The following is a 72,089-nucleotide window of genomic DNA, read 5'->3' on the forward strand; positions in this document are numbered from 1 at the left end:
TGGCTGCACAGTAGTGCGGCTGGGCCATCAGCGTGCTCCTCTGCGTGGTGCCAGAGACTCCAGTAGCTGCCTGAGCTGTCTGTGTATGGTTGTCAAAGGGACACAGGCACTTCAGAGGGTGGGAAATAAATCCAAGACAGGAAAGAAAAGCATTTCCTCCTCATGTACCTTCCCAAAATCTAGCCAGAAAGCAAAGCACACACCTAGTCACCCACACACTATCTCGGAACCATTGTACCAATCCCCCAGGCTTCCTTAAACGCCATTAACACAGTAAGTCCCCAGTTTCCAATTCTGTGTACATTTCAATGAAAAGGGCACAGGTACATTAAAATATATTGGAAATCATAATCTACAGCTTCTTTATGTTCTTCTATTAATTAATATCAATTAATGTTATAATTTTATTATTATATAATATGTAATTGTTGTTATAGAATTATGTTGGTATGCTATATAATTATGTTACATAACTAGTTTATGGATTATTGCATTCTATTTCATATTATATACTATATTTAAATTTTTATAGGTATTCCCTATATAAAATTATATTTAGCCAAATAACTGGTGACATGTAAGTAAATTTTGTGATGACTTTTATGTTAAGAGAACAGGTTCAGGAGCAGCCTAAATTTCATGCTTCAATCTTCCCTATGTCCCTGTAGGCATGTTGTGTAATTTCCCTGTGCCTCAGTTTCCTTAACTGTACAGTGGTGAACTTGGATAATTTTAGTACCTGCTTTATTATTGGTACCTATGTCATAAGTTTATCCTGGGGACTAAATAAGTGAATAGACACAAATCTCTAAGGAAACCAGATCCTACAAATGCACTAGCATAAATTATGCTTATAGTTAGAGCTCAATAATACCAGTTATCATTATTTTGATTGTTATTATTAATAAAAGTTTAATATCAAGATCATGAGGGATTATAAAACATTATAATCCCTGCAATCTGAGTATTACCTTCAAATCCATTTCTCATCAATTACTCCATGATCTCACTTAATTTGATGATTTAATCCTCATATTAAGATATTATTGAGAATGTGTACATATTATTCACATATGCCTTTTTATAATACTGATAAAGCATAGTGCAGTGACCACATGTCCTGAATTTTCTTGGTTAACCAGTTCTATTCTTTTTTCATGAAAGGCCTTGATTTGCTAAACGCATAACTAAATTGGATTTAATTTTGCATCACTGCAAGATTTCCAAATATATAATTTCACAAATCAAGCACAAATCTTTTGGTCCTGACTTTTCATTCCAAAAATGATTATAATGAGGATGTGTAATTTTAAAAGAATACATCCTAATGGTTTCCATGTTGGTAACAACACATCTAAGAATTACGAAAACCATGGTGAGGGGTTTTGACCTGGAGATTCACTTTGTCGCTAAGGAAAGTGGTTTGCACCCTGGTCACCAGAGTGCTTGACGCAGGGTGTAAGCAATTAGAGTACAACCTTTCTGATTCACACTAATGACCACAAGACCCAATGCACACATGATCTACTGACTTCTGCTTATTAGAGAGAATGTGAAAAGGTGAGAGGAAAAACAAACAGGCCATTTAATGTATTAAAAATATACGAAATACATCTCTGCGTTATTTGTACTTGTTTATTTTCCAGTTCAGGCTATGCATGCCAAAGGCATTCAGAAAGCCAAAGCTCTTTTAAAACCAAGTAAATTTTGTCATCCTTTCTCTTAATTAGAGTGTGGAGGGATTCACAGAAGGAGATCAAATTGGCTATATCTCAACTGGAAAACACTAGAAGCTACTTTTCGGTTTTTGAATGAGGAGACTTAGATTCTCCACTCCTGGCTCTGCCATGGACCAGCTGTATGGCTTTGGGCAAATTACACTCTTATCTTTATGACTGGGCTGGAAGACCACTGAGCTCCACTAGTGTCTGGCAGTCCAGGAATTATAAGACTGTTCAGTTTTGTTTTTAAAAACAAGTAAAAATCCTGGTACTGGGTACAGGTGTTTCAAAAGCATTCTTCTGTTGATGTTTTACCTTTGGCTGTAAGATTTAATGGGAATGCTTAGCTGCTTTACCTCTGTCCCCAAAGCTCTTATCTGGACAGAGCAAAAGAGATCACACAGAGACCCCATTGTCCACCCACGGACATAAAATCCAGCAGTAGAGCTTTGCCTTTAGAGTCTGTTCAATTCAGCTAATGCATAAATGGGTCCAACTTGGAAGTCTTCAGTGCGGGCTACAAAGGTGTTCTTAATTTCAAAAGCTGAAAGTCTCACAGAGAACAATGATAGGTTCATAAATACTTCTGGATCAAGGTATCTTAAGGTAATTTTTATGGGAACAATACAAATTCCTCTGAGAGTTTAAAAGAGAGCCATTCTGGAGTCAAGAGAAACCCCATGGAGAAGCTGGAGTTAATCATGGATTCCAAAAATGGGTCAGATATCGCCAAGTTAAAATGCCAGGGAAACCATTCCAAGAGGAAGTGTGATCATAAAGGGACAGATTCAGAAGTGGGAGGACTAGTAGTGGACTGAATAGTAGATTGAATAACCCCCAAAAGATACACCTAAGGCTTGAATACTGGTACTTCCGAATATAACCTTAGGAAGGAGTATCTTTACAGGTATAATTAAGTGAAGAATTTCAAGATCATCCTAGATTTAGGGTGGATTAAATCCAATGAAAAGTATAAAAAGACACACAGAGACAAGGAAGAGACTGAGCAACACTGCCACAAGGCACGGGACACCAACTAAGGGACTAACCAAGGGATGCCGCAGTCATCAGGAGCCGGAAGAGCAAGGAGAGATTCTCCTGGAGCCTCCAGAGGGACTGTGATCCTGCCAACAGCTGATTTTTGGACTTAGGGCTGCCATAATTGTGAGAGAATAAATTTCTGGGGGTGGGGGTGTGTTGTCTGGGTTACCCAGATTCCTTGCAATGGCCTCGAGGAAATAACACAGGGAGTGTTTTGAGGAATGGAAGCAGGGCCTCCCTGGATCTCTTTTGAATATTGTCTACTGTAGAGGAGGAGACTTAGGGAAAGAGGAGAAGAGATCATGAGAGGATCAGACGTCAATGACAGATGCAAATGAAGCCAACTCTTTGAATAGAAATGGAGAAACGAAAACGTGTGAGCCATTGTAGGTATTTTAAGACTGGGTGATTCAAGTTGTGTATGAGATGGATTTTTCAGGGGAAAAGACGAGACGGGAAACAACTGAGGAAGTTCAAGGAAAAGTAACAAGGAATTAAATCAAAGCCAGGGCAACAGAATTGAGACAGGGCCGATGTTGAACTGAGAATTTCGTGATTAGCTGGATGGGTTAGAGAGCCCAGGAGAGAAGTCCAAGTGATTCTTGTAGAAGTTCAGCTTTTAAGCTAAAGAAGAGGAACCAGTTAATGAGACCATTAATTCATCAGAGAAGGATGAGCCGGTTTGAAAAAGACAGCAAAAAAGAACCAGTGAAGTACCAAAGGAGGCAGGAGATTTGAATAGAAGGCAGCAACTAATGGTGTGTACAGGCCAAATGAGCTTAACGGAGGGAGCTTGGTGGTTAGGCGATTAGGTGGTTGGGTTGCTGGTGGGTTTTGTGAGCCCACTAACCATTGAACAACAGAATGAAAATATGAATTATAAGGGAGTTAGAAAGAAAATCAGCATGTGAAGTATAATGTACTCCTTACGATTTTTGGTTAAAGAATACTGTGTAAGACGTAACCTGAGGTAAAACACTATTACTAAAAGGTACTTCAGACTTCAATCAGGTTTCATTCTGTCAACAGGCTATCTCCAGAAATCCCCTGCTAACCTACAAATGATAGGGGAAACACTAATTCAGTGGCGTGGATGCTTTTGCCCAGATGAGCTAATTGTCGTGCAAAAGGAGCTATAATCCTAGAAGGATGCCTGAGAAACCAGAATAGTGCATGAATCTGTGTTTTCACTAGGAAAGAGATTAGGGCAAGACGAGCTTGTGCTTCAGTAGGGTGTACATTGAGGGTCCCAGAAAGTCTGGGGAGGAGAGAGGTGACATGAAACCATGGGAAAACTAGAGATAAGATGTGGGGGGGGGGGGAGGACAAAAAAAATGCACTAAATGACAACTTTGCCTACTTTGCTGTTCTGCCTAGGGACAGCCATTGCCTTGCAGGTCCTCCAGTCACTCACTGATTTGTTCTGGTAATTATCTAGCAAGTATCCTCCAAAGAGAATTCAAGGGATGGGTAATAATCTGAAAGTACACACCGCCTCTGATTTCTGGGCCTTTTCATATACTCAAGAGTATTTTTAAAGAGTTTTTGAGATGTGCAAGACAATTGCTACCAGTGCAAGAAGATTTTGTATAAAGATCCTTGCAGAACATCAGAAACAGAGGATTTCTAAGTGGGAAAGACCAGAGGTCACCCAGCTGCCTGCACAGTGCTGGTCATTAGCCAATAGGGATACTGTACAGCAAGTCCTCAACTCCTTATTTTCTCCTATTTGTTGAACACCTTCCACATTATGACCCCTACTGCACAACTGAGCAAAGAATATCCAGAAATATCAATGTACTTATAGAGAAAAATAAATAAGGGTAGAAAAATCAGGATATTGAAATGATGTCTCAACCTCTCCTCCTCCTATTCCAGGGACTCTACCTAAACCCCCAAAGATTGGTAAGAACTTATTATAACTCTAAACTGTTTTTCTCAAAATTCTACACCAAATTTGGTAGCTCAGGATCATACAGAAGAGAAAAGGTATGAAAAAATAGGTCTCCATTTTGTGGAAGACTAGACAACAGGTAAGGAGGGCTGCCTTGGTTAGTGGTAAGTTGTGAATAGAGAACACAATTTGAGTGACCACCTGTGAATTCTGGGGTTCATGGAATTGGGGCAGGGGCTCAATTTTCTGGAAACCTCAGTAAAGAAGACACTGGGGTTAACAGTAAAGATTGTGTGAGGTTAAGACCTAAACAAAGAAGGGAAACAAACATTTACCCCAACTTCAGAAATCAGAAACCTCCCTTCATTCAACAACTATATACGGACTTCCCACCATGAGGCACTCCCTGGGCTAGAAAAGCAACAAAGTCAGATGGGATAGGAAGAAGTCAAAATAGTCACCTCTCGCTACAGTAATAATTTTCAATATGACCCTACATAGTGTTTCACAAATTATGGAAAGAATTCCCCTTCAGTTTCAAAAGTGGTGAAATACAAGGGAGGTGACAGAGGATATGGAACAGATGATGGTCATGGTTCATGTAGCACCTGGAGATGAAGAAGAGTCCAGGACTCCTTAGGAATATGGTCCTCCATTGAAGAACACAGTATAGGACTTATAGTAATGAAGACTCTGAGTCCTTGTCAATGAGGACTCTTGTTATCTGGTTGCACCCATCAGATCATCTGAATGGGTAGCTCTTGTTTTTCCTGTACTCTCTCACTTTTACTAACAGACTCTCTATTTACCCTAGAAAAGCTACCTGACCTTGCTCACTCAGACAAAGCTAGCCCTGCCACAGGTAGAACCTTTCAGAATACCCATCTCCCTGGTCCCTATGACCAAAATAACCCACGTTCTCAATGGACTTTGCTATCAAAGCTCTTTCTACTAAGCTAGATAAAGAGCTTATCCAAGAGATAAAGAGAAATATGGAACTATGAAGACATTGGTGGAGCACTTGGATCCAGCCTTACTGGAAACCAGGATCCATCACTGGAACTTTAGGTTACTTGAGGGTTGGCTATTCGAATCAGGTTTTTATAATTCACAACTGCAAGAATTCTATCTAGTACAAAGGACAGCATGCTCAAGGGGCATGCTGAACCCAGCTTGGAAAAGTAACCAAGTCACAGAGTCCCACTTCCAAGTCTGCCATGTGGTGAACAATTAGAAAGAAGCTGTATTTGATGCACAGCCTCAGTCTGCTCCATTGCCAGCAACTCTGCTCAGTACTAAGCTCTTCTGTTTACTTTTATAATTTTAATGATATCTCTTAGGATTTTTTCTTGTTATAAAAGTCACATATTTTCATCATAGGGAATTTTGAAAAATATATATTACCACCACCCAGAGAAAAAGAGCATTCAACACTTTAGCATACTTCCAGCCTTTTTTTAATGTAGATGCAAACTTTTTAATTACTCTCCCCCAAATTTTAAGTGTATATAACATGAAAATTTGTCTGAGGTCAACCTCTATTTTAATACAGCACAACTTTAATGAAGGAAAATGTTTCACTCAACAGATGTTCTATAATTTGTTTATCCAGAACCCTACTGCCAAATTTTTAGGTTGTTTTCTTTTTGTGCTGGTACGTGTAATATTATAAAAATCAATTTTACATAAATATTCATCCTTGAGATACAACTCTAGAAGCAGCATAATTGCTTGTCAAAAAGTATAAGATTTTTCAAGGTTTTTGAAAGGTAACAATGGGATCTGTAAAAAGCACCCAAAGAGTTATCTTTTTTCCCTTTTCACAGCAGTAGAAAAGAAGATTCACTAGTGAGCTGCATTTGGGGGTATGTATTAGTGTTTTATTGCTGAAGTAGCAAATCACCCCAAACCTATCAGCTCTTACAGCACCCCTTCATTATCTCACAGGGAACTCTGCTTAGGCTTCACAAGGTCAGAATCAAGATGTCAGCAGACCTAGGCTTTTATCTGGATGCTCTGGAGGAGGATTCTAGTCTAGCTCCAGGCTCACTTGTGTTGTTGGGAAAATTCCATGCCTCCTCACAGTTACCAAGTAACCACTCTCCCCCGACCCCCACTCCCAATTTTCAGGCCAGCAACTAGGTCTAGTCCTTCTCACACTCTGCCACACCTCTTGAACTTCAGTCAAGAAAGTTTTGTGCTTTTAAAGGGCTCGTATGAGTAAATTGGGCCCGTGAAGATAATCTAGAAGAATCTCTATATTTTAAGGCCCATAACCTTGATTATATCTGCAAACTCCCTGTTGCCATGGAACTTACCCACAGGTTTCTGATCCTAGTGAACTCTTTTAAGGTGTCCATCCTGCCTACCAAAGAATAGACCTCAAAACTGCATTGAATAATTGCCATCTGCAGTCACCTGATGGACCATCTTTCATCCCAAGGCCGAGTTTGAGGGACAAGTTCTGTCTTCTCAAGCATAGTTTCGGAATTTGTTCTGTTCACAGATACTGCTCACACCCCAGCAAGTCACCCATTGGTCAGAAGAATTGTCCTGTGAAACTTTCCAACACAGCTTGTTGCTAGGAGACAGTGTTTCCCATTTCCTCAGGGACAGACTTTCCTGCAGATTGATATGCAGCGCTATACACTTCTAATAAACTGCCCTGTGTCATGTTCTCAGACTGTTGCCAGTCCAAAAAGGAAGCAAAAAATTAGGAATTTTACATACAAATATAGATGCATGGATGATAACCATGCCCCAAACACATGCACTAGTGTCTCATGCATATAAGTGTCTTTATGACTTACTAAGTTGGTTTTCTTTCTTTCTCCCCGCATCTAACTCATTTGTTCCTTATTAGTTTTCTGCAAAGGTTTTCTTCTCTATGGCTAATTTCGAAGGAAACAGTGTGAGAGTTTTCAGCAAAAGCAGTTTCCATGGTTACACTGAAGTCTTACTAAAAATAGTACATGATGTAATCAGCAAAACTTTAGCTACTAAAGTCACTCGACAAAATGGATCTGCATTATTGTATGAAGTTTGTTCTGCTGTTCAAGCTGTGTCTACGACACATGAAGAGACTAGTCTGTGAATTATTTTTATTGCCCTGAGATTCCAGCTACTCAGACATTTCTGTGGGTAGTTCACAAGCTGTTAAGACTCTGGAATTATTTCTAACACTGTGTGAAGGAGAGAAAGAGACAGAGGAAAGGAAGGAAGGGAAGGGGACAGGAAAGAGGTCAGTGCTTACCTCATCTTTAGGTAAACAGGGCACTCTGTGCTCCATGTCTCCCTGTGAGATAGCATCTCCCTGTCAGTCTACTGTCATGCCGCTCTGGTAGGAACGGGTCCTAATGCGCTTCTTCCACACCCTCTGAATTCCACAGTTAGCTACCTACTCCATCTTCCTCACTTTCTTGTGGGCTTTCTTTTTTCTTGACTGATTGCTTCAAGGTTTGGTAGCAGAAGGAACTACAGGTTGGTGGGGGTGGGCATGGGGGGGAACTTACTCATTTTATTATTTCTCTTCTATTATTGCTGCTGGCTCTCTTTTATAATAATGAAAGAAGAGAGCAGACACCTGAGATTAAAACAGCTTCCCTTTTGCGTCTGGAGTTCTTTGTCCTCATTGTGTTTGAACTGTCACTGGGCACAGCTGGGTCTCCATTTCTAATATCCTTTTTCCACACTTCATGTAATTAGAAAAGAGAATCAAGAATGGCATTCCCACCTGCTTCCAAAGCCATGCTCTGCACCAAGGGTGGAGGCTGGAAGGCAAAGAGAGGCGGCACGGATCATTGTTTCCCTCTCGAGCACCACTCTCATCCGGTCTGTCTAAGCGCAAAGGCGACTCCAGCCCGCAAGTCCCCCTATTTGCTATTTTTCCCACCCTGTGGTCCTCCTGGCCATTGCCTCCCTTCTCCATGCAGTGAATCAAAGCAGCCCTCTCAAAAGAAAAGTCAGAGTAGAGCCCAGATCCTTTTACTTGGTCTCCGTCTAGAAGAGCCCTAGAAATATTCCTAGTTTCCTTTTGGAACCCAACTAGCAATGCTTGCTTCTTGTGAGTTTGGGGACACAGGGAGTCCCTCTCCAAAGAAAACCATCATTTTCTTTAGAGTTGGAAGTGCTTTTGAGAACACTCTGACAATTGCATACACGGGCGAATTCTTAAATGTGTTTCTTCATCAGAGACGTCGTTAACAACTGTAGGGCCAGAGCAATTTAAAAATCTATAGATTATTGTTCGTCTGCACTAACTTTCAGTACTGCTGTCAAAACATTGACTCTTAAATGACGAGCTTTAGAAGGGCACTTGGAGCTGACGTTTTTGAATGGTTTTATGACACACTCTTAAGATTCATTTGTTTCTCATTACCTTCCGTGGAACACTAACTCTTGAATATAGTCTCAGGGATGGTACCATCCCACCCAGGAACTCTGAGCCTTATACGCATGAGCAGTACGATTGGAAGATAAAGCACGTCAAGTGAGAAGGAGATATGGCACGTTGATTGGATCGTGTTCCTATAGTTTTATGTATTTATTTAGCTACTTGAAAGGAGGCATTCAGTAAAAGGATTCTCATTTTAAGTCTAATTAAAGAAATCCCTTTTACAGAGAGAAGGAGGTGAAAGGAGAAAAGATAAAATGGAGGGGGTGGGGGTGGCAGAGGTCAATGATACACAGTCATAGCCCACATGTCCTGGGCGTGCGGATGGAAAGATGAAAAGGGCTTTTTTTTTTCTAACAGGAGATATTTGTATTGAGAGCAGGTGTTTAGTAGAGAAGTCCCAAAATAGGCCTCGTGCCAGCTATGTTTACTGAGCTACTGAAGTCCCTTCAAATGTGCTGGGCACCCTCCCCAAACCCATTCCTCACCTGGAAGAGTGCCATCCCCAGATGGTGTGACCACCTCAGCAGGCTCATGTAGCCCTGGCTTCCAGCTGAGTCACCAATCAGCTGTCCCAACAGGAGAGGGGGAGCTGGGGTGGGAGGAGGGTGAGGTCAGGTAATTATCTCCCTGGATCCTTGAATATTGGATCTTCTTGGACTAGAACTAATAATTGTCCCTTCTCTCCCTCTCCTCAAGCCTGGATGTTTTTCCCAAGTCATGGAGTGTCCCTGATTACTATGCTCTCCCACATCCTCCACTCTCCTTTGTTTAAAAAAAAAAAAAAAAAAAAAAACTCTAATTATTCTAATTTGAGTGTTTCATCTTTTCTTGTTGATACTCTAAGGCCTAAATCTTTAGCAAATACACACTTGGTCACCTCATTTCTAGAGGGTTGTCTTCTATGAGAATTGAACATTCAAAAATACAACTGCTTCAGAATGTGGAGTCATGTGGAAGGATCTGAAAGCTGTCTTGCAAGAGGGACACTCAAGGTTAACTGGCAGCACCAGAAGTAAGCACAGGATGGGGCCACCGTGGACTGGAATTGGATGTGAGATACGTAGAATTGGTTAAGAGGCGAGGAAGAAAGAGTGAGGTCTTCTGTATGTCTAAAAATATTTGCTTTGTGAATAATTTATTATCAATATTAAGCCTAATTAAGCAAGTCCCATATTATTTTCCTTTTTTGTGGGGGCAAATATTTCCAACATGTTATCCCTTAAAAATAAGTTCAAAGCTTTGAGACAGACACTATGATGCCGTGTAATTGAAAATGTTGTAAATACTGACTGTGATCCCACCTACTAACGACTGAGCTCTTATTCTGCTGGAGACTCTTAACTAAGCCCTTTACCTTCGGTTGTCCTCCCAACAGTCCCTAGAAATGGGCATTGCTGTTGTTCCCATTGTTAGGAAAATAGAGTTGAGAACATCCGTGCTTACAGGCTGGAAGTAAAGAACTAGAATTCCATCCAGGATGTCTGGATCCTTGTTTTATTCATTTTCTAACTTCCTCACCCACTACCCAATGTGCACACAGCTCAGATGGCTAGAAGAAAACACCTAACTAGGCTAACTTACGTTACCTTAAGTGACCATAAGCTCGGAGATCCGAGTACCCCTGGCAAGCAATTCCCTCTCCAACTCTCCAATCTCCACTCCCGTCGCCTTGCTTGACTTCCACATCTGATTGCTTCCAAAATTCTGTCTCTATTCCTGATGTCTTCTTAAAGTCCCATTTTCATATATACAACTTCCTTTAAAACAGCTCTCCTTAGCTCTCTAATAGACAAATCTAACATGTCAAAAAATTTCTCTTGGTTTCACCTCTCCTCAAAATCTGTTCCTTCACAGGAGTCCCAGCCATCATTACCTTCTGCTTAGATTACTGCCTTTCACTGGTCCTCTCATTTCCATCCTTATGTTCTCAAGTGTATTTACTATACACTATGCAGAGTGATATTTTCAAATGCAATGAGATCACAACTTCCATGTCTCCCAGAATCAATCCCATGGGCTCCAGGCCCTGGCAGACCTGGCTGCTGCCACCTGACTGTCCTCATCTCTCACCAATGTCTGTCTCGTTCACCCATTCTAGATGTGCTGAACTTATTGCTATTTCTTTAAAATCCCAGCCTTGCTTACACCATGTCCTTGGCACTGCTGCTCCTTCTGTCTGGAATGCTCATCTCAGTTTGCTCAACAGTCATCTTCTTAGGTGCTTCTGCTAACCACTATCAAAAATTGCTATGTAATCCCTGTCTGCCATTACTCTCTCTCTCCTCACTTTCCTTATCTTCAAGGTACTTTCTACAACCTGATATTTTGTTTTGGTTTATTGTTCTTCTCCTCCACTGGAACATAGGTTCCATGTGCTCTGTCATCTCCTCAGTATCTAGAACCACGCTTCTGTAGAGGTCCTCATAAGTTCATTTGCTAATGGAGGGAAAGAAGAAGGAAGGAATGAATGAAGGAAGGAAGGAAGGAAGGAAGGAAGGAAGGAAGGAAGGAAGGAAGGAAGGAAGGAAGGAAGGAAGGAAGGAAGGGAGGGAGGGAGGGAGGGAGGGACGGAGGGAGGGAGGGAGGGAGGGAAGAAAAACAGGAATCCTATTCCATGGATCCTGTAAGTATTTTATGGATGAAATGGAGATTTTAAATAAGATGACCATAAAATTAGGAGTTCATCCTAGATTATCCAGAGTGCCCAATATAATCACCAAAGTACTTACTGAAAAGAAGATAAGAGTGGTATGAAGTGAAAAGGAAGATGAATTTTAGCAACTATTATTTGCTCCAAAGATGAAGGAAGGGGCCATGAGCCAAGAAATTCTGTGGCCTCAACAGTCTGTAAAAGGCACGGAAACAGATTCTCCCCTAGAGCATCCCGAAGGGAACATGGCCCTGGCCTCAGTTGGATTCTAGCTGATATTGCCTGTGTTGTACTTAACCTTCAGAACTGTAAGGACAGATACTTGTGTTGCTTCAAGCCACTGAGTTTGTGATAATGTGTTATAGGAGCAACAGAAAACTAAGACACCTTATACTCACGTTCTAGACTATAGACCTCTCCTGACTCTGCTATTCTCTTAGTGATTTGAAATGATTCTCTGTTAATATAATTATATATCTATATTCCTCTCTTTCTAACACACAAAGGCACACTTTCCATCTCCTACATAGCTTTTAAACATGATGTCCATGTTTTTAATGTAAAAAATAGGGGACTGAAATAAAAAAATGTATATTTCTTAGCTATGTGACTTTAGGCACTTTCCTTTTCTACAAATGTGTTTCCTTACATATAAAACTAGTTAACTGGATCCAAGACATGTAAAAGTAGGTAACTAATGCTAAATAAACCTTAGTCACCATTATTGTTAATGTATCTAATAAGACAGAAAACCAAAGTCAAGTTTGTTACAGACTCAAGAACTATAGGCTCTTGGACAATATTATACACTTTTGCAGATAGATCTAATTTTTTTGAAGTCACTAGCATTTTTGTGCTTTCAAAAATGGTTTAGCCTACCACCAAATCAAAGATTTAAGTTTGACATTCCAGTACTCTGCATTGGCAAAGGTATATAGGGAAATGGACACTCTCACATCTATTGACCTAGTGTTAGGTGGAAGCCAACTTACTTCCTCTTATTTTAACTTTTCTATATTGCTCAAATTTTATACAATTAGTATAAATTCTGTTTAACATTACAGTTAAAAATTTGTTTTTTATTTTGAACAAAACCTAAACAGTTTAGCTTCCCTGATCAAACTTTATTAATAGCTGCTTAGTCTTCTTTGGAGTGTATTTGTTGCAAAGAAGTCAATGTTCTTGTCCTCAACCCAAGGACTAGTACTTGGAATTTCCCAGGAACACACACAGAGACATGCCTGACAGCCACAGGCTGTGAATATGTACTGAGAGGTAATAAAATCTCTTGCATTTTTCCCACATAAAATAAGGTTATCATAAAACTTAGTATGGTACAAAGACCCAATGGGTCATACTGCCATGATTTTTAAAAAGTAATAAAAAGGGGCTAGACATGTGGTCCAACTGTTCAAATGAACTCACTTCTTTTGAGTAAACAAAATTTATTAGCATATGTTAGGAGGCTATTCAAGTTCTGCAGCTGCTTCCCACATTTCAAATGCGACACAGGATAGTGCTTATGACAGATTTCTGATGAGTTCTTCCAACTTTTTGGAAATTAAAAAATCACCTTTCATGACTTTCTAATATCACTGGGGAGAATGGGATTAAGGGTGTTGAACTGATTATCAGAAATTTAAAAAGAAAAAAAAGGAGTGATCTTTTTCTATTAATGGATTTATTATTTTATTCACTCATTCATTCATCCATTCTACATGTATCTGGAACAAACATTGTGCTAGGTGCAGAAAATACAGCAGTGGACAAGACAGACATGCTGGCTTCCTGACCCTTCATGTAAAAACGAAAAGAAGAATCAAAATTAAAATTTCCCTGGAAACTTTGATTTTTCATATTCTGCTGACTATATTAAGAAGAAAGGAGACCCATATAAGTTTTCCAAAAGGGGCACCATGAATATATGACAAAGTGTGTAAAAAGACACCAAGGGAAGGTGTTTTGTCCATTTATTAAATCCTTCTCTCAGTAACACATTTTTTAATGTATACTCTGTATGAGGCATTTTCTAGGTGGTAGGGATACAACAGTTAACAAAGCAGACAACAGGTCCATCCTACTGGAGCTTAACATTCTAAGGAACAGTGTTAGCTACTTACCTTTAAGAAGATGAAAAATTAACATTTAGTAAGAGAGTTCCCTCCCCCCCATTTTTACCTCCTGAAATATTGTCCTTTTATCAATGTTCAGCCCAAAGGCTACCTTAGCATTTTCCCTTCTTCTTATCCCCTTTCTATCTTGCTGGTCTGAGCTCTTTGTGCCTTATGTTTTGTTCATATTTTAAGTTCATGTTTTAAGTCATGTTTTAGGTTCATATTTAACAAAACAGTTTTGTTCCTCTCCTAAACACAGCACATCATACACAGCACAGCCACAACAAATCCTCTTTGAATTAAGCAGATGTAAAGGAGAGGATAAATACCAAAATGGTAAAGCAGATTTCTTCCTTTCCAAAAGAAAAGCTAGGTTGGATTAATATTCCTCCTGTCCTTAAGCAAGAAGTTTCAATTTACTTTCTCTATAGTAATACTGGTGTCAGTTAGATTTGACCAGTCTGTCTGAATTCAACAGAGACAAAACTAAACATCTTCCTTTGGTTTCTCTTGCTGATTTCCTAATATAATTACATGGCACTGACATCCTCCTGGTAGAATAAGTTAGAAGCTTCAGCTGTCCTTGCTTCATCAACCTCTTTATTGTTCTTTTACTTTTGATTACCCACCAACTTCTTTTTATTCTCCCCCATGAATATTACTTTAGCACTTGAATCTTTTTCCATTCCAGTCTCTGTTGCTTCTCCCTTAGCAAGCCTAAATTATCTCTTGCTTGAACCTTTGAAGAAGTATCCAACGATATTCCTGTCAACATTCTTTACCACCTCCAATCTCACCTGACATTATCTTTCAAAAAAAAAAAAAATAGGTCTCCTATCTTGTAAAAAAATCTTCAGCAAGTTTTCAAATTACACAGTTAGAAGATGTTTCATTGAGAAAGCATCCTGTGGTGACATCAGTTTGGGCGACATTGCCTTAAACACATTGAAATGGGTTTCTTTGCTGCAAGACTTCGCCGAGACTCAGTATGATGAACCTCAGAGAGGAACCAAGCATTCCCAAAATATTTTATATGAGACTATTTCATAACGGAGACCTGAGTCTGATATTGTAGGTTGGCTCACTAAGCCATGCCAACACCCATTTCTATTTTTTTTCAACTACAGAATGGAAAGGTGGAAAAAAAATAGTCATTTGCTAAGCTTTCTGGTCGTTGGTATGTCTAAGTGACAATTTCAGCAATAAGATATGGATAGAAATCCTGAAAAGCATTTCCCTTTTAGTCTTTTCACTTCTTCCTCTAAAATGAAGGTGTAATGTTGGAGGTGTGTCTACCATCACAAACTCCTGAGGAAGAGGGGCAAGCAGGAAGGTGGGGGCAGGGAGTCTGCTTCCCTAACGACATCACTGACCCAGGAACCAGGCCTGAACATCCCACAAGAACACAGAACTCGTCTATCACTTAAGCGCCTGTTTTTGAGTTTTATGCTGCTTATACTTATAGCTATATGCAATCCTAATGAATACAAACATTTTACAGACGCTAAGCACAGTTTGGGAGATACTGATATAGAAAGTAAAGTTGAAATTTTTAAGCATGGCATGCGACCCACTGTTTCCCACACATCTCCCTAATTCCAACCCTTCAATGACACCAAAATGCTTAATATTCTCTATGACTTTTGGTAATGCATATAATATGTCTGTCATTCACTAGGTCCGTCCATTCTGAGTATGAGAATCTTAACTGCAAACCTTAGTCATATTCTTCCAATTTAGATGACTGTCTTCAATAACACCTGTAAGTAGTGTTTCTTGAACTAAACTATAGCCATGTCTGCTGCTGTTAGTGACTCCACAGATCAGTACACATTTGAGAACTTCAAGGAACACATCTTCCCTTGCCTGCTCACTCTGAACATGATGCCTGCTAAAATAGCAAAGGAAAGTCTCTGTTCTCTCCTGAGTTAGAAGTTTGGTTGTTCACTCATGCTTTATAGTGATAGACCCTTGTAAGCTGAGCACGGCCTTGGAATGATGTTCTGCCACTGCCCCTATAGACATGATCTCTGAGCCCCACCCCACTGGCTGTTGTGCCATAGATTTTGCCCTACAGTTATTTTATACTTATGGGCTTTCTTTCTCAACCTGACCTGCCCTTTTCTTAATCTACCTGATAAATGACTCCCCATCTCCCCGCCAAAAAAAAAAAAAATTGAGCTGACATTTCGCCTCCCCTGAAAAACCATTCTTGCCAAATTCAAAGCTTGTTTCTTGAGCCTATTTCCTCCTGTGGTATGTTGAATATATCTTTACTGAAGCACTGACCACCAGGTAGCATGATTTTCTACTAATGACTCCCCATCCTCATAACCTGTAAATTCTTTAAAAAATGAGATCATATCCCCTTTCTATTTGGAACCCTGGCCTCTCATACAGTGTTTGATACATGCTAGATGTTCAGTAAGTGTTTAACCAATGAATAAGTAAATGACTAGGCTAATGAATGATAAATCCCTGGTTTAAAAAAAAATTGGTACTTGAAAAGACCTTAATTTGACCAGGGTTGAATTCCTTCCCTTTCCAGTGTTATGTTAGTTACCAGGAAGACTAGTGACAGGATAGAGCCTAACTCTAAACTGACTATGTAGCTTAATCAATACATATTAGGCAACACCTTATTTTCATGAAATACCTAAAAGCATATGAATTATGGTACAGTTGTTATAAAGACATAAGAAGTTTTCTCCTGCCTATCGTTAAGTTAAAATATAACTTCTAATGTTAAATGTTACTGGCAAGAACTTCACCAAAATATAATAGTACAAGTAAAATCACATCTCTTTTGTTGTTGCAAATAATCATTCAAGTCACCTCCCACCACCTAGGCAGAATGGTCAGTATTTTCCTCTCAAGATGTCCCAACTAATGGTCCAGAAATTCTAGAGAGATTACAAAAGTAAATCACTCCTCCTTTTCCAGGTGTACAGAGGATTCTGCAGGTCTCCATCACCCAATACCACTGCTTCTGCCCACTACACGGTGTCTATGTTAATGCTCATCAATCACAGTTCCATAATCCATGGGCTCACATCCTATCTGCGTGATGTCCTGCCAGTTCCTATATTCCCATTTCTTCAGTGTTCCAAGCCTATAATTCAGCAGAAAGCTTTTCAGTTCACATAGTTCCCACTTCCTAAGGTACAAGCTGGCACAAGAGCACCTCAATCCATCCCCAAAGGAATGAGACCTCAAGCACCTTGACCTCTAAACCATCCTTAGGCTTCCCAAAGGATGAGGCCTCAACTCTGCCACACAAACTACAAAAAGTCTCTTGACATTTCATTCAGACTGCTCTTCCCACAAAACTTTAAGTAGCTCTGGGTGTTTCTAAGGCACCCAAAGCTACCTTTCTAAGAAAACTAAATTCAATCATTGCAATGTGATATCCAGCCCTTGCACAGTCTGGCCCCTAAATCAACTTTGGTGACTAAAGAAGTTGAGGAGGTGGAGAAGAGAATAACGGGAGGTAGGTGAACATTTAATCGCAGGTATAACATTCCCCAGGTAAAGCCTCTAGTTATGTAATAAGGTGCATCAGGCCTTCAGAGAAACTGGGAAGACAAAAGAAAGAGAAAGAAGCATGTCAGGAGATGGTATCTGGCCAAGCAGAGGAGTCTTTTCAACAGTGCAGCATTGGTGGGCATGCACACACAAAGAAGCATTTTAACTTTGGCCAGTGTTCCTGGCTAATTGCACCATTGAACTCTCTCTGCATCTTGGGAGAGATGAAGTCAAGTCCATTGTTTAAAAACATTGACTAATATTCTCATCAGCATCTAGTTTTCCCTGCTCAAATCTGATTTAAATTGTCTAGAGATAGAGATCGTGTGGTGAGATACTGATATATATCATTATATGTGGTTTGCTTGTCAGACATTTTTGCTTGAAAAATAGAATTTTTTCAGATAATGAGATACAGAATGGACTTGCCAATATTTCACCCCCTGATAAACATTGATAATTTTGCTATCCACAAATAGAGTCATCAAGACAGATGCCCTTGGGTGATTGAAATCTCTCTGTATGAAATGTTATTTACCGGCTGAAAAGCCTTGAAAAGGAGTCTGTTTTTTAAGCCTCTCATAGGTAAGCCATCACCCAGAAGCCACAGATTGTGGATGAAGGTTCTTTTTCATCCTTTGGATAATGTTCTTCATGGTTAGCAGGACGTGCTATGCCAAAGGGGCCCTTTTCCTACAAATCTTCACAAAATAGTTCCAGAACCAAAAATTAAAATTACGACTTATGTCTCATTCTCTTTCCCTCAATCTCTCTCCATCTTTTTCTACTCCTCATTTTCTCCTTTATTTATTTTCTCGAATAATCCTATTAAGATCCTTCTCCTTTCCAGTCCATGGGCCTCTGAAATCCTATTGAAATTGACTATAAAAGTAAGAAAGAAACAAGCAGGGCCATACATTGACATTCATAGAGCTAAATCTGGCAAATGCAAAGCTCTCAGCAGACACGGGGGAGTCTCGGGGTGAATGCATCCTCTTTGAGGACTAGGACTATATCTGTGAGAGTGTGGTCTCCCCAAACCCCCTGATCTACAGTTTTACTCTCTTTCGTTTCAATATCCCATAGTCAACTGCAGTCCAAAATATTTGTTTAATTCCAGAAATAAACAATTCATAAGTTTTAGATAGTGCACTCTTCTGAGTATCATGATGAAATTCCACATGATTCCTCTCCATCCCACCCAGGACACGAATCGTCCATGCTATATACGTTACCTGCCCGTCCCTTAGCAGTCATCAGATACAATAACTGTCACTGTGTCACAGTCTTTGTGTATAGGATTCAGTACTTTCCACAGTTTCAGGCTCACACTGGGACTCTCAGAACATATCTCCAAGAAACTATGTCACCCTTTTCTTTACTACCCTAGAACACTTTCCCCACTTCCGGTACTAATTTTTTTATCTGATAAGGTTTTTTTGATTACAATAAACAGAAACTAACTCTGCTACTTTAAGCAAAAAAGCTTTTGTTTTAAAGATGTGTAAGAACTCCCAGTTGAAGGACTTGGCTTGAAAAAGTCAGAAACCAGGGAATCTCTGGGAGTCTAGTTCCAGCACCTAAGAACAAACTTTCCAATTTGCCGTCACCAGGAATAAATCAATATTTGGGATTGTTTACTATTTTTCTCATGACTGAAATTCCAAAGAGAGAATATCCAGTTGACTATGTTTTGGCCTGTGTCTACGCTTTATAAGGAAAATCGGGAAACATTGATTAAACATCCCGCCATATTGGTATCCAATAAGTAAATTATAGTTGCTTAAAGTACAACAGATGCTACAAAACAAAAAAAGGGGGAGGGAAAGGTAATGACATTGGCTGCATGTGACCTAAAGCCCTCTCAAGAGTCATTTCTCTGGCCTTCCATCAAGTACGAGACATAAAACAAGTAAGGAGCAGATACATCCTTTATTACCCACTGACTTAATTAGTGAGAGGCTCCCGCCAGCACTCACTAAGTTGTATTTTCCACGTATTTTGATGGTCTCAAAGCCTTGCAGAGCACTAGAAGAGAGGGCCCTTTAAAAATGTTTGAAACAAATGAATGAATTTTATAAAAACTATCTCAGATATTTGGCTCATTGCACTTTCCTTTCTCTTTGTCCCTTTTTATTCACCTTTCCCAAAGAGATTTACATGAGTACTATGTTGGTGGCAGGGTGGGTGATTCTATCAGATTTCCTATCATCTGATGGCAGGAGTCTGGACTGATGCTTTTTTTTTTTTTTTTTTTTAATCATTTGGTAAGCAAACTGGAGGCTCTTAAAATTTTGCTCTCAATCATTCACCACATGCAGACCACGTTCTCCATGTGCTTCCAACAGTCTCAAGATCCAGAAATCTGCTTACCAAGGAGAGAGTAACTTGGAAAACACCTTTACTGCAGCAATCCCTAAACCAGAAGAAATATCGTACAGATCTGGTATCTGAATTTGACCTTGCTCCATTAAAAAGAGAGAAAGCAAAGAATAATTATATCCTTGACAGTTCATTTAATAGTTCAAGTTTTAATTATATTTTGTCATTTGGAAAGATATACATTCCCAAGGCACATTCTCTCTACATAGCTATTAGCTGGCCTTCCAGTCACAATGAGCTTAAGTAGTCGATTATACAGTTAACAGAGGTCAGTGGATGCCATCAATGCCACTTGGCATGACCTCTGTGTTTTGACAATGCAACTTCTATTTATGTCCAGCCTTGGGCCAGGGAGGTCAAAGGAAAGCTTTATTAGATAGTCTAAGCCTTTGTCTTCTTTTTTTGTTTAAGAAAAATATTTACCAGATAATAGGTGCCTTAGTTCTCTTTGCAATTCTACTATGTGATGGGTTTTAGTAAATCAGCAGGATGAGGAAAAGGTGAAAATTTTAATAACTCCAGAGACAAAGCACTAGATTGTATCAGTACTTTTCAAACTTTAAAGTGCGCAAAGTCACCTGGAGATTTTGTTTAAAATGCAGATTCCGATTCCAGGAAGCAAGGCCTGATAGTTTGCTTCTCTAACAAGCTCCCATGCGGAGCAGCTGCACTGGTTCAAAGACCTCAATTTGAGTAGCAAGAACCTGAATAATGAGTTCTGATCCACCCAAAGCATCATACGTCTGTCTGCTTAGGACCTTCTCCTTTTTGCTAAAACTTTTTGACACATATTCCTAGCACACCCCAATTTTCCTTCAGACTTCAGACTGTGAAAATTAACAGATACAAAGAATTTCCTCTTCAATCCATCATCCCCACATTTCTTCTTCCCAAGTTTCACATCCCACCCTCTTGCATGAGCTATGAACTTGATGTTACATAATTCTAATCTGCCTCACACTTCAAATTGAATATGAACTTGCTGTTCTTCAGAGAGTGTAAGAATACTTTATTCTTTTCATGATTCCTTTTCTAATAAAGTTCTCTTCACTTCTTATGAGGACAAGGGGTACCTTCGGATATACATAAGGTGTTATTTCCTGTATTTACCAAAAAAAAAAAAAAAAAAAAAAAATTCCATGCAAGAACAGAAGGGTCAATGTGCTCCAGAACAAGAGCCAGTATGGTTAGGTGAATTATTTTTGAATTTTAACACATACCACCAAGAGCAATAGAATCTTTGTCAGCATGTCCTTGGGAGATTTCCCAAAGTCCTTCTGGGGCCAGACTAGTTAAGTTCATGACTCCTCCTGCCCTCTCAACCAGAGTGGATTGGTGGCCAGCTGCTGTTTTCCCCTCCAAAGATGATGTTTGTCACCCGACAGGGGATCAGAATTGTAATCCTTCTTAGATTCTGTTGCATTGGAATTTACTGCTTTGACCTTTGCAATGATAACGTATATTCTTTTTTTTTTTTTTTTTGAATGACTGCATGTTCCATTTCTTCAGGGGATTTGAAGTGATGGGGGCCAAGGAGGGGGGAGGGATGCTGGAGGAAGAATCTAGAGTGATGGTGATGTGGTTTCTGACCTTCTAGACCAGAGATGTGTTCGCTTGTGACTGAAGATATCCCGTGGCTATACAGATTAACATTGCAGAGGTCAAATGGCAGACCTGAATTGCAAGTTGCAAGAAACTAGGGAATTTTTCAAGTCCAACCAAGTACTGTATTGAGGACAATTGTTTCATCCATAATGGCTATTTGGCACACCATAGCTGCCCAGAATATTTTTCTCTATTTTACACCCTCTGCCCTAACAGCCACAGTGGGCTTCTCCACATGCCAGAAAAGGAGTGTAATCCATCAGGTAAGAAGTCATTCTGCATCAACAGAGATTCAGCTGTGGGCAGACATACTACCCTTAGATGCTTCACCCTCACTGGGCAACACAAACCAAGCCAGAGAGCATCAAGCCTTTAATGTGGCATAATAATTTCACACTCTCCTTGTACTTCTTTTTTTATCTCCAACCTTGCAGGGAAAAAACATCTGAATTCAGAGTCTAGAGACATTTGTCCGCAGCCACTCTAGGTCTAGCACTGTCCTGGGTCCAGAGGGGCTTTATAGGTTCCAAACCAGATGGCCACCATCACTCACAGATCTGCATTAGGACATGATTATGGGCAATTACTGAACTGGGCTTGGTAATTCTGTTAATTCTCCCACTGAAGGAAGAAAATGATTTCTGCCTCGCAGGGTATTGTGAGGTTTAAACAATAGATAGATAGATGACAGATAGATAGATAGATAGATAGATAGATAGATAGATAGATAGATAGATAGATAGATAGATAGATAATAAATACAGACTGACATCGATATAATAAAGTAAGCCATTATTATTATGAGTGTCATGTGTAATTCTTATATCATCTAGGGTAGACTTTGTTACACCCATTTTACAAATGAAGAAACAGTCTAGGAGAGATCAAGGAGGGGAATTGCATTAATTCTTAAGCCATTTGATGTGCTGGAGTTAGTAAATGCAAAGGGAAATAGAAGAGTCCCTAAAAGAAATAAAGGGCTTTGCAACAGTGATGGGTAGTCACTAGAGACCACAGAACCCCAGGCTAGGTGGTTTTCTGTAAAACCACCCTATCATTGGCCATGGGCAGCTTCTGCTACTCACTAGGGCTCAGTTAATGTGAGGAATAGGGAAAGCTGAAGGAAATTCTTATGTATTAATACCCAGGATACTACCTGCCCATCTTGATACCTGGTCCCATGTTTTCTGATGGTAAGAAGTTACTCAGGGAAACACCTAAGGTGTGTGACAATGATATTGTGTGTGACCTGAATGGGCTCTGATCTAAACTCACTTTGTTTTGTGCTTATTTTCTTCACCCTGCTCAGTATCAACTCAGAGAATGGTTATCAACTTGAGTGAGAATTTCCATACTGGCAAAATAAGTTTCAAATTGCAAAACAAGTCTTAGATGGATAATGATATCAATACACCTGCAGAAACGAGGCTATCATCCAGTTTCTCTTCCTTATCCAACAGAGAGGGGCCCATCCAGCTCCTGGTCTCTGGAGCTAAGTGCTAGGGGTGCATTGAGAATACAGGTATGGATAGGACCCTGCCCTATTCTCTCAGCCACGTAACTCATAAGGTGGGGTCCTGCCCTTCCAGGGCTGGTCCACTATTTCTCAATTCTTCTCTAAGCTTCAAACATGCAACCTGGGCCACTTGTTCTACTCCATGATACTGGTCAGCATGTGGCCCTGACTTTGGCATGACCCGGGATCCAGTCATTGTATGACTGACAACTGCTTGAACTCACTGAATTTCAGTCTACTCATCTGAAAAGTGGGGTCTATAACACATCTTCAGAAGATTGTTATGAATCTTAATGATGCTTTACATCAGGAACTGTGAACAATACCAATACGTGGTACACTTATATCCTCTGTAGTCAGACTTGTGAGCTATTAATAACAGCAAAACCATTCATATGTGTTGCAAGACACACCCAGTCTACCTTAAGGAAACTGAGATCTGTTTGAGGGATACAGGCCATATCCATCTCTGCATCCCTGTCAACCCCAAGCTCAATGCTTCATTACTAGCTTCTTAAGCAAATGACAGTATACAGGGTGACAGCAAACTCAGGTCAGGGTTAGACTGTCCAGCTTTCTAGCCTGACCTTCCACTCACAGGCTGGAGGACCTTGAACACTCTGAAAAACATCTCTGTGCTCCGTTTCCTGAAATGTAAGATACAGCTAATAACAGACCTTGGCTCTAGGAATGCCGTGGGGCTAAAGTAACATGGTGCAAAGGGCATATCACCTACCAGCCAGCACAGAGCATATGCCTCATCCTCTTAAACCCTTTCTAAATCTTGTCACGTTCTGTCACATGGAATAATACTTGCTTGGAAGTTCTAACCGGGAAATATAAATCGGGTGTTCTTCAAACCCAAAGTTAGCAGTGATCATGCATGGCTGGAGAGACCTAGAAAAGCTCAGTTATTTATTTTTTCCTGCATTAGCCCCATCACCTGTGAATTAGAAAAGCTGGGTGGCATGGTCTCCAAAGGCCACCAGTAGCTCAGGTTTCCTATGATTTTAAGACATGCCTAGAAAAGCATATGCATTTCAGATTCAGTTGTGCGGAAATCACAGTCAGAAAGAGGGGGGAAGAAGTTTGCAGTGGGGATGGGAAAGAAGAAGCATGTGAGTGACCCTCCCTTGGACAGACTGCACCCCTCCCGCAGCCAATACATCTCACACCACCCAGCATCCTCACTGCCTGGTCTGCTCATCTGAAGTATTTCAACTTACTTCACTGAAATAAGTTGAAATACTTTTCAGCCAATATGCTGAGTTCTGCGACATTATAGAAAAGCAAGACAATACATCACCTGTAAATTGAATAATGTGGCAATGTTCTGGTTTGTTGGAGTGATGCAAGAAAAAAAAAAAAAAAAAAAGACCAAGTAGAAATCAGCAGGTTATAAGCAACCACTGGTCAAGTTACATTAAAAATAAATGACTGAGTGGAGACTCCGGCCCCCTCCTGCAGAACAAAGTCCTCACACACAGAAGCAAGAACACAGGCCCTTCCACTTGGCTGTCCCCCAAGGGGCAAGGTCCGGGCACAGCTCATAATCTCCGCCTCCATCACCTTTCAGATATTGGGGGGTGGTTTTGCTTTTATTGTGATCTGAAATGATTCCATGGCTAAATTCTATTGTTGTTCTGTGGATGGTGAGTAATGAAACATTTTTAACGGCATCTTTTGGGCACCTTTTCCTTTGATTTTTCCAGCTTAATGACATTATTGGGAGGGCTTCAGGGACTGTTATGCAGATGTACTTCCTGGCGAAGTTACTGCTTCAGGAGAAGTCATTACTTTTTGTGGGCCCCACGGGCACCAGAGAGGCTGCTCCTACAAACGGCTTCCTGCGACAGTTACCTCATGAAAAATATGTTATGTGTCAAATTAACTTCGCAGTGCAGACCTCAGCTAAGCAGACCCAGGACATCTCCCTAACGGAACTTGAAAGGTACCCAGAGTTTTAATTAAAATCAAGAATGTAATCGTGCTTAGTTTACTCCTCAGAGATTATCCACAAAATAATATGAAGCTCTCGCCTTCAGTTTCTGACAGAATAAATGAAACTTGATTTGTTCGTCCCCGTAATGTTTATTACCAGGGAAACTACATTTTAATTGTTGTTGACAAATAATCTGATTTATGGGGTGCATAAAATGGAACGCAGCCTCGATAGCATGTGTCTACTTAACTTTTTCTTTGCAAAATTTTGCTTTAGGAGGCTGTACTAGCTATCTGTCATGGGTATTCTTTAGACCAAAGCATATTAAAGTAAATCACCAGATTGGATCTTGACTAGCAAAAAGAACCATCTGTCAGAAAAAGATGTGAGCAGTGGGTGAGAGAGTTGGTACTTGCCAACACAGGGAGGGCAGAAAGATCAACTGGAAGAATAGCAGTGTCCAGGGAATTCTATCCAGAAACTGGTGAGCTTTCCAGCATCCCAATCATGCATTTTTAATTCATCGCATGGCAAAAAGACAAGTCCAACACTAATTGGCACCGTAAAAGAAAATCCGCATCATCCCAGGAACCATTGAGTCGGTGGGACTTTGCATCCCTGCCCACATGGACCATTTTGTATTCTGTTTAAAGTTTCCAACTGAAACCTGACCACACAGAAGTGGTTGAGGAATCCATTTAAATCAAAGTCCGTTCAAAATTCTGGCTTAAGTAGAAAAACATTTGATGGTAAAGAGGCAGGTAACTTTTTTCCCAAACCGAGTCAGAATGCAGTAAGTACCTGGTACATACAAAGTTGATTCATATACATCTATTCAATATTTTTTTTAAATATCCAACTTGCCTTCCATGTCCATGGGCTCTGCATCTACTGACCCAAGCAGCTAAGGATAGAAAATATTCAGGAAAAAAAAATTATGTCTGTAGTAAATATGAACAGGCTTTCTCTTCTTGCCATCATTCCCTAAACAGTACTGTTTAACAATTATTTACATAGAACTTATACTGTATTAGGTATTATCAGTAATCTTAAGATGATTTAAAGTATATGGGAGGACGTGAATAAATTATATAAAAACACTTCATTGTTTTTATAAGCGACTTGAGCATCCACAGAATTTGGTATCCATGGGGGTCCTGGAACTAATTCCCTGAGGTTACAGAGGAATGATTATATGTTTATATTTTTTTCAGGCATTAATGACAGAACATATTTGCCACTGTATCAACAGTATGTTGGTTTTTGATACTGGGTATATTTTATATGTATGAATTTAGGGAAACTAGAGTAGCTTGGTTAAGTTTAAGAGAACATGTTAAAATATAAACTAGTACTTTTGAGAATTATTAAGTGAAATAACTTTAAGACCCAAAGATGTTTCTTTCCACTAGGATTGTTAAGCCTCAGTAATATACAAAATTACTGTTCTGTTCCTCCAGCTCCTTGTCCTAGAAAAAGCAAAATAGGTGTTAATGGAGGGTTCTCGCTGTCTCCAGCGTGACTGCAGGTGATTACAGACTTTGCATACTTTAGTTCCAAGATTCTTCTTGTGGCTGCATTCTCAAACTTACAACCTGACATACTTTGCTTTTTTGGCATTTTTAGCTTTTTTAGAAACTCTTTCAGGCATAATTAAATCATTTAATGTTCCTGAGTGTTATTTCCCTCCTTAGGAAATGCAATTTTGTGTCATTTCTTTCATTTGAACTCCTGTTAGTGTTTCTGCCCTAGCACGATGTACCTGTCCTTAGGAAGTTCCTACAAATATATTTCCAATACTTTGGACTTTGCAAGGTTAACTCAGTACTGCCCCCATGCAGATAGGCAGGAACAGGCCACTAGATCCCACTGGTGCACTCTCTCTGGTGCAGTCTAAAGCATTGCTGTGGGGACTCAGCATTACAACTCAGCCAAGTTCTCCATCCTTGTGAAAATCAAACCTTCCCTTTAAGTGGCCATTTGCAAGGTCCAGATAGGGAAAAAAAAAAAAAGGCTTTTCACTTGCTTTTTGAGCTGGAAATGTTTTAAATCTTTTGATAAGTCTGGAAACAAAAAGTTAAATTGTTTTGATCTGGCAACTTGTCCAAAAATGAAGCAATATCATAAACAGGTATATTGCTCTTTTAGTCTTCTTGGGCTGCTGAAACAAAATACCAGAGACTGGGTGGCTTAAACAACAGAAACTTCTTCTCTCCTGGTTCTGGAGGCTGGAGGTCCAAGATCAAGTGTTGGCTGGTGTGGTTTCTCCTGAGGTCTCTCTTTCTTTTGGCTCCCTCTGGTAAGCAGATGGCCATCTTCACACTGTGTCCTCATGTGGCCTTCTTTGTGCACCAGCATCCCTAGTGTCTCCCCTTATAAGGACATCAGTCATATTGGATTAGGGCCCCATATGACCTCCTTTAATCTTAATTACCTCTTCAAACAATCTATTTCCAAACACACCCATATTCTAAGGTACTTGGAGACAGGACTTCAACATGAATTTAGAAGGGGACACAATTCAGTCCTTAGCAGCTTTAAAAACAAATGTGCAGAGAGAGCAACCAGTAGGGTGGAAATTAATTAAATATGTCCACGATGCATAGCACCCCCCAGGCACATGAATAAAGCAAGTCCCATCCTTCAGATTTGAAGTGTTTCTGTCTGTGCCTGAATGGGCTACAATGGAAATCTGTGGAGTTCACAACCCAAGACAATATCATCCAAAAAGAGAAGGATTCAAGAAATGAGTAATCAAAGCTAAGAAAGTGTTCACAAGATGTTCCCAGTTAATCTAGCCTTAAATTCATCCAAAGCCCAGAATTAGTGCATCAGATAAATCTTGTCCCAGCAGCTGTAGCCTGTGAGCTCCTCTGAGACAGAGACTCTGTGTCATGCAAACCTCTGTGTCCCTCAAGCCCAGTAAAGGACCTGACACATTCTGGGAAATGTGAGTGGTTTGTGAGCAAAAGCAAAGCCTTTGTTAGCAGAGCAAATGAGGAGACTGTGGTGAGCCTTGTGTCCTGCTGATTTCATTATATTAGGTGGGACTATCAGGTGCTTCTCTCAAATTAGAGCTTTTTTCTGCCAGAGTGGTATTTGAAATAGAATGCGTGACAACTGTGAATAAAATGAAGAATTCACTTTAAAATTCAATTTATTCATTCCTAATGTTTACTCAGAAAGTATTTGCAGAACTTATTAAGGTATTAAAAGTTTCAGAGGGATTAACAGCCCTTTGGAATATCAGGGTCTCCGTGGAAATCATCTAAATATTTCCCCCAAACTCTCATCAAATAACAGCATACTTTCTTTTAGATGTATATCCTTTCTTAGAGAAAGGTATGGCATGCTCTTTATCCCCTTGATTCTGTATTTCTTTACAGTTGTACCAGATGGAAATTTCCAAGTTCTTGATTTTGTCTTTATTGTTCTTACTAAACACCAGCCATTCAACCAACTCACCCTGAGACAAATAACTGCTTTTAAGTAATGATCTCTAATTTTCACACATCAGCATACAGATAAAAGGAATCTTAGTTGTTTGAGATCTACCATGTTAACTTTTTAGCTGAATGACTGATGAACATGATGCAGAACCCATGAAAGAATCCAGCTTTCCCCTCTGACTCCGTTTTCTTAAAGGAATAGCTGATATAAACTTTGGCTCTACTGTCCAAGTTTCTTATATTTTTTTCTAAAAACTCAAAGCAATTTCACGTGTTCTCTTTTATCTTTACAATATCCCTATGTTAGTTGATGTCTCATCACTGTGACAAATATTGAGATAACCAATTAAAAAAGAGGAAAAGTTTATTTTGACTCAGAGTTTTAGTGGTTTTAGTTGTTCCCAGTGACCAAAGATTCCAACTAGACCTCACCTCTTAAAGGAACCACCACCTCTCAATAACACCATGGCTGGGGACCAAGTTCTTACCATATAAGCCTTTGGGGGACACTTATCCAAACCACAGCAATCCCTCTCAGGAAAACTGCCTGTGGTGCCTTCACTCTAGAAGTGGAAATACTCATACGAGGAGATGGAAAGATTTTCCTATAGCTACAGTGTGCGCCGGGCTGAGTTCACGCTTCAGGTCTTCATTGACTTTAGTTTAATGACTAAAATCAGTGGCAGAACTGATATTTTAACAGATTGGAACCTCCTTAAATGCATTTTGTGACCACTCAGTGGAACACAACCTGATGTGGCATAGATTTCAAATCAACCCTAAAAAATACTCTTCTGTGGTTCAGAATGACTTACAAAACAAAACTCTCTTGTAAGTATTGTTTTCATGATAGAAAATTATCAGACAGAGTCACATTTAGCAACCTGGATATTACAGCTGGGAGAAGTTAATAAGCCCAGCTCTGCAAGGACCTGAATAATGACTACTCCTTGGAGGACAGACATCGTTTTCTCTCACAGTAGACACATTCTGTAGGGTACACCTTAGGACTCTATCCTCAATAACCTCGAGGACACTGCCTCTAAATGAGTTTAAGTTTTGAGCCATGTCCTTAACCTAGATGCCCCTCAACAAGTGAATGAATGGATAAAGAAAATGTGCATATACACAATGAAATATTATTCAGCCCCCCAAAAGAATATGTTATCATTTGCAGCAAAATGGATTATGAAGAGTGAAATAAATCAAACACAGAAGGACAAACACTGCATGTTCTCTTCTCTACTATGTGAATATTTTTAAAAAATCTATCTGAATGTATAATAGTGATTACCAGAGGCTGGAGAGGGTGGGGAGAGGAATAGAGGGAGGCTGGAAAATGGGTACCAAAGCACATTTACATAGAAGTAGTAAGTTCTAGTGTTCTACAACACAGTGGGGTGACTCTGGTTTACAATAACCCGTTATAGAGTTCTAGAAGAGAGGAGCTCCAACTCTCCAAACACAAAGTCATGATAAGCAGATGGAAACACTAATTACCTGATTTATCAATATATGTTGTGTGCATGTATGGAAATATTGTGCTGAACCCCGTAAATATACAATTATTACATGTTAGTCAAAAGTTTTTAAAAAACAATGTTTAATGAGATGGAAATATTAAGTACTCTGATTTGATCATTACTCACTGTCCACACGTATCAAATTATTACTCTGTATCTCATAAATTTGTGCAATTAAAATAATAATAAAGAAAGTCAGAACCATGTAAGCACAGAGGCTTAGGGCTACACAGGGTGTCAAGGGACACCAGTGTTCCAGTCAATGCTCGAATCCCTCCATCATATCCCTGACCATGGGTCATTCACTCTTGGCTTCAATATTCCCAGTGCTAATAAGGGATGTTTCTCCTTTGAACATCTCTGAGTGAAGAGGGACTTCCCTACATTCCAGTGTCATACAACAAACAGGTATCTTACTGTTACTTCAAAGTATTTATTCCAGTTCCATCTTGCTTGGTCCCAAAGAACTGGTACAATCCTTTCTCTATAAAGTAATTCTTAAAGTAGTTCATGAATCTCATTCTGTCTTCTTCCAAATAATCCTAATTCCTCCAACCATCTCAATAGGACATGGGATTCAGTTCACCATATTTCTTTGTGTTCGTTTGGCTCAGTGTATCCATGTCAATATTTATTTATTTGACAGGTACATGAGTGCCTACGAATTCCACCAGTATGCCACGAATTCCACAGTGGGTCCTTGTCTTCCTGTGCGAAGCTATTAACTAAGTACCGTGCTCTGAATGTGGTCTGTGCCCCTGTAACAGACTATAAAACCTTGGTCAAGTCATTCAGCATCTTCCTGAATGAGGATCCTTCCCCACTAATATCATTTCCCATTAATCTAGACACCATGTTTCCACAAATATGACTGAAGATGACAGGAGTTTTGGTTTGGTTTTTGGTTTGGGTTTTTGTTTGTAGTCAGAAATACTTGTGGGCACCATGATAACAATCTCAAGTCTCCAGAGCTTAACTCATGAATAGTTTGGTTCTTACTCACTTCTTGGCTGCCATAGGTCACAGGTCAAGAGAAAGGACAGAGGACTGCTCTATGAAGTCTTTCATGGGCCCAGACTCTGCAACCTTCCAGAATCTCAGAGGTCCTTACAAATTCAGCCCTATGTCAAGGGAGGAGTGAAGTGTGGAGACAACACAATGCTTTTAACTACCTTGGTCCAAGGGTGACCCATCTCACTTTTTTTTGTTCCATTAGCAAAAATAACATCACAAGGAGATTGGGAAAGTTAGCCTAGATGAAAGCACAGAAAGAAGATAGAAATAGAGATCACGTTCACCACAGTAGTCTCTGCCCCAGCTTTTCCCAGCAGCTGTCACTCACTGTGGCTTAATATTAAACTCACTGTCCATTAAATCTCAAACTTCCTACCAAAAGTCACATGAATTGCTCTGTCCTGAATTTATGCAGTTGGTTTATTAGACTCAAGAGTAGAACTTTGTCCTTAGATTTATTAAATTTCTGTCTGATTTGATTCAGACCATTTGTTTTCATTTTGGTTTTGATTTTTCAACCTTATTTCTGCCATGGGTTATATTTACTGTCACTTCCAGGTTCATATCATCTGATTACATAAGCATTTCATAAAAGTGTCGTTATACTCATCAAAGACGCTAATTGAAAAAGTTAATGTACCAGGAGCAGAGGACAGAGCTCCAAGGCACACCATCAGAAACCCCGCTCCCAAGTGAGCATCCTTTATAGTCACTCATCCAATTTTGAAACCATTCATATATATTATACACAGAGATATTTATATGTGTACACATTTGCATATTTTTGCATATTTTATATAAGCTAAAATGCACTAAACTAAAATCTCTGCCTGGAAATCCAACATTCATTTACTGATTGGGCAATTATTTATTAACCTTTACTGTGGGTAATATATCTTGTTAGGCTTTTGATACGTTTCTTTTTAATCACAATTATCTGTAAGGTAGTTATGCTTATCTTAAGAAAAAGAAACCAAAATTTGGAAAGATGAAGAATTCCACTCAGGCGACGTTGTGTGGAGTCCGATTTTTAAGCTGGGGGGGTCCAAAGTCTGCTTTTCCATGGGCTCTTCACATTTTGCACCTCAGTTGATCTCTGGGATCTCAGGGGATAGGTTCAGGGGAGGAAGAGCCTGGATGGAACACATCTGGATCATTCTCCAAGGAATGTTATTGAATAATTGCTCATTGTTTCCTCAAAATCCAACCTCAAATAAATGAGCCATGGATTTCTGCATATCTGGTAGACTTTCTCCAGGCAGACTTTGACACCTTCTACTTGCTTGAAATCCTTTACTTCCTTGGCTTCAGTGATACCTCACTCAGAGGGTTTCCTTTTCCCTTTCAGGACCAGTCCTTCTTGGACTTCTCCTCTACCTAGACATTCAGTGTTGTTTCTCCTGAACGTTGGATTCTTGGCCCTCATCTTCCTTCTCGTCCATATCTGGGTTACCTCACCACATACGTTCAGGTAAGTCTCAAATGTATGTGTTCCATTTAAGACTTTGACCCAGAGCACCAGACCAAATATTCAGCTACTTCTTGAGTTTCTTATATTCAACAGACCAACAGCAGACATGAGCTTCCCCAGCAAACCTGGTCCTCTCCGGCATATCCCTGATCTCCTGACAACCCACAGCCCACACTACAGCCAAAGTAATCTTGCCAAAAATCTCACCTATTTGCATCTTCCCCTGCTTTAAGCCCCTCAGTGGTACTCCGTTGTTTCCTAACCTCCAGTCACTCCAATCTTTTCCCTGTCCCCCCTTAGGTATCCTGTTACCACCTGCCACAGGGCATTTGCACATGTCATTCATTTCGCCATTCATCCCACATTTACCTGAGTTAAATCAAGTTCCTGCCTCGCCTCAGAGTACACACCACTTCTCAAGGAAGACTAGGTCAGTTCCCTTATCTCATTCACACTTTCATGTCTCCCTCCCTTCTCTCATAAGAGTTATCACAGTCGCCACGTGACACATAAGTGATTGATTGATGAATTAATGTGTCTGTCCCCCTAGATTACAAACTCCTTTGGGGGACAAGACCTGTGACTCCATTTACCTTTTATCATCTTCCTAAGTGCCTACCTGATTTCTGTTGAATAAATGAGTGAATCATCCCACCCTCTAACTCTAATCATTGGATTTCCAGGAAACTGTCCTGATCTCATTAAAACTCAAATATCTACTCCCTTGTGAAATGGGGTCTTCAGGAGAAGTCTCTGTGAATAGGCTGGAGCCAACACTGCCCCAGCCAGCAGGAGCGTGTTCTTCTGCGTGTGTGAAGCCTGCCATACTACAGCACAGTGTGCGAGGACACATGAATGCCAAGGCTGGAATGTTTTCCAATCGTGAGCTATTAATAATTTAGCGAAATTAATTCAAAACACTTCACAGTGAAACAGAGATGAGGAGGAAATGATGCGTGCACCCATCTTCCAGTGCTGAATTAAATATGGCAAACAGTGACAGGAAAACGCCACCCAGGCTTGTTCAGAGCGCAAGTCCCCGTTTCGAATTTAATACCAATTTAATGTCTTTCTAAAGATATTAAGGAAGAAACATCAGAAACATAAATAAAAATATTTGCTTTACCCAGGTGAATGGTTCTGCATGGTAACAGTTGTTTGTCAGGGTTCAGGAAAGGAAAGAAAAGTGAGGGAGATTTCTTTTCTTCCACATGAAGCGGTGATCTAGTTAAAGTAAAGCTTTCAGTGGTCATTATTATTAGTAGGAGTCATCCCTAGGAGAAAAAAAGTAAGGCAGACAATCCTGAAAGCATGGAATTGGCCCCTACCCAGATGATCCTACCCCCGAACAGTGAGGGGAAGCAGGGGCCATTAGGGAGGCAGGTGATCCAGCACTATGCACTATGCACAGCTCCCCATAGGAAGTTCACTAGAGAGAAAAGCCAGGCGAATCCATTTCCCCAGACACAAAGAGTAAAGGAGAAAGACAGTGGGCAGGCTGCCATCGCTGTCCACAAGGAGGAACGGGAAGAGAAAACAAGCGTGCAGCAGCTAACAGGTAACTCACATCCATGAGGAGCCCCGGGTGCTAAGTCGTGGATCCCAATCATCGGGCATCGCATGAGGGCTTGTTAAATGCAGATGCCTGGAGTCCTGACCCAGTAGGGGGAATGGACCCAGGAATTCGCACATCCACCGTGTTCTCAGGGGCTGCTGCTGCTGCTCTGGGGACCACCCTTCAGAGCCCCGTGCAAAGCTTCTGACAGTAAGGAGTGCTTCCCTGGTGCCTGCCACTACTGTGCTGAGGGGTTGACATGCATCACCTCATTCCGCCTTTGGAAAGACACTGTGAAGAAGGAGGAAACGCCCCATCTTACACTGAAAAGACTCACTGAAGGGTGAGGAAAGAGGTGCTGGCCAACCCCATAACAGAAAGCTCCGCCTACAGCAGGGAAAACCCCACAAAGGCTATGGTGCCTATGGCTGAACACGCAGCAGGAAAGTCCTGGAAAAGGGAGTTAAAATTGCAGGCACCAACTTGATGGCTGTGCCAAGCCCATCATTAAGTAAAGAGAAAAGGAATTAAAAAGACGGAGGGCCACGCTAGTGTCACATTATGGATAAAGGACTGACCATGAATGAGCAATGGTTAAAATTCCCAAGAGGCGTCAAGGGCCTGAAGGAAAGAAGGGGACAATCAAAATAGAAAAGAATTGGAATGGATAATAAGCGTTCAGGACCTGAAAAACACCGTCAAGGACCCAAGCAGGAGCCAGGGACAGCAATAGAGGTTGCAGAGGCACCAAGAACTCCTATATATGGACTGTCCCCACATTATCCTATTTTGCCTTCCAAAGAAGTCTGCATCCTAGAGGAGAGGTAGCAGTCGGGAGAGCAGCTTTGGAGTTTAACATCCTCTGCCTGAATGACAACAGTTCCAGACACCTCCTATAACTTAACTCCTCATCTGTTTAATGGAGCTCATAACTCCTATCTCAAAGAGTTGTAAGAATTAAATGAGATAATGTATGTAAAGCACTTAATACCTAGGGCATCGTACTAGCTCGGAATAGCCTGGCTCTTTTATTATTATTGCTATTGTTGCTTTGTTATTATCATCGTTAATAGTATCGTCCTCGAGGGAGAAGCAGTTATTTCAAAGGAAAAATATAACAGCCTAGATTATCTTCAGTGTGAAGTTCACGTGTTTTCCTCCTGTTAATCAAAAGCTTGGCAGTTTGGGTCACGCAGTTTCTAATGACACAGGTGCTCCCTGATAGAATTAGCAAAAAAAAAAAAAGTAAAATAAAATAAAGCAGCATTTGGTGCCCTACTTTTCTCCAGCATGGTTTACATGTTCTCCTAATTAAATTTTTTTAGTAAACTCAGTTCCACAGCCGTGCTGGGCTCACTGGGATGCACTATAGAATGATTCACAGCATCGATAGAAACTTCTCCGCTCGGAGTGCCAAATTCCTTGCTGTAGGTGCAATATCAGGATTCATTTATTATTTCACTCTCACTTAATTAATTCTATTGCCAGGTACCTGTTGGTGATGAGAAGAATCTGTTGACAATGCTGAACAAAGTTTTAAGCCAAATAGTTTTAATAACCTGTTCCCTCTTGATGGTCTGTCACTTTTGATTAAACTTCAGGAGGATTTATGACTGTCTTTCCTCCATGTCTGTAACCTTTAAGGGGTGTCTGATACAAAGCAAAGGCCATGGGTTCCTTGGATCCTCATCCTAATAAATATGTTAGACAGCAGACCCTGAACCTGCGGCTGCTTCTCACCCTGGCTTTACCCGCCCCCAACCCTGCTTATTCTTTTTTTTTTTTTATAGCAATTCCCAACAAGGATAAAAATGAACATCAATAGAATTAATGGTTTAATCTCACAAGAGAAAGGGGAGCGTTTACGATGTCTCACTGGGGAAAGGGGATTTCTGTCTTTGCTGAGGACCCAAACATGTCTGCCAAGGAGAAATACGGTGTCCAGTCTCCCATTGAAGTGCCACAGGAATGGATTGGTGGTGGCTACTGGCTTGACAGGTGCAATAAATATTAATTAGTGCACTTGGCTACAGAGGGAGTAATGATATACACTGCTTCTCTGAAGCGTTAAATTGTAGCGTTAGTCTTGATGAAACCTCATCTTCTCCATCAGGGGCAGGAAAACATTTTGAGTTACACGCATCCCTGTATCGGCAAAGGAACACAGGTTTACCTCTTGTTAGGAATTACAGGTGCTAAAAGGAGGGGCTGAGACTGCTGGGGAGGGGGCACTCGGCAGTCCCTGTGCCATTACTGTGTTTTCTCATTAGCATTTCAGGTGGCACAAACCAACTGCTAAAATGCTGGCTGTTGTTAGGGGATAAAGCTGAAACGTTTTCCTATTGTCAAGACATTTGATTACATTGGAAATGCATTTGAAAACTCCTTGTCTACAACAGCCCCCAGGAATATACATTCACTATTAGAGGAACTGTGCTTACTAGATTGAGTGAGTTGGTAGCTGGATGGAGTTGGACTGAATTATTGGGATGTCCGCCGGTGTTGGTGGGTAAGTGCCTCTAACAGCCTGGGAACAGGAGATGTTTGCATTTGGCAACTGAAGATAAATTGCCCTTAAAATTCAGCTCGGATCAGAAACAAACAAACTACACAAGGAAGCCGTGATAAGCAAATTAACATTAGCACTGGTTTTAGGCTTACGACAAAACACATTTTGAAATGGGTCTGTTTAGTTGTTTACACCTGAAGTTACAGCAAAACAACAGCATTTTACCAAGAAAAGAGGCTCTAATTAAATACTGATATTTTCCAAATCCTTAATTATAATGGCTTACAGTTCTGCCTACGGGCTTCTCTAGGAGCTAATTTGCTGGAATATTACCATTTACACTTTTTCATTTGTCGAAGATCTTGCTCTCTTGCGAATTGCCTTTTTGAGTCTGTTGTAACTTCACTTGGCAGTCTCTTTCTGGGAATGCTTCCTACCCCCTGTATAGGAAAGACTAGCCAGAAACTTGGCAAACAAAGTTTCATTCTGGGTGGAATTCTTTCCCCTCCTGCATGGCTTAAATGTGTTGATATCTGTTTCTGTACCGCAGCTGCAAAGAAATGGGTTTTGGCAATGCGGATACACGCTCGTTTCTTACTCTCTCCTGGAGCCCTGGGTTCTAGCAACAAATCTCCAAGCTCCTGTTTCTGGCTACAATGAGCCTAGGGAAGCAGCACTTGATGAACACTGAAGTATGAGCTAATGATGAGGTAGCCGAGTCAGCGGCTGCCTGGGGACTGGGGCTTGACCGTTTCTAGAAAGTACGCCAGGCCATCTCCCAGGACACAGAGAGCTGCAGTCTGCAGTCAGTGGGGCATGCGGTTCCCCTATTTCCTCCTCCCCTCCAACACTTCCACCTGCTTGACTAGAGAGGAGCAGAGTCCATCTTCCCTGCCAGGACCTTGGAAAAGGCTCGCTACTGCCTGGAATTGGGCTCTACAAATACAACCTTCTGCATCTCCTGCCTACAAGGTTCTTAAACAGAGATCACTGTGCTGGGCAGCCAGCAAGGTGGGGACGAATAGGAACCAGATCTCTAGAACTTTATCTTTGGCGAGGTGGACCAACAGGTAAATGAATTGGCCGTTGGGATAAGAGCAGATGTATTTTTTCTGTAGTCTCAAGCGAAAATGCACCTCTCTATAATCACCTGGATGAGAAGGTTTATCTAGCTGTTGTGAAGCAATTTGTAGAAGTAGCTAAGTTTCTGTCATCAAAATGCAGATGATTTGTATTTTTTTATTGTTTCCAGTCCTGAGGTTTGAACCCAGGGGCCTCGCACATGCTAAACAAGTGCTCTGCCTATGTGCTACATCCCCAGCACCTTAAGGCAGCTGAGCTCCTGAAAGGACTGGAGGGTGGATGCTGTGACCACATTAACCCATGCTGCCTACTGGGGTTCCTCCCATGTTTCCTACCAGACTTTGAAAAACTTCAAAATTCAATGCTGTAAACAGAAGTCAAGGTATATTCAAGGTAAAACCAGGTGATGACATTCAGCTATATCTGTCTCCTGAAAATTAATAACTCACCAACTTAATGTTGAGAAAAGTGTACCAAAAAGTAAGCAAGCTTTGATTCTTCTCTCTGAGCTCCTGAGGTTCTTAAAATTCTGTTTCATATATGAAGTGTCATATCTGCCTTGGACCAGGACTAGGACCTATTAATCCTAATAATGGGAATTATTAAGCTTCCTGTAAACACAGTTAAGAGTCAAATAGAAAAACATCTATTTATATGCAATTATGGTTTGGCCCCCAAGAACAGGAAGTCCCAGTTCAAATCTCTAAAACTAAATATCTTGAAAGTATGCCCGAATAAGGGGTATTTGAAATAAAAATGCCAATGGAATTTGGAACCAGACAGATCTGGGTTTAAATATGGATTAGCCAAGAGATGTATGATCTCAGTTAAGACACTAGAATTCTTTTTGGGGGAGCTGGGGTGGCAGTCTGGGAATTGAACTCAGGGGCACTCAGCCACTGAGTCACATCCGCAGCCCTATTTTGTTGCTTAGCACCTCGCTTTTGCTGAGGTTGGCTTTGAACTCTCCTGTCTCAGCCTCCTGAGCCGCTGGGATTATAGGCATGTGCCACTGTGCTTGGCCAGACACTTGAACTCTTGAATCCTCAACTCCCTCATCCACAAATGGACTGTACTTCCCTGTAAGCACTATTAGGAGGACCACACGAGATTATGCTTGTAATGTTGGCAGGGTGCTTAGTGCTAATAAATAGTTGTTATGCATAGCCGTTACAGGGTAATAGTAATTACTATAATTATTGCCATTAAATTAAATTCCAAAATCTTTACTATGACCTGCGTCGTCAGATTCTCTCCACAGTTATCATACTGTTAGGCAGAATTATGCCCATCAAGATTCCACGCCCCAATGCCTGAGACTGTAAAACTCTTGCAATCTCACATCCGTGAATATATTACAGAGAATGTGTTTAAGGGGCTAACCAATTGGCTTTGGAAATAGAGGCTCCTGGATGACTCAGGTGGACCCAATATAACCACACAAGCCCTTCAGAGCAAAAGCAGGCAAGGCCATCAGGGTCTCAAAACCTGAGGGATTGCACCTGCTGTTGCTGCCTTAAAGACAGAGGAAACCAAAGGAGAGTGTGAGAAGAAATGATTTCAGCTAATGGGGGACCACTGAGGACACCCAGCCCCAGATGGGAACCATACTGGGTGATGTCTTCATTTTGGCCTTTGGAAGCCCTAAGCAGAGATCCTACTTGTGGCCAGACTTCTGACCCATAGATGCTATGAGCTAATAGTAGGTATGGTTTTAGGCAACTAAGTTTGTGGTGATTTGTTATGGCAGTAATAGAAAACTACTACAGCCCCTGCCAAAGCACACTTTTGAACATGCTGTGTTCTTTGCACCTCAGGACCTTTGCACACATTTCTCTTGCTGTCTCTTTCTCCAACTCTTCATCCTGCTAACACTTCTTCACCCTGTTTGGGTCAGCTCAGTTTCACCTTTTGATAGCCATGGTCCTTGAATTTCTTCTTTAAAATGGGCCCCTGCCTGAGTTCGTCTATTTCAGCTCACTGTGCCTCTTTCCATTTCTCTTATTTTGTACTGATCTTTTTCCTTGCTTATTTCCCGCTAGGTGGCTCTAAGGGTAGCATATACCAGGATTCAACAAAAAGTTAGTGAATGATCCTGAATTTGTGCTTTACCTCACTCAATCCTTGTCATATGGTTATTATCCACATTTTACAGAGGGAGAAGCAAAGGAATTAAGGAACATTCCCAAGATCAGACCAGCCCCTCAGTCATTGAGCCTGAGCCCAACCCAAAAGTTTATGGTCTCAATCTCTGAGTTTCTACCAGTGGGAAAACACCAGCATCAGAGCAGGCCTGCAGACAGTGTGCCCCCCAGCTCAGCTATTTGGACTTTCTAAATTGTAACAGATCCTTAAATTCAAAATTATGTCTTAATCTCACCAATTGAGGCATAGTTTCTGTAGTAGTATCCTAGAGTTGCTGTAACAAAGTGTCACAAACTGGGTGACTTAAGAAACAGAACTGGTCTCACAGTTCTGGGGGTGTGCTATTTGCACACCTTGAAAATCTCCTTCTGAAATCTTTCTTCTAGAGGAGGATCTGCCACTTCTCCCAGCTCCCGGAGATTTGCTGCCTTCCTTGGCACTCCTTAGCTTGTAGACACATCTCATCCAGCCCGGTCTCCATTGCTGCCTGACCTTCTTCTTCCTATGTCTGGGTCTCTTTTCTTCTTCTAAGGACACCATTCATACTGAACCAAGGGTTCAGTCTACTCCAGCATGACCTCATCTTCACTCACCAATGTCATGACCCTATTTCCAAATAAGTTCACAATTGCAGAAACTGGGGGACACAGTTCAACCCCTTGCAGTCTCCAGACTCCAACACATGGTTTGCATGTTCAGCAGAAGGAGGTGCGTTCACTCCCTTCACGTTGGTCCTGTTCCTCTCTCTGCTGATGTGTGGCATCTCATTACCCAGGTAGACCACAGCGGCTAAGGTCAGAGGCCGCCACTGCTGCTGTGGTGGCTGCGACAGGAGGGAGCAATTAGAGAAAAGGCTTGTTTGTGAAATCCAAGCTCTGTGCCCTCATTACCTTCTCCCTCACTTCCTGCTTCCTTCTTGTTCCCGGCCAGGGCTCTCGGGTGGTCATTACAGGAAAAGCACACCACAGCACGTGTGACTCTGCAAGTGTGATTGCTTCCTTGAACGTTTGATTTTGCAAAGCACATGTTCGCAAAAGCATCTGCACGAATCTGGTTTCTTGGTGGTTCTAACTGGAGACAAAAATAGAAACGTGGACAGCAACCACTAAAATTAATGGAGCCAGATTATTAAAACACTAAAATACCTGCTCCTGACGCTGCAGCTAGTCTCAACTCATATATGTTTTATTGTACTAGCAAGACACCATTGCACAGCTTGAGATGTGACTTTGAGGTCACTAAACACAGGGAATTCTCCAACTGTTCCAAAGCTACTGCAGGGTAATTTGTGTGGAGCCTGCATATCTGAAAGAAAAAAAAAAAAAAAAAAAAAACTGTGTTTTAAAATTAGCTGGTCAAAATTCTCCAATAATAGAAAATGCAAGATGAAACCAATTAAATATGCTTAAAGAGTATCTACTGTTTATTGGGACTGGAACAAAGGATCTCTGACTTTTTGGTAAAATTAGCACTTGAGCTGACTGTTCCCACTCATCTCAGCCTCCCTCCAGGCCCTCTCCCCACCAAAAGGAAAGAAGTAAGATTAAAATGCTATAATATCTGAGTCCTGGCATTCTGGTTGGAGTGTCCAAAATAACACTAAGACCACAAGTTAGTTACATTGAGTGAGTATGCACTGGCACTGGCAAATGACAAAGGTCTCTGCCCTGTTGTGAGAATTAACTCTTAAGTGTCTGGAGTGTGTGTGGGGGGCGGTTTCCGGGGAAGGGAAGAGGGTGGCCAAGGTAACAAGAGGGAACTGGGGGAACATGGCCACGGTCATGTAACAACAGGTGCATGGTACCAGTGTGAAACAGGAAAAGACAGCCCTGTACACTTAGGTTCCCCAACGCACCTCTAACGCAATCATCTGTAGACATCATTTACCAAGAAGGATATGGGTAGATCTTTTCTTTGAGTAAGATGGGAATTCTCCCAGCTGTCCCTTCCTACACCCCCCATGGTCCTTCAAGCCACTAAGCTGTGGTCTTATCCAACCTGGACCTTGGCTGTGCCCGGGGAAGAGAGTCTCACTGAGTTACAGGTCTGTGTCCCTAGATACTTAACCCTCCACGCCCCAAATCTGTTGCTATCCCAGCTATTTCCATCTCAAGTCACAGCATTTCCTACAGGAAGCAAATATATTCAAAGACAGTCATATGAGCAGATTTTCTGCTCAATAGACAGTGCTTGCTTAAAACCTCACTTTAGGTGTCCCCTAGGTAATTTCTCATTCCTTCCTGTGATGTTGCTGTCACAGGTCAAAACAGAATAATGGTTAATTCCTGTAGTGGGGAAAGAACAATTGGAAAATCCATAAACCCTTTCTGCTTAGTTTTGAGGAAGCAAACTAATAGCCATGAAAATAATCCATATTCTCCAATCAGTGTTGACAAAATCAACCTCCAACCTCAAGTTTAAATAATATCTGAATTTCCAATTTTTCTTATGAACATCGATGATCTTGGGAAGATGACTCCCGTTCACTCAGATCACCACCGTGCCCACCCTCTTGACCCATTTCTCTTACCTGCCTGGCTCCTTTGGGCATTACAGCTTCTGACCCTTGAATTTATCTGTCTATCGTCAAGGCCAATTTCCTTCTGTAAAGAAAGGCCTATCTATTGATTAAAAGTTTTCAGAACATTAACCTGAATTTCCTTTGGTCACTGCATGTGAAATTCAATACTCAAACTATCCCAAAACATCTTCGATTGCTATTCACATCAGATGTATTTACTTAATCGAGCAATTAACTTTGACAATAGAAAACCAAAAAGAAATGAAGTTCGTGAACATACTTGTTTTTGCCTAGATGATGCCATTCAGTCTCCAAGTGCAGATATGCAGCAAACATTGTGCCAATTCTGGTACCAAGAGGTTGGAGATAGGAATGTCTAAAGTTTCAGAAACCTCAAAGGGGCAGAAGGCAGGGCTGGCTGAGAAATACTAAAAGAGTTTATTAAATGTCTGCTGGGTTCACAATGTTCTACTAGGCAGGCCATGAATCAATAACTGGTTTTTAAGGCCAAGGTGATACTGCGATGTTTCATAAATAAGAAAAACAAATTCACTGTGTGTTGTGGTTTGATTGTGTTCCCCCCAAATTCAGGTGTTGGAAACATAATCCCCAAATTCATATGTTGATGGTATTTAGGGGGTGGACCTTCGAGAGGTAATTAGGGTGAGACAGGTCAAGAAGGTGGGGTCCCCATAATGGAATTAATAGTGTTATGAAGAGAGGAAGAGAGATTTGAGCTGGCATGCTTCCTCACACAGTATGATGCCCTCTGTCATTTTGTGACCCAACTAGAAGGCCCTCACCAGATGTGGCCCCTCAACCTTGGGCTTCCCAGCGTCTAGAGTTGTAAGAAATAAACTTATTTTCTGTATAAGTAACCTGGTCTGTGGCACTGTGTTATGGCAACACAAAACAAACCAAGACACTGTGTTTTCAAAAGCTTATTTAAAGATTCATAGACTGTCAAATACACATGCATAGATTCTGAAAAAAAATTTTTTTTAAAGTTAATTGCTTTCACCTCTGCATGGAAACAACAATCAATGCTGCCTATGGAGTTTTCTCTACAAAACTTGATTTGGGTTTTCGAAAAAGAAAAAGGTGGTTGAGCCAAAAGACGATACAGGTTTTACAGTTGTCTACATTAAAGGAGGAAGGAAGACTTTGCTACAATCCACTTGACATGCTCTCATCTCCATGTTGCTTTCTCTAAATAGCTACTCTGTCTCTAACCTGGAGGGAAGATGTCCTTCCCAAATCTTAGATCCAGCATATGTCCTTCCCTTGGGGAGTCACAGCCGTAAACTGGACCTGAAGTCACTGACTGCTTTTTCTCTAAACATAGGTTCAAGGACACTTAATCTCTAAACATAAGACTTGAAAGAAACTCCTCAGAATAAGCGCTGATTTTTAAGCATCTATAGAATTAGCCTTTTCTTTCACAGTTAAGCACACAGTCTTGACTGAAACAGATGTTCTCACTAAGCCTAAAGGAATGGCAAAATAAATAAACAAGAACAAAGACATTTTTATTCTAGTTGTTTTGATACAGATTGGAAAGGAATGAGTTGGGAGACACTTATATTCCTTACTGTGTGGTAGAGTAGGTGCTAGATACTGGGGATATAAAAATGCAGTCCGGGACTTTAAGGGATTCAGTCCAGCCGGAGAGTCAGACATAATAAATGCTGCAATAAAAGCATATACAAAGTGCTAGGGGTGTATTTCAGAAAGAAGCATAGTGAATGTATCAGTTAGCTAATGCTGCATGACAAAGCACCCAAACTTGGACTCAAAACATCAACCATTTTTGTTTTTCATAAATCTAAGAGTCCTTTGAATGATCCTGCCAATCTCAACTTGGCTCAGTTATGTATCTGCAGTCAGATGTAGGATGACGAGGCCAACATACCCTTGATTGGGTCACCTACATGGACTTGGCTCTCTATTCCAGAGTCTCATTTTCCAGCAGGAGTCTCTGGGCATGTTCTGAGAAAAAAAATGCAAATGCTGGGAGGGGTAGGGAAGCAGACGTTGACACAGGCCTCTGCTTGCATCAAGCTCCTTACTGTCCCATTGTTCAAAGTAAGCCAAAGGCTAAACCTGGTGTCAGTTTGAGAAGAAGCCATCAAATCCCAGGACATAGGACATAGACACAGGGAAGTCATCTGATTAGGGTCATTAATGCAGTCACTCTACCACAGTGAGGAGGACTGTCTTCATAGGATGAAGAAATTTTTACTACATACAGACAGGAAAAGAGTCCAGGAGTAAGAGGAACAGAAAAAGCTTCTTTATGTAAAGAACTGATTGGAAGAAAGAGGGACCAGAAGCTGGGAGACCAGGTAGGAGCTCCTGCAGTTCACAAGCAAGGGCAGGATGAGGCTTGAGCGATGGTGGTAGCTGCAGCAACGGCACAAGGGGAGGAGTTGAGAGGTCTCTCCAGAGCTGAATCTCGGAGTGAATGGCTGTCCTAGTGGGAAAGAGAAGGATCGAATTCCACCTGAAGTGCGGGTGTTGGGTATCTGAGCGGATGACAGGTCGGTCAGGAGAGAGGCAAGCTTGGGGCAAGCAGAAATGATGGGCTTTGGTTTTAACATGTTGGTTTAGAGGTTCCTGCGAGTGAGGACGAACAGTCTGCCATATAAAGAATATTTCCAAAGACTAATGACCAACTGCTGAGGGCAGCTGTGGTAAATTGGAAGGAACCATGAATATGGAACTATAACGGCTGGAGTCTCAGCTCTTCCCTTATTAACTGTGTGAAAGTAGGAGGAAACAGCAGAGGAGAAAATATAGCCACACAGGGGGTCACCAGTTGCTCATTTGCTGAGGGTTTCAAATTCTTGTCTGTGCCCACATCACCCCGTCCATTTTTAAAAAAATAAATCAGCTGTGCCTACAAAATTCTCAGGGTTTGGGGGCAAACTATGCATCCAGAGGGACATGCATTTCATCTACAGGTTTCTTAAACGATTTAGCATTGTTTTGTAATATCTTTGAGTTCTGTTCAGATGAGCTACTGCTGTAATTTTTTTCTCTAAACCTTTATGTTACTGTAATTTTAAAAATAGCCTTAACTATTTTGCATTAATTATATTAGGACTCATTTTTTACATTCTTATTTCATCAGCAAAACGACTCAAATAACTTTTAGATCTGATTTCTAAAAGGTTACTGAGTAAACATGATTTGATTGGATTTGGATGTTACAAAGTTTTCCAAAGAAACACATGTACAATATTATGTTGAGAATGTATGGAAAAGCGGAGGGTCAGTATACCAGACGTTGACTTCGCAGAGCACCTTCAGGAACACATCTACTAAAAAATTTGGGTTAAGTCTGGGGCAAAGAAAGTACAGAATTAATTAGTCTTTGGAGCAACCAAGTCTAGGCAGACCAGTCAGATTCCTGGATGAGATTGACATTGAACTGGATTTGAGGAAACAGAGACATGGATTGAAGGACAGTGAGAAGACACAGAAAAATTTGCAAAGAAGACGATTCATTATGTGCAATATGACATCAGTTTGCAACTGGAATAGAGTTGAGTGAAGGCAGATTCCTGAGGCCATGGAAGGCTCCCCAAACCCACAGACAAATGGCACCGACTTGACATTTATGGTTTTCCTCGACCTGTCCCTTATCTCTCCAAACTTCTCCCCCTACCCCAGTCATACGGGTCTACCTCATTATCCCCCCAGCACCCCACACCTCAGAATTAGGTTTGGCATCAGCCAGGCTGTGGGAGGCAGGCCTTCGAGAATTTGGTTCTCAACACTGGCTGTGCATTAGTGCCACCTGGGAAGTTTTGTCAGCCTCGTTTGTTTTTAATATATCTGTCCTCCTCCTCCAAGAGAGCGAGGACAGATATATTAAATTCCTTGGCATCAGAGTCTGAGTCTAATGTAAGTCTGTGGAGACAACAGCGAGGAAAATCGACATTTGTTTTGAGGGTGATTTTAATGAGTCCAATAATGATTGACACCTCCCTACAGAAACACGATACACAGGTCACAGAAAGAGTCACACATTTCTCCTCCAGGTGGCAGATTAATGACTTTTTGAAAACTGCCACCTTCAAGAGGCTGCAAGAAGTATCATAGCCAGATACCAGCCAAGAATAAAAGTTAATGATTCCCTTCCAGTCTTTCCACATCTCGCACAGAGGCACGCTGGAGTTGTGACTCAGTTTCATTTGCTGTAGGGCCATGTTCCAGAGAAGGGACTGGAGGCTTCTGCCCCCTATTTAAAGGCACTTGCATGAGGATGGTCTTGTAAGTGGGACAAAACAGCCACATGATCTGCATGGAGGTGGCAGCCAGTTGTTTACAGGAGTTGCTGGGGAGACAAAATTCAGAGGTGAAGGCAAGGACAGCCCTCCCAGTTGAAGGAGGGAGTTGCTGAGTGTCCCAAAGCCAACCCCCAGGTTCCATGATTGGCTAGAAGAACTCACAGAACTCAGGAAATCTGTTATGCTCCATGTGATGTTAATTTTAGCAAGAGGACCTAGGTTGTAGCCAGCAGAGGTCAAAGGCAGATGGGACAGGGTTCAGGAGAGAACAGCACAAACTTCCAGTTGTCCTCTCCTCGTGGGGTCATAAGGACACTTAGCTTTCCTGGAAACAATAAAGTCATACATAGAGTACTGCCAGCCAGAGAAGCTCACCCAACCTTCGAGTTCAGAGTTTCACTGGGAGGTCAGTCCTGCAGGCAAGGAGCACAGGAAGCATGTTTGTGACTGATCTTAGTCACCCAGTCTGCGACACCTCCAGAGATCACACTGATACTGTGTGGCCCAACCTCCTCCCCATAAATCACTCTAGTGGTAGTGGTATAAACCATCTGGTATGGTTGGTTCAAGGTCCAGGTAAGAAAAGACACTCTCATCCAGTAGGATATTCCAAGGCCTTGGAGGTTATCTCCCAAGACCTAATCATGGGCCAGACCTTCCTTTGGATGTTCCTCCGACCTGCTGAACAGAGCTAGGAGACTTGGGAAATACTCTCAGGGCTATCTATACACAGGAAAATCCTGGTCGTCTTTCCACAAAGGTGAGGGAGCTCTGCTCAGGAGTCCCACATCCTTATTCTTACAGTGAAGGCCAAAACTGAAGTCCGCTCATGAAGATCTTTGAGTTCTTCACTTTGTGTCTAAGAAAGCACAATACTTTGCCATCCTACATGTCGTATTAGAAGAGAGCAATGCACATGTGAGGAAATGGGGGTGAAAACCCACATCTTTCAGCATGTTCTGGGTTAATTAGCCTTCTGTTAAACACCTTAAAAAGTCAAGAAACAGCCTTTAGCCTTGAAATGGTCATTAGCCTTCAATATTTTCTGTCCATCTTCCATGTACTTGGCTATTACATATTTGTTTAAAATATGTAGAAATATCAGGCTGAACTTTTGTGGGTACTCAAATGCAAGCCAAAACGTCTCAATACTATACACCTAAAAAGAGACAAATGCAATACCCCTCTGATGACACCTGTCTGTGAAATTCTGTTTTGTTTTTGGTTTTTAATCCAAAACTCTAAAGACCTTTAGCTGTCTTTTGCTGCCTGCTTTAAAGTATTTGCAAGTTAAATCCAGGTTGATTTCTTGGCATCTGTATTTAATACCTTCACCAAAAGACCACAGCAGTTTCTAGATATGCTAACAATTCTTTCTTTTTATGGGCAGAGAGGAAAATGATCTGTCACACTCCCAGACCTGTACAAAGATGCAGATTTTGCTTTGAACCTGGATTCTCCCACACCGTAAGCCCATGCCAAAATTGTACAGGTGTACACCACATGAACAGATGAACAAGTGTGATTACAAGAGCTCTCAGGATCTGCCTGGGCCAGTGATGCATTTCTCCCAAAGTGAACTCATGCATCATGGTGTACTTGAGGTATTAATTTACTCACTAGCAAAAAGCTACTTAAACCTCTAAGCTTATATCCTATATGGGGATTTTTTTTTTTAAAGAAAGGAAAGAAGTTAAAGGATACTATGAGCTGACAAGGCAGGGGTGTCATAGTGTGCTCTGCATGAAAGGAGCACAGAGCCCATGAGAAGCATGATAGCACCATCACTTTGAACTGGAAATGTCTTGTTACTTGGGAAGCATAAAGGTTATTTAATGTGACTCTTGTAATAGGTTTGTTGAAAGCCAAAGAAAATAATAATGATGTGGTTTTTAAAAATAAATATGAAAAGGATGCTCTCCATTCCAGATCCTGAATATTCTTTAAGAGATTCTCTTTGTATAGCCCTTACCCTCCTTCTCAGTAATACCTATGCTCTGGCTTCCTCCATCTCCTCCCTACTTTGCAAACTCCTAGTACTACTCTTTCATTCTCCCTTCAATCCCTGATATATTTGATACATGGCTTTCAGTGCCCATTCATTCAATCCCTGTCCCTGTGAGGCATAAATTCAAGTAGGGCGAAACAGATTATTAGCATCTATATTAAGTATGTTAAAAGATGATGAGCACTACAGAGCAAAATGAAACAAGGTGAATAGGATGAGGAAGTGCCAGAGAGCTGAACCTAAACTTTCCTGTCCTGTGTTTCTCCTGTTTTAATTTGTACTTCCTGGCTATTCTGCAGTGCTGATTTGGGTCAATTTGTTGCTGGGATAAGGCAAGTCCTGCTCCTTTCTCCCTTGCCTTCCCACTAGTATGTACAACATGCCAATGGCAATATTTCAATGGAAGCTTCATACCTATTATTTCTTTCAATCCTCAAAATAACATATGTGAAGAAAAGTCTCAGGAAAATAAATAACTTGGTTAAGATTAAATAACTACCAAATGAGAAAACAGGAATCTTGCCCCCTGGTTCTCTGAAATCAAATCACATGGACATTTGTATGCCTTCTATTGAGTGCTGACACACCCACTGTTTGATACTCAATAGGAAAACTAGAGGTATCCATACTAAACCAAGTAGAGGAGAGAAAAGGCTCAAGAAAATTGCCAGAAGATTATTCACGAGGGCAATAGGCAAATGGTTTCAGTGCCTACAGGTGGCACTCGAGCAATCATTCAATGAGTTCTTATTGCAGGTCTGTCATGCACTGGGCATAGGTGCTAAGTGGTGTGAGTCATCATCTACTTTGCCTGCAAATAAGATACATTAGAGTCAAATCTACATACAGGAGCAAGGTGGAGAATAAGTGTTTTAAATTGGAACAGGATATCTTATTAATAATTGTCTCTTAGGTCTATTAACTTCAATAGGGATCTAGAGACAAGTCACTAATACGTAGGGAGGAAGAAGAACTACAGAACACAGAAAAGTGTAAATAAACTAAATTTAGAACTGAGAGCAGAATATCGTGTTAAATCAGGGAAAGTATGCATCAGCACTTAATGGTGAGTTCAGTAGGGTGAAGAAAAGCAATAGCATTCATCACTGTTTGTTCCCCTAGAAAACCTTAAAGAGATGTGTCACGGGAAAGAGCTATGGTGCTATGCATGGATCCAGCCCCAGGCTTAATAGTCTCCAATCCTAACTCCATCACTTAGCACTTTTGTGACCTTTATCTATAGGATGGAGTTAATCCTTACCCAGCAGGGTTAGAATTGCATAAGGTCACCCATGTGAATGTGGCAGCAAGTGGGTCATTTTGTCAGGGCTCTTGGGATAGCAGGGAGCAGAAATGCAACTCAAAAGGTTATTTATTAGCTCACATGAATAAAAAGTGCAAGGCCAATGCTCTAGATAGGTCTAGAGGCAAGAACTCAACTAATGTCCCCAGGACCCCAGCTCTCTCCATCTCTATGTTCTCATTTGCATGAACTTTGTTCTCAGATTGGCGCAAATGGCAACTGGAAGCTCCAAACTCAAATTCTCACAGTTGCAGAACCTTTTCATCGTTCCTCCTCCTAAAGCCCTAAAAGGACTTTCCTTGGCCTATATTGGGTCACAGGGTTACCTCTGAACCAGGAATATAGACAAGAAAATTCAGTGTTCTGATTTGGCTGATTTGAGTCACAGGCCTTGTTTTGGCCAAAAATAAAGTCAACCTGAACAGATCTACACACTCTGAAGGAGAGAAAGGTAATGTCCCCGAGAAAACTCAGGATGCCATTGTAAAGAAGGAGAGTTTAGTTTGCAAAAGCAAACTAACACCACCAGTATATGGTTTCAATTAGTATTTGTTACATCCAGCTCTGTTGGATTGTGTATTATGTCTCTGAATAGATCGAAAACGAAATAGAGAACATAACTCCTGTGTTAACCATGCTTTCTAAATAATGTTTCTTCTGCAGGAAAATGTAATAATAATCATACTGCTTTCTCTGAACACAGAGAGCCCACTTAGCCTTGTGCTTCAGAAAAAAAAAAAAATCATTGCTATGAAAAATGCATTTCTTGCTTGGTTCATGAGCTGGAAAGAGAATATTGGAATATTAATATTTAGTGCATGCACCTAGCAATGACCCTGTATGCATAACTATGCCTTAGCATCTCCATTTATACCTACATCAAGGAAAAAAATTAAATTAGGATATACTGCTGTGAAGAGATGAAATGAAACACCAGACATATATTAAACTTAAAGAATAGAAATGAACCCACAACACAAGAAAATTTGGAACCCCACATACTCTGCTTCCCTTAATATGGATCTCTGCACTTTCCTGTCTGTTTCTATTGACTGGTTGTGAACTTGGTGATATGTAAAATTAATAGCATTTTTACCTTTTGCTTTGCCTAAAGTATTTGATAAAGCAAGTTCCTCCCAGCTTAAATTCACCAGCCTCCTTTTTCTACCATTGAATTCTTCTTTCATTACAGTCATGATACTAGAAGGGTTGTCGGCACTCTTTCTACTTTCTCACCTTGTCCCCCGACCCCATTGACCCGCAAGTCTGTGAAGAACTAGTTTCCACCTCTACCACATGGACCCTGTGCTCACTAATGAGCTTTCTCCAAGTTTAACAGATCTTTTCCAGTCCTTGCCTATCCAACTTGTTTGTAGCATTCTTTACTTCCGAAATTTCTCCTTCCTCCAGTCCCATTTCACAAGTCTCTCCCAATCTTTTCTCGACTTGTGTGAATGCTCCACTTTAGTTTCCATGACACCGGACCTTGAAATGTGCTTTGTCCGGGTTGTTTCTTACAGTCTTCATTCTCCTCTAGTAGGATGCTTCCTTTGCTGATGATCCCAAATCTTGACTTTGAAGTCCAAACCCCTATCTCCAGTGGACTGTCCCATGGTTATATGAACAACAGAACAGGAAAAGAATCCTGGGAAATGGTCATATTAAAAGATGTGTGGAGGAAAAAGAACCATAGGGAAGGGCCAAGTTGTAAAGTGAAAACCAGGGCTGGGTGGTATTCTGATAGCCAAAGCAAAAGACCTTTTGAAAAAAAAGAGGGCATAAAAGGGTTACAGCAAGATTGAGTGAAATAAAGACTGAATATCGCCTTGTAAATTACCAGAAGTTCTGTCGTGATCTTGACAAGAGACATCACGGTGGTTAGAACAGAAGACAGAATAATGGATTAAGGAGTAAAAGAAGTAGGAAGTGGATCTAAAGAACACGAACCATTCTTTTAAGAACTGGACTGAGGGCTGGGGGATAGCTAAATGTAGATTAGGGGTCCAGGAGTGTTGGTCGATGTGGTTATTGAATCATGGGTGGTTGTTTTTAAGGAGTTGAAGCTGTGTGTTGGGGAGCATTGTATCAGAAAGTTTAAATCTAGGAATTGGAGAGGGGAGAGAGGATACTAATAGCAGATAAAGTGCCACCACCAATATTGTGTTCCATCAAAACATGCACTGGCAAGAGATTCTCCCCTCCACTTCTCATGCCCTGGGTAACCCGTCACTGGGTCCGGGTTAAGCTTTTCTATTTTGCCTTGCACTCAAATGCTCTCCCTAAGATTTGTGTTTTGGTCAGCTTTTTTGCTGCTGTGACTAAAAGAACCAGACCAGCAAACTATAGAGGAGGAAGTTTATTTGAGGGCTCACGGTTTCAGAGGTCTTAGTCCATAGAAAGCCATCCATTCCTTAGGGCTCAAGGTGAGACAGGACATCATGGCAGAAGAGTGTGGCTGAGGGAAGCAGCTCACATCATCAGGAAGCAGACAGAGACAGAGAGAGAGTGAGAGAGAGAGAGAAAGAGAGAGAGAGACTTCATTCTCCAGATATAAAATATATAACCCATAGCCATACCCCACCACTTCAGTTAATCTCATCAGGAATTAATTCACTGATTGGGTTAAGACTCTCACAACCCAATCATTTCTCCTCTGAACCTTCCTGTGTTGTCTCACATGTGAGCTTTTGGGGGACACCTCACAGCCAAACCATAACAGTCTGATTTCATCTCTCCAAAATTACATTGTACCCAATTACTTCCTACAAATGCTGCTGGGAGACTTTCTTTGCCACTTTTGCTTGTTAAACACTAGCCATTTCTGAAGACCTAGTTCAAGTTCCATTTCCTTTTGGTTTTCCCCCAACTAACTTGGTTCTGAGCAATTACACCATTTATAGAACTTCTGTAGCATTTATATGATTCTTAATTTTTCCTGATTTGCATGATTATTTAGTAACCATGTGCATGTTCCTGCTCCCTAAATCAGCTATAAAAGTACAAAAGACTTTAATCCTTCAACATCTAGGAGAATCCCCAGTTTAAACTGCAGGTCTCTTGTATTAGAGCCAACTGCAATAGACTAATCTTGATCTTGAGTGCATTAGGAAAAGTGTATGAAGCTCACTGGTGACCCTGTGAGAATGATCGATAGGTGGAATAAGAAGCAGGAGCCAAAAGAGACATGAGACACAGAAGAGAGCTAAAGAGCATACACAATCCTAAAAGGGTCCAGAGTCATTCAATAAATATTTATTGAGCAGCTACTACAAACAGAGCACCACCTTAGGCATGAATGACACAGCAGTGACAAGTAGAACTGGTCCCAGCCCTCATGGCCTCATGGAGCTTACCGTCCAGAAGAGCAGAAACATCTTAAACATGCAATTTCAAACGTAATGAATGGGGATGGGAAGGACAGAGCCCTGGGAGAGAACATTCCATCCTCTATATTCCTTGTGACTCGAGGGACCCGGGACACAGAGGCACTCCCTGTCTCAGAGGAGGGAAGGAGAAAACACAGAAAGGAAAGGAAAACAGAAAAGAGAAGAGACATAATTATGAGTCTAAATACCTCATCCACATACTCTGGTTTCCCTTCAGATCATATAAATCTTTCAGCTATTCCTAAACACCTCTTCTATCATTGATGGTATGGATTAAAACTGCAAAGTTAAAAACAGGTTCAATTCATACTTTCACAGATGGGTGTTTATTAAGTCTCCACGTGTAAGGTACTGAGATGGGGAGGCAGGTCTCATTTCTGCCTCAGGAAGCCTCTGGTCAAATAGTGCTATTTATTTACTTTTTATTTCCGGGGAGATACACAACTGCATATGATTTTAGATTGTGATGAAAATAAAAACAGGTTTGAGAACTCAATGATTCTTCCTGCTCCTCACAGATCCTGGATCTCAGTTCCCAAGGCTGAGGTCCCGGGCCTTAGCAGTACCATCGTTGGGAGCTGGCTGCTTACAGTAAGGTGAGTTTGTTCAAAGGAATAAATGAAGCAGATGAATCAGAACCACTCGCTAACTTCAGATTTTCTGTGTGTGAAGCAAAGTGGTATACTTCTCTCTTGTTTCCAGAAACGACCAGGTCTGAGATACTTGCTGAATATGCAAGTCCTGAGAAAGAAGAGGATTCTAGGTTAGAGACACCTCCACTCGAGCAGCCATTGGGCTGGAGCCTGTCAACATAGCAAACACAGCAACATAGCAAACCCCATCCTGGATCAGGTTATTTGCCATTTTAATGCAGCAATACAACCACAAGATTACAAAGTTAAATTTATGTAAATCGTGTTTTGGAAATTAGTGGAGCAAGACTGTGGGGGCCGTTTGTACTCAGTCTGCTAAGGGAAGGACCCATCTCACCCACCAAAAATCAAAGGAAGGAAACGTTTTTTGTTGCATTTCCTTTGGTCTCTTCTGAAGATGTAAAGGATTCCATTAAGAATTTTCTCCCGGAAAGGCTTTGATTTGGAAGGGATGGGGAGAAGAGAGAAGACTGTGTTCACCCATTGTTAAAGAGGCCACCCCGGGAGCTGCGGAATGTTCCCTTTGGTTTATTGTCTATCCCGGCAAAGCTGGTGGTATTCTCGTTCCCTGCTGACTAATCTATCAAACCACCACTGTTTCCAAGAAACCGTGGGCTACTCAGGCAATCCTTAGGAGAATGATGTTCCCGCATCATGAATCTAACATTCGTTTTCGTAGATGGCAGCATGACTAATGAGGACGCCTCGCATTTCTATAACAATTTACGGCTTCCTGGCCACTTTCACATTCATCATCTCATTTGATTCTCCTGACAACCCTGTGAGGTCTGGAGGGCAGGAATTATGGTCCTTATATTTCAAATAAGGAAAAGGCACTCGAGGCTCAGAGGGGATGTCACCTCCCCGACCCAGAAATGGTGAACTCATGACTAACGCGGACCTTCCGACATTGATTAGAGTGTTCTCTCCATAAACAACTTCCCAAAAATTTGTTCTGAAGAACCGAGGTCTTGAGAGGTACACCAGGAAAACAATCATCGCACATCATCAGTCCCTTGTACCAGTTGAGCTTCAGAGCTATTCTAGATGTTCTAAGCAGAAAAGAAATTTCATCTATGGGAAATTTGGTGATTACCACCTTTTTTGGAAAGGTGAGAGAGAGGAGCAGAAGCTAGAGGCTGCCCCAGGCTATTTAGTTCAAGGGCTCCCTCCCTACAGCCACTGTCACTTGACAAAGCCAAAACTGCCTGTAAACAATGACTTCTTACCAATATCAACAACAGCAGGAAAATTGTCTGCATCTGACTTTCACTTTCCAAATTTTATGTGTGTGTAATTGACAGAACAGAATTCTCATCCAAAACCTAAGTGGTAAGGGAATCTGAGGAATGCAGTTTTGAGGTGCGGTGGGGTCAGGAGTGCCAATCATCATCTCTATCATACCCCTTTTAAAAATGCATAGTGTTCATTAACATACTCAGGCTATTAAAAAAATCCTGCAGTAACGGGAACTATTAAACTTTAACCTTGCTAAATTCAGCTTTTCCCAAAATTATTTGACCATGGAACTCTTGAAGCTGCACCACAGCAAGCTGGAGGCAGCCATAATGCCGCAATCACACATGTGCACCAATATGTCAATCAGGCAGCCAATAGACATAAAATCAGGGAGCATCTGCTGTGGGCCTGTGATAGCACTGGGGCAGCTACCATCCAACAAACATGTGAGACAAAATCCTTTTCCTTGGGGTGATTAAGAAAAACACCCATAGGCTTAGGCCCCAGAAAATTAAGACACCAGAGTGGATGCTAATTGACAAACGCATTGGAATCTCGTAACTGCAGCAGTGTGGGAATCATCCTCCAGCATTGAGGGTCAAGTCCAGCCACTGGAGTGCTTTTGAACAACGGAGCATTAGGTGAGTGGAGCACGTAGTGTTGACAGACCTTACCACTCTACTGTCTCATGTGGGCCCAAATCACAAAACGATACTTCCTTCTGCAGACATAGAAGGTATTCGATTCTGACCCACCATTGGTAGACACATGCAGGCCGGGAAGACTGTGGAAAAGGTGGAATTTGAACTGAGCTGTAAAGGCTGAGTGGAACAGCATCCTCAGCTGTATTTCTCCTGGGCTTCAGAGAGTATTCATGTTAGAAGGCACAACTGGTTCAAGGGTAAGCCCTAAATCAGTTGTCTGGGCTTTGCCGAGTACTCTGTAAATGTGCCTCTTTGAGGTAGAGAATTTTCTAATAAGATAGCAAGCCTACTATAGGGAATAGTGAGTAATTAGGAAGATATATGAGGTAGGTCTCAACTGTGATTTAAGGGAGAGAGTGAATCTTTCCCTAAATCAAAGAAGGTGCAGGGAAACCCAATGTACCCCTCTTGGTGAATCAAAAAGAAAGAATATGTGATAGATACATAATGGTTATTGTGTCACATGAATAAGGAAATCTTTTCTGCATTCAGACTCAGATTTTAAGAAGCCAAAGTAAAATACTTAAAATATAACTCCTCATGCACCCAAATTTGGAAAACTTATCCTATAACAATTTCAGATTTTTCTTTCTTTCCCCCTGCTTTCTCGTATTGAGGGAATCCTACACTTGTCGTCTATTTTTTAAAAAACAAAAACATTTTCAAGGAAAAAAAAGTGCCTTTTCAGGCATTCTTAAAAACCTAAAGGATCATTAATTAGGATTTATGAAAACGAAGATTTTTTTTAAATTCAGTAGCATTATTACCCAGGGCCATAAGAACAGGCATGGGGGAACTAAAGAGAAATTAGGATGAATGAAAAACCCTTAAATACAATCTCTTCATATACTATTTTCAAAGAAATCACCATGGAATGGGAAACTATTTCCTATAAAAATTTTCTAGCTGTTTTTTTTTTTTTTTTTTTAATCCTAAGCATTACCAGGGAGGTGAAGGAACTGTTTGAAAACCAACTGGGTCATCCACGGTCTTCAAAATGAATAGTTAGCATATGTATTGAAACACACACACACACACACACACACACACACACACACACACACACACACATTGATTCTTCACCTGTTTCCTGGAAGATGAAGCCCTTGTCAATGGCAGTAGTCATCCCTGAGGCACTTAGCAACTGAAGGGACGATTGGGTGCAGAATGAGGAGCTCTTGCTTCCTGGGCCCACGTGCAGAAAAGCAAACAACGATGCTCCTCAAATGCCAGCTCTTCATTCATTCCAAAAATAGCTGTTGGCCAGTAGCTCTGCACCAGTCCAGGAGGCAAGCCCTGGGGACAAGATGGCGTACAGGAGAGAGGTGCTCCTGCCATCAGGAGTTCACTCTCCAGGGCGGGAGGCAGACAAGAAGGAAATCATCAAATGAGCACCCCATGTTAAATGATGGAGAATTATGGGAGGAGGAGAATTCTACAGGGAAAGGGTTTGGGGGTGGCCTCTCTGAGGCATGAACTCTTGGGCTAAGGTCTGGAAGGACTGAGTGTTCCAAGAGGAAACCACTGGTTGGAAGTGAGTGCCATCGTGGGAAAGAACTCAACTGTAATCAGGGGCCTAACGTGAAGCCATGTGAGTGAAGCTGATACAGGGGATGGGGAGGCCAGCAAGGGGTCCCCACAAGGGAGGACTTTGACTGCACCCTGGGAGTGATGGGAAGCCACTGGAAAGCTCCATGGTAGTCAGCTAGGCTGCCATAACAAAATACCATAAACTGGGTGACCTAAAGAACACGCATTCACCATTCTGGAGGCCAGGAAGTCCAAAAAGTTCCCACCGATTTTGTTCATGAGAGGGCCCTCTTCCTGGCTTGTAGAATGTGCCTTCTCACTGTATGCTCACAGGGCCTCTCCCTGCTGCAAGTGGGGGGTGGGGAGAGAAAGAGAGAGAGAGAGAGAGAGAGAGAGAGAGAGAGAGAGAGAGAGAGAGAGAGAGGAGAGCACACCAGCACCCTGCTGCCTCTTCTCAGAAGGTCACTGATAGTCTCAGATGAGGCCCTACCATATGACTTCATGGACTTCAGTTACCTCCATAAAGACCCTATTTCCAAACAGTCATGGTGGACTTTAGAGCTTCAACATATGGATGTTAGAGGGACACAAACATTCAGTCTAGAAAAGGCTTACAGCAGAGAAATGACATCATCTGACCATTTGACTTCATTTTTCAAATGTCACTTTGACTTCTATGTGGAAGACTGCTCATAGGAAAAAGAGAAATCGAGAGACCTGTCATTCCCAACAGAGAGAACATCGACATAGGCCAAGTTGGAGGACTGTTGCAGAGGGAAAATACGTGGAAAAGAATTAGTGACCCAGCTTAAAAGAATTGTTAATATTTGAAGAAAAGGAATAAATAAGGTTTTGCTATTAAGAAAGAAAATTGGAGTAATGACTCTAAAGTGCCTTTTTTTTCAAACAATATTAGTAAGTGTCTAAGACAGACAGCCTGTGCAGGTCCCTGTATGGCAATGTTGTAGAACTGTGTGGATCATTAGCCTGCTTTCTTGTTTTATCCGTGTGATTCATAGTCTTGGGGAGATCCAGGAAGGTTCCAAGGTTCAGTTAAGATAGGCTATTAAATACACAAATGCTTATTGGAATATGTATTAGGTTCCTATTGCTGTGTAACAAATTATCACAAAATTAACATCTTTGGCGAGGATGTGGGGAAAAAGGTACACTTATACATTGCTGGTGGGGTTGCAAATTAGTGCAGCCACTCGGGAAAGCAGTGTGGAGATTCCTCAGAAAGCTTGGAATGGAACCACCATTTGACCCAGCTATCCCACTCCTTGGCCTCTACCCAAAGGACTTTCAAATTCAGCATACTACAGTGATGCAGCCTCATCAATGTTCATAGCTGTTCAATTCACAATAGCCAGATTGTGGAACCAAACTAGATGTCCTTCAATTGATGAATGAATAAAGAAACTGTGGTATATATATACAATGGAATATTACTCAGCTATAAAAAATAATAAAATTATGGCATTTACAGGCAAATGGATGAAATTGGAGAATATCATGCTAAGTGAGATAAGCCAATCTCAGAAAACCAAAGGACGTATGATCTTGCTGATAAGTGGATGATGACACATAATGGGGGGTGGGAGGGGGGCAAGAATGGAGGAAGGAGGAACTGTATAGAGGGAAAAGAGGGGTGGGAGGGGTTGGGGGAAGGAAAAAATAACAGAATGAATCAAACACCATTACCCTATGTAAATGTATGATTACATAAATGGCATGCCTCTACTTCATGTACAAACAGAAACAACATGTATCCTATTTGTTTACAAGAAAAATAAATTTTTAAAAAATTAGCATCTTAAAACAACATCTGTTTATTTTTCCCCCACTTCTGTAGATCAGAACTCCAGGTGTGGTTCAGCCAGATCCTCTGCTCAGAGTCTCACAGGTAGAATCATGGTGTCAACTGGGCAAAGATCCTTTCTGAAGATTAGGGCTCTCATTTAAACTCATGGTTGCTGGTAGAATTCAGTTCCTGACAGTTGTAGAACAGAGAGTTCTGGTCTTCTGTTGGGTGACAGTGGGGGGCCACATTCAGTCCCACTTTTAGGGTTCACCAAGTTATGTCAGACCCAGTCAGTGATTTCCCTTTTGGCTCCCTCAGCTCATTGGAGACCTTGATTACCTCTGCAAAGGTTTCATTGTTCTTTTGCTCATTTTTTGCCATATGACATGACATAAGCTCGGAAGTGATATTTCATTTTTGTCATAGGTTCTACCCACACTGGACAGGAAGGAACTATGCAGGGGTCATAATTCTGTCTACCAAAAAATCATTGAGTAAAGATTTCATGTTATCACAATCTCATGCCATGCAATTCTCCACCACGGACCCTGTAACTCAAAAGTTATGAAGGTTGAAACTTAAAAGTGATCAATGTTATATGGAAAAAAATCCATTTTACAACAGTCCTGCTTGGAAAAGGCTCAGCTTCTTGGCTCCATCCCAAGGCTGCTTCAAGTCATCTCAATGTCGCCTTTATTGCCTTGCTTCAGAAGCTGTCCTTGGAGTCTATCTTCTTCCAATTTGGGTTCTTTTCTAGAGATCTCTGCTTTCTAACTTCTATATGTCCTTCAGTGAGGCTCACAAATACATCTGCCTATAGAAAGGGACACTCCCTTTTCCTAAGCACGACAGAGCTAGATCAGGCAACCTGAGCAGCCAGCATTTAGATGACCGTGGGTCTCACCCAGAGTGCTTGGAGAAATCTACAAAGCCCTGAGATAGGAAAGGTGGCAGAAGATAAAGTAGAAGGTCCAGAACAGTATTTAAAGAAGGTGATCTTGGATAGGATGTGTGAGGTAAGGAGCCAAGAGACCGATTTTTTTCTCAATTTTCTATCAAAATTGTTGCAATTGAAATTCAGTTTCCACACCATGGGACTAAGAGATGGATGACCTTTCCACCCCAGTCATGTGACTTTATCCCAGCAGGCACTGTTTAATGACAGTGCTCTTCATATCTCTTGGTAGCTTGGTGTTATGGCTCAGAAAAGGATACCCCACAGATATGGGGCTGACGCACTCAGAGGCCTTAGAACCTACACCGAAGTCAAGATCCCCTGGCCTTCCCTTGCTTCTCCTCCTCCCAGTGTGGAGAGATGTTTTCTGCGAATTCCCCTTATGTCCCCAACCAGATCTGCCACGAGGAATACGGTTGCCTTCAGTCTTCTACTCAGATCTCATTAACCAGGGGAGACTAAACTCAATGTATAGGAAGAAACTCGGACGTCTGTCAACAGACCTGAACAGACTTTGATCACACCCCACTTTCCTCTACACAGTCCCATACAGAATCATTTACAATCCAGTGTCTGTTTTGCAGTCTGGCAAACTTTGTCCCAGGCCATTGTGTGTTCTCTTGACCCAGAGAGTTATTAAAAATAATTTACCATTCCCCTGACATTCCCCATCCTCCCTACAGAGAACAAAGTCGGGGGGAGGCATATGGGTTTCTGAACCATGTCAGGCAGATGGTTAACCACATTCCTGTGACTTTCCCCTGCCATAATTTCCCTCCTTTTGTATATCAAACAGTATATGCCTTTTCTCCTATTTTGTCTATTTTCAGTTCATTCCAGTGAATCTTCAGAGAGCAGAGGGAAAATTTCCCTCACCCCTCACACTGATGATACCAATTCCACAGACCCTGAACAGGATGCTCTGCCACCATCTTGCCCTCTTTATTAGCAGGGGCAGATGTCCTGTATTTTCTAGTCTCATCATATTTTAATTCTAACATGACTTCCAAAAACATGTTTATATCTCACTCCCCAAAAAACCCTGAACTCTGATTTTGTTTGTTTGTTTGTTTGTTTGTTTGTTTGAGATGGTGTCTTGCTATGTTATCCAGGCTGAACTCAAATTCCTGGGCTCAGGTGATCCTCCTGCCTCAGCCTCCTAAGTAGTAGTCCACCGATGCATACCTGAACATTTTATGCAATGCCATCTATCTTCAATTTCTACAAATATTTGTTGAGGGCCTCCTATGTGTCACCTGAGAATGCAAAATTGAACATCACAGACAAGGTCCTGTTCTCACGGAGCTTACACTTTAAAGGGAAGAGATTAAAAAATAAACACGTAAACACACATACAAGAATAAATTCAAATCATGGTAAGTGCTGGAAGGAAACCAAAACCTGGTGGAAAGAGAAGGACTCTTAGAGGAGATAACACTTGAGCAAACACCTCAGTGCTGAGGAGGGACCAGCTGCGGGGAGACCCACCCGGAGCCGAGAAGGCGGACATAGGGAAGCACTTCTGCAGAGGTGATGGAGGCTTCTGAGAACCCGGCAGCGGAGCAACAGAAAGCAGTCACGGTGTGCACAGCTCAGGGAATGACGCAGAGTGAGGAAGTCCCAGACTTGGCAGAGCCAGATCACAAGGATCGTTTAAATGATAGGACAAAGATGTTTAATTTTAGTTCCTAAATTATATTAAAATTACCTCTAGTATCATCTCCCCTCAAACTGTTTTCGGTAAATTTCCCATATTGCCACAAAATGTTACCTCCACTCTGTTGATCACTTGGCACAAACTTTAGGATTGGAATTCTTATACTCTTTGGCCTGGATGGGAAATTATGTCAAATCTCCCCTCAGAGTGTCCTTTTTTCTCTCGTTCTTTCCCAGCCCCAACATGACCTCTCCACTCCAGATCTTCCCCACCTCTTGTCTGGACAGGTGCAGTAGCATCTTCTTCTTTCCTTTTTTTTTTTTTTTTTTTTTTTTTTTTTTTTTGCGGTGCTGGGGACCGAACCCAGGGCCTTGTGCATGCAAGGCAAGCACTCTACCAACTGAGCTATCTCCCCAGCCCCTGCAGTAGCATCTTAACTGGTCCTACTGTTTTTATCTCCCCTTGATCCAGTCCTTCCTGCAACCCCATTTAATATCATGATTATTATCTTAAAAAATCATCTTCACAATGTTATTTCCCCATCGATCACCATTCAGTGGATACCTGTGATTCAAAGCATGAATCCAACATCCTTGATAGAGAAGCCAGAATTCAGGGTCGTAAGTCCATCCGTATTGAGCTTAATGTACGTTCAGACCTTCTCTGTATATGCTGTCTTCTTCTCCCCCTTAAACAGCTTGCTCACTTTCTCCTTGACTTCTGTCACACTGTTCTCTGGGTATGGGATGCCCTTTCTTTACACATCAAAAATCTATTCAACAGAATCTGGTTGACATTCAGCTCTTTTCTGCTTCCCAATGTCCAGAAGAGCAGTTCTCAAAGTGTGGTGCTGGGGGTCCTGCAAAGTCCTTCTTCTCTAATGATAACTGTTTTGCCAGATTTCCCCCATATACTTTAACCAAAGCAACGCACCCCAGCAGAGAGAATGCGGAAGACAATAGTAAATAGGACATTAAGGAGATATGCAAAAATATCAAATACCACTCTTCTCATTCAGTGCCAAATAAAAACAAAAACCAGATTTAGAGGAGAGATTTTATTCAGAAAAACGATTATAATAAAGAAAATGTTTTGACCTGAGGACCTGTGAGTGTCACAAAATCAAAGAAAGAAAGACTTTTCATATGCAGTGCGCCCTCCCTTATCTGTGAGTGACAGCTTCCTGTGGTACATTATCTGTGGTGGATTCTAGAAACCAGAGTACAGAACACCATGTATAGAGTTGTTCCTAAAAATACATATCTAAGATAAAGTTCCATTTATAAGTTAGACTCTGTGAGAGATTAACCATAAATAATAAAATAGAACAATTATAATGATATGCTGTGATAAAAGTGCTAGCATTGGGGGATATTATTCAGAAAAATAAGGGTTATTCAAATACCAGCACTGCGACGCCTCCACAGTTGATCCCAAAACCAAGATGGCTACTGAGGGACTAACAGGCGGGTGGTGTCACTGGGCAAAGGATGACTCACCTGCTCTACAGAAGGAGCAGGAGAGGGCAGGAAATCATCATGCCACTCAGAATAGCTTGTGATCAAAGCTTGTAAATTGCTTATTTCTGGAATTCTCCATTTAATATTTTTGGAGCGTGGTTCAACAAGAGTAACTGAAACTACAAAAAGCAAAATCTCGGTTAAAGGAGGATCACCGCACCGGAAGGGGTGAGCAGGGATGGCAGGAACTGTGCAGGGGAGGAGGGCAAGCAGGTGCAGTGAGCAGGTGGGAAAATCAGTGTCTCAACAAGAGCTGCTCCTTTATGTGTTTCCTGCGTCTCAGAGTGCGTCGTTATGTGGAGACGATCTGCCCCTCAGTATTGCATTCCTTGCTCAACCCTGAGGGTCAAGTCAGAGGGGAGGTACCAAGTGGGAGGAGAGAAGCCTGATTAAAATTTGGTCACGCCAAAGACAATTGTGAGAATTTGGTCCCCCCAAAAAATGTATAGTTGTTTTTCATTATTATTTTGAAGTAGATGAATACATATTTTTTAATGTCTCTAGATTAAATTTTATCTGGTAAATGTCAAAAGATATAACTCCCATAAATAAAAATTCAGGGAGGTTCTTAATAATTTTTAAGAACATAAAAGAATCAGGAGACCAAAATGTTCAAGAACGAGTGCTCCAGATTTCTCCATCATAGAACGGTGACAAGACGTAGAAACTTGTTCATTCAGTCCTTTCATTGCACCGATGACTTGGGATGTAAGGTGGCCAGTTGACCGCTCAAGATCCCAGTTCACAAAAGCCATCGCTGAGATTAAAGTACTGATCTAACCCTGTGTTTACCTCACTATCGCGTTTCCATTTTTTCAGATGAGTGTGTCTGTGTGTGTCCAACATTCAAGACTACATCTTTGCCTTGTATCTCTTGCACATACTTTACAACACCTGACTTCGTTTGTCCCTAATAATCACACGAGTGCTCAAAATTCTTGTTGGATGACAGGAAGGACCAGGGGAGAAAAGAAGGAAGGAAGGAAACCTTCATGACCCACAGCCCTTGAGGTCATTGCAGAAGTCCAACAATTCCACTCTATTAATCTCTTGGTAGCTTTTGTTGGTAGCTATTTCCAGGCTCTGGGGATGCACAAATATAATGTAAAAAAAAACTCCCAAACTCTTCATGGAAAGTTTACTCTGCAACCTGAGAATACAAAGGCAGGCCCACAGATGCACTATGGCCTATCACTATCCTGACAGGCAGAGCCCAGCCCACAGGGACCCCAGCAGGAAGTCACCAACGCCTTGCTCTGTCCCACTCTGTTCCCACACCCTCCATGGCTTCACAGACTCTTCAGTCCTGGGTTGGTTCTACCAGACCAGAGGGCAGAGGAGGACAGAGCTCTGCTCAACACAGACAGGAGTGCAGTTGGGAGGGATGGAGCAGAGGACAAGGAGGAGACCCATTCAGGAAAACAGATGGCAACTTCTAGAACAGCCTGCTTTTAAAAAACAAAAGAAACAAGAGACCAATTGATCTTCTAAGAAAAAGAGAAGAAGAGCTAGGAAATATTGGGGAAAACTATCATTTCTTGACAAAGGAAAATCAACTTTGCCATATGTTAAGGACATATTCTTTCATAGGGTTTTACTTAAATTTTTTTTCTGAAATCCCAAGAAAATCATCCAGACCTTGAATTCTGAAATGAGGATATAAAGGGAGGGGTCTGTGGGTGGAGTGATATTAGCTTAACTCCAATTGTTGATCACTTGGGGACACTAATGAGGGCTTCGGGGCACAACCATGGTGTGTAGGAGGTGATACCATAGTCATTTGTTTTCCTGAGTCGATCTCTGACAGCTTAATTTGGCCAGAGATCAATTAATCCTGTTTAGGGTGCTAGGAAGCTACATAGAGCTTGCGACCCTGACCCATGTGTCCACTCCCTTCATTTCATTCATAAGAATTCTAAAAACTACCCCAATCCCCTCCATCCACTCTTCAACGCTGGAACCACTGAAGAGCACAGACAAAGAGACTGCCCAGGAGCAGATGGCACCAAAGAGGACAAGCATTGCTAGGGTGCCCCACCGGGCAGGGAGGGACAAGGGAAGTGCCTCTGAGCCTCTCCACCAGCCTCCCTCCACTGCCTCTCACTGGTTCAAAGCACACAAAAGCAACTTGGCCCCAGGGCCTGGGAAGCATGCTCCGTTTTGCATGAGAAGAGTGGAGAACGGATTTGAGAAGGAACTGGAAAATGACCAGCATGTCCACCAGCCCTTGGAAGTCTCTTCCCAGTGGGGCGCCTGGCTTTGACTCTTGCCATTCTTTCTCTCTATTGAGGTCTCTTTAAATGAATTCTTACCACTTCCCTCTGTCTACCTTTCAGCAGTTTTTTTATGGCTTCTATTGCTCAGAAAATAAAAATCTAAACTTCCTACCAGGGCCGGCAGGGCCCCGCGTGTCCTAGCTCTGCCGATCTTCTCAGCTCATTTCAAATCACTCTCCCCTCAGTCACCATGCTCCAACCCCAAGAGCTGACTTGCACCCCCTCCCATTTGTCGACTACCGGGCTCTCACACCTGTCCTCCCATCTGTCTGGAAAGATCTATTCCCCTGCTTTGACTAAATACTTCTCGTCCTACAGGTTTCAGCTTAAATGTCATTTGTTGAAAAAGGCAAAAGGCTTTCCTAAGAAGCCTCTTTCCCATTTCAATCCGATGCAACTTTTGTGGTCTTAATCACTTTTGTACTTCTCTTTCATGACACTTAACATAATTTATAGGTATATTTACTCATGTCTTTTGGTTTTTTTTTTTTTTAACATTTTCTCTCCACCTGTCTGGAGACTCAGCAAAGATAGGAACTTTGCTAAAGATGTTGGCTGTGGTACCAGCTGCACTGTGCCCAGCCCACACAGGGGCCGGTTAAGGACTGGTCAAAGGTGGGAGAGAAGGCTCATGGGATAGGACCACATCACAGATTCAGACGCTTTCCCAAAGTCCACCCAGCTTCTTTCTGCCCCTTCATTTAGTCACCCAAAACTAACCATCTTTGAATGCAGTCTTCCCAAAGTTAAATAGATTTGCAAATCTGCCATCACTAAATCCAGCATCAAAGACATATTTTTTTTTTACTTCTGTGTTCAGAAGGACAAAAAGTTCCTTGTGTCCTTTGGAGAATAACTCTTGCTGAGAAAACAGGAGAACCCTGAAGCTGCCGGTTACCTTTTCCTGACGACGTGTGAAAAAACATCCCCCCTTTCATTTCTAGTCAGCATCGAGGTTTGTCCTTAGTTTGTGTGTGTGACTGTGATTCTGTCATGCTTTGTAATGTTCATTTAATAACATAAGGATATCACCGTGTGTTTATATTACTCACAAAAGACCATACCATTCTCTCTGGATGTGAGGCACATTTTTTTAAAAAGCTCTTTTAAATGGGTTTTGTTTTCCGCACAGGAAAGGCTACTGGTATAATACAAGTCAAGGACACATTTGTGGTTGTAACCACGGCCCCTCCTTGTGGCAGAACAAGAGCAATGACTCCAAACACCGTCTATTATTTCACCAGCAAACTAACAAGAGCAGAAGACCCAGGCAATCTTTGTCTGGAATTTTAGCCATGGACTTGACACTTTTCCCATGAGTTCTTTACCATGTTACCCAAAGCATTTTCTTAGCGGAGCGGCCCTCGAGTCTTTAATTCCAGCTCGTTATTTCTCCTCTAACAGACCTAAGTGTGTTATTAATAACAACAACCAAAAAAATTAAGTATGGTGTGCACACTAATCTAAAATTTTGAGTTGGCAATTAGTTGGAGCGAAATGCAATTAGATGTGTTCCTTCAAGTCCTAATTTACATGCTGGAAAACATGGGCAGCCTTCACGAGTAATTGCAAAAATAAGCCCTGCTTTCTGTGTTTGTGTACAAATACAAAGCTCCCCAGCACACCTGCCTTTGCCTAAATAGAATAGAATCCCAGGAGTCTTCCTGCTTTATGATCACTGAGATATACAGCAGAAAAGGATCTGATCAGACTGGAGGTGAAAATATGTTTTCTCTCTACTGCAGAAGCTTGGAATTAATTGGCATTGACTTTACCCGTGGAGAGCCAGGGTGTACAAACTAAGTCTGACAGAATCTCCATGTAACCCCATGAGGTGAATTAAGGCTCTTCAGAGTTCCAGCACCCCATTTTTGTGCACTCAAGAGTAGTAGTTAATGCAATCCAATCTATTAAGCACTTCACGAGCATCTGCCTATACAGGATTGCTTGGTGTCCTGGAGGGGACAAATTTAATGAGATCCTATTGACATCTTCAAGAGGTTAGAGTCTAGTGGAGGAGATAAGGCACAGACACAAACACCACATGGGCGGGCCGCACTGGACACTGGGTGGTTGTGTCGACCATAACCCTCCTGGTGGCTGTACCTCCGTGTCCCCTGAGGATGAGATGTGGGGGTGTCTTTTCTACTCTATCAACACCCTAAAGGGGAATCAAGTTTCGGCTCAGAATCCAATCGAGAAGCTACTCTTGTAAAGCGAGGACGTGTTACTCTTGTAACATGAAGGACTCTGGATGAAGAAAACAACATCTCAGTACAGATGGGAGATCAAAATGATAAGGTACACGTAGAAAGACTCCAAGACCCAGTAGAACTTGGATGATACAAAGAAGAATTAAAAAACACCGGATATAGAACCGAAACCTCCCGTGGGCCACTCCATTAAGCATTTTGTCAATTTCTTAGGAGAAAATTGGGCGGCATCAGACCCCATGCGTCATGTATAATTCTTTGTTTATAAATAATTCTGTCTGCTAATTCTCATTCCACAGCATGAGTTCAGTCATTTGTATCCCATATTGTTTTGAAAATAAGTTCAGGCAGCTAACGTTTTATAATCTCCATAAAGTCCCAAGATAAAGAGTCCCTTTTAGATATCATCACATACTTAGAAAGCTAAACTCCGGGGGCCCAGTGCAGTGGAAAGGAGAGCTTGCAAAATGATACCAGCACCCAAATGGCTGAGGATGGGTGGGAGGATGGGAAGACAGACAGGTATTCCTGGCAAGGGTGAGGTGCATCTGAAGGTGTAAAGGTAGGAAAGCACCTGGCCATGCACCTTGCAGGAAAGAAAACAAGAAAGACTTTGCCATTTACATTCTCATTTGTAAAATCTTTGCTTTTCCTCTGTATGAGGAATATTCAGAAGATGAAGACTGTAAAGCACGTTCTTCCCCATGACAGACAATGAGATTCTTAACAGAGCCATCTCTGCACTAGGCAGGAAATGTCCATGTGTGCAGAGTTACTGGGTTTGGAAGGATTTCAGAAAGAATAGCTCTCTGCTCAAGTCACCTTAAATACGTCTCTAATGGGAGAGAGAGCTCTCATTTCACAATTAGCAATAGTGTTTTAAAAGCCAATGCTGTTTGAAGACGCCTCAGAATGACTCTTACTGTCATGGAAGTGTAGATGACATCATTTTCTACCTATTCCTGTCTGGCCAGTTTAACTGTAGAAGGAAGGAGACCCAAAATGAGACTTCAGGCCTCACCCAGAGACTAAAGTAAAGTACAGGGTTGAGTTAGGAAATAATCAGAGAGAAGAAGGTTCTAAAGAAGTTCTGGGAGAAGGAATAGTGTGACCAATTTTACACTTAATGGGAAACGATCCTAGACCCAGATGGTATCCCCAAAGGCCTGATTGTTGGGGCCAGGAAAATTCAGACACTGAATTTTGGTTGAGCTCTCCGATGATCCTGAGCTCCCCTCTGAGACATCCAAAGACCTCAAGATGGTTGGTACGTTTCTCCTTGTCATTTCAAGTTTTCACAGGATCTTTTTAGTCCTGAAAAGATAGACCAAAACAATGGACTACCGAGCAATTAAAGGAGAACCTCGTTTTGAAACATGGGGCTTGTTTTCATGTCTATTTTTAAATATTCTAAGGTTAAAAAATATTGTCAGAATGCAAAGAGAGTCACTTTGTCAAGCTCTCTCCAAAAATAAATAATACATGAATTAATTAGAATAAATCTTAAAATTCCACAAGTTATGAGGCAGGGTATCTTGCACCCCTGATACCAAGAACCATGACAAAAGACTCAGCCAGAACCCAAACTTGCACAAAGGCCACCAAAAATAAATAAATTTAAAATATAGATACAGATATATATCTGTATCTATGTGTGTGATATATATCTATCTATGTGAGATATATCACACAAACTCACCACAGGGACATCTGCCCTGATCTGGAACCACCCCTGTTTTTAATCCTTCTAACCGAGGATTATTGTTTCAAGAGAGCTTAAGTGATCTTCCTCATTTCACCTTCAAAACCTGCCCCACACCTCAACCTCTCTGAGCACACTCGGTTTACTCTGGCATTCATATCCCAATTGCAATGCTTTGCGATTCCCAAACAAACACCTCTCTCTGACTGTTATTTAGGTTGACAAAAGGTAATGCGTGCTGGGGTTTGGAGGAGGGAGAGCTGCCACAGAAATGAAGAAATGAAAGGCCCCTGCTTAATGTCATCACAGGAGGGCCTTCTAAAAAAGAGGGACAACCAAGGAAGGTTCACTTGCTACAGGAGAGGGAATATAGGCTGGTAAAAATGAGAGCTGCTGTTCTAAAGGGAGCATCTCTAAGTGGAAAGGGGAGTGTGAGAGCTGTCAACTGCAGTCCCACACTCTGCAGGAGATGGAAGGAGGGATCACAGGTGATTAGAAATGTTTTGAGCCAGCTGACTCTCCCAGGTAAGGTCAAGCTTCGCAAGAAGACCCCTGCCAGACGATCGCTCCTGCTTTGATCTGCGCTCAGTGAGCAGCTGGCCTCCTGACCCTTTATCAAAAGCGCGAGTGAGTGGATGAAAAGACAAAGTAGAAGACAGTAGTTAAGAAGTATCTGGGTGTCCCCGGTTAATTGCATTAAGTCTCACTGGTCTGTGTGTGCATTGTGTGGGGTGCTTTCTTTCTTTGTATATGGGCCCTCTCAGGCACAGAGCATAGGCCAGGGAGCCCCCCACATCCTTCATCAGTGATCAGGAGATTTACTTATTTCTAGACATCAACCTTATTGTTACACTGTGACCATATACTCTTATGTTCCCTGCAGGGAACAACACTTAATAATGACCAACTATCCTAACAGGATGATTTCCTGCTTTGTTTTAAATTAATTCAAGTCAACAAGCAGGTAAGAAATAGCAGGAGCCTGAATCAGGGTAATGGTTTAAACAAGAGATGGATAATTTTTTAAATATAGAAGTTAGACTCCACAGGGCTTGGTGTTTCATTGGATTTGGTTGAAGACTAGGGTCTGTGATTCTGGTGACAGAATAGACTTAAATGCAGAGCTCAAGGCATCCAAGGGACACTGTGTTTGTAAAGAAAGATCAAGCTCTGCTGTAGCAACGAATTGCCCCAAAATCTCAATGACTTAAACTTTTATTCCTAGCTCTCTCGTTGTAGCCCAGTGCTGTTCGGACGGCCCTCCTGGGAAGCTCCTTTGCAAGGAGGGACTCAGGATCTAGGATCCTCCCACATCCTGAGTCTCCCATTGTGGAGACCTTGGCTTCCAGCTTGTAACATGGATGCATGTCCTCCCACCCCCACCAACTCAGGGCAAGGGCTCATTCATTTGGTTCCAAACTAAATGCAGGAGGGGTTAGAAAATATATTCCTCCTGTGTTCCCAGGTAGAGGAACAGGTGAGATAAGCATCTAGCCCATGTCCCACGCAAATATCCAAACGAAAATAGACAGCCAGTTGCTGAATGTACCCTGCAAGGGGATCACTCAAAGCCGGGATGTAGAGATGGTCAACTACTTAAACCCAGAAAAATGCGGGAGTTCTACCAAGAAGAACTCGTACAGAACAAAAGAAGAGAAATCTGAGGAACACCAACTTTGAAAGGGTCAGAGAGGGAAGGATCACTGGGAAAGATGGCAACTGTGGAAATTCACAGGGACAAGAAAGGAAACATAGGATGTTGAATGAAGAAATTCTCCCCCAGGAATTAAGGGATGGATTCAGTATCCACTGAAGAGAAGCTGGTTGGCAAGGAACTAACCACATTTACAGAGCCGGAAATGTGAGCTCATTCTGGGAGAGTTTCTACTCCTTCTGAGTGACAGAGCTATTCTGAGATTTAGGGTTTGGGTGCTAGGACAATAGAATTTCTAGGATCTCTCAGTGGATTAATAGAAACAGCCCCAGGATAGTGAGAAAACACCTACAGAACTGTTGGCATCTGTATAAAGGAAGGTGAACTGGACTAGGAGCCACATGAAGTGAGAACTCATTCTGGTTTTATGTGACCACTGTGAGGTCCCTTAGTCCCTCTGGGTGTCAGTCTCCAAATCTAATTGTGGGGACATCACTTCCAACCATAGCAAGGATGGGTGGGATTCAGAGTGCTCACTGTGCCCCAGATCCTGTGCTAAATCCTTTTCCTAGATTATCTCATTTATTCAATCCTACTCATTTCATTTCTAGGAAGGGGACAATGAAAGAACCTCCATTTCACAGATGGGAAAACCGAGGCTGGGATAAATTAAGTAAGTAGCCCAGAGTTGTACATCTAGATAAAAATGTGAAATACAGGAACTGGAAGATAGAAATCCAGGCCAAGGAAGGTCTGGACACCCAATGCTCCAAACTTTCTGCATTGATTCAGTAAATATGAGTGTTTCAGAGATATCAACCCTGCCCCGTAGAGCATTTAAACAAAAAGACAGGATGCCACCAGTCTTTGCCCACCCGTGCCCAGGCCAGAGGCTGATCAGGAACTCCACTGCCTGAAACACACACTTCCAGGCTCAAAGTGGGAGAAATTTCAAGTCCAGAAACTAAAGGGCCCTCGATGCATTTGAAAAACTACTTTTCCATTTTTGAGAAGGTGATTCCCCCATCTTTGTTAGCTGAGCAGTTTAGTAATTAGGTTCTTTATCACTTTGTCAAAATGGAGCAAGAAGAGCTAAACAAAGCTAGACTCCAATGACCTGTATTCCATCAATAT

General features: G+C 41.6%; 1 long non-coding RNA gene across 1 annotated transcript; it reads left to right on the forward strand.

Annotated features, from left to right (window-relative positions):
• The first annotated feature begins 22,041 nt into the window (after positions 1 to 22,041).
• Positions 22,042 to 47,931, forward strand: LOC306661567. Its single transcript, XR_013763899.1, has 3 exons — positions 22,042 to 24,496; positions 32,121 to 32,243; positions 47,742 to 47,931. It is a non-coding gene; the product is annotated as an uncharacterized lncRNA (long non-coding RNA).
• Positions 47,932 to 72,089: the final 24,158 nt, after the last annotated feature.

Source organism: Sciurus vulgaris, assembly GCF_902686455.1.
Source record: "Sciurus vulgaris genome assembly, chromosome: 5".
In the NCBI taxonomy this organism is placed as follows: Eukaryota; Metazoa; Chordata; class Mammalia; order Rodentia; family Sciuridae; genus Sciurus; species Sciurus vulgaris.